This window comes from Typha latifolia, chromosome 7, assembly GCF_019914945.1.
Source record: "Typha latifolia isolate L0001 chromosome 7, TyphaL0001v2, whole genome shotgun sequence".
Lineage (NCBI taxonomy): Eukaryota > Viridiplantae > Streptophyta > Magnoliopsida > Poales > Typhaceae > Typha > Typha latifolia.
In genome coordinates this window covers 6,471,205-6,543,293 of record NC_133092.1, presented here as the reverse complement: position 1 = coordinate 6,543,293, position 72,089 = coordinate 6,471,205, and the positions used below count along the sequence as shown (strand labels likewise).

At 38.0% G+C, this 72,089-nt stretch overlaps 2 protein-coding genes across 3 annotated transcripts; both read left to right on the top strand.

Moving 5' to 3' along the window:
• The first annotated feature begins 40,998 nt into the window (after positions 1 to 40,998).
• On the top strand, positions 40,999 to 48,481 carry LOC140791826 (putative ABC transporter C family member 15). 2 transcript variants are annotated; one of them, XM_073142486.1, is made up of 11 exons: positions 40,999 to 41,100; positions 42,031 to 42,886; positions 42,991 to 44,420; positions 45,125 to 45,211; positions 45,548 to 46,150; positions 46,299 to 46,463; positions 46,546 to 46,840; positions 46,924 to 47,444; positions 47,529 to 47,592; positions 47,680 to 47,919; positions 48,071 to 48,481. In XM_073142486.1, exons 2-11 carry the CDS (start codon positions 42,058 to 42,060, stop codon positions 48,190 to 48,192), a joined length of 4,356 nt encoding a protein of 1,451 aa, XP_072998587.1. In that variant the 5' UTR covers positions 40,999 to 41,100; positions 42,031 to 42,057; the 3' UTR covers positions 48,193 to 48,481. The 2 variants fall into 2 exon arrangements, with proteins under 2 accessions (XP_072998587.1, XP_072998588.1); XM_073142487.1 differs by lacking the exon at positions 40,999 to 41,100 and adding an exon at positions 41,381 to 41,794.
• Positions 48,482 to 62,363: 13,882 nt separating this feature from the next.
• Positions 62,364 to 70,240, top strand: LOC140792935 (stromal 70 kDa heat shock-related protein, chloroplastic-like). Its single transcript, XM_073144182.1, has 8 exons — positions 62,364 to 62,971; positions 63,577 to 63,829; positions 64,837 to 64,916; positions 65,640 to 65,782; positions 65,903 to 66,001; positions 66,413 to 66,602; positions 67,921 to 68,319; positions 69,593 to 70,240. Exons 1-8 carry the CDS (start codon positions 62,444 to 62,446, stop codon positions 69,989 to 69,991), a joined length of 2,091 nt encoding a protein of 696 aa, XP_073000283.1. The 5' UTR covers positions 62,364 to 62,443; the 3' UTR covers positions 69,992 to 70,240.
• The last annotated feature ends 1,849 nt before the right edge of the window (positions 70,241 to 72,089 follow it).

The following is a 72,089-nucleotide window of genomic DNA, read 5'->3' as shown; positions in this document are numbered from 1 at the left end:
TCCACCCATCACCACCACCATCACCCACATTATTCTATATTTTTATCCCCGTTGTAGTTCGAATATGCAAAGGGAGTAAATACAAAAGTTGTAAATGAGGAAGTTAGGAATTTAATCTAGTTAGTTTCGTAATTTTATGACTAAAGTAGAATATCTGACGAATATTTTTCCATAGTTATGCGGACTGCTTTCTGCAATAAATTCAGATCTTTAGGAATTATTTCGTAGCCGACCTTTGGGTAGAAGAACAATCAATTTGGTATCAGAGCTAGGCAAACCTCAAACCCCCATTAATGGTCAAAACAAGGAAGATAATATCAACAAGGAAACCAATAGAGAGCACACTGACAAGGGAAGACTCAACCCACGATAACCCTAACCGTAAGGTCGATTCCTTTGGAGTGATCACGGCAGGACCGAGTCAACCGTCGTCCATGGGTGTGAATATGGGTTTGGCGGATGAACTTAGGGGCATGTTTCAAATAAGATAATTAGACTCAGCGGAAGGTGTAGCAGCAAATTCTCGAAAGGTAGCATGAATGATCGCTTGGCCTATTCCTACTACTACCACCGGATTGCGAGGGTTTTTGGGGCTGCCTGAATATTATCGTTGATTCATCACCGGATATGGCAAGATCGTTGCTCTTCTCGCTTCTTTGTTGAAGAATGACTCTTTTAGATGGACGGATGAAGCCACTATAGCCTTTAAAAAATTAAAAACAGCAATAACGATGGCACCCGTTCTAGTGCTACCGGACTTCACCAAAGAGTTCATTGTGAAATGTGATGCGTCTGGTGTTGGCATAGGAGCTGTACTAATGTAAGGAGGACGTCTCATAGCCTTTCTTAGTAAAGTTTTGTTACAAAAATCTCAACAATTATCGACTTGTGAGAGAGAGATATTGACAATTCTGTATGCGGTGACAAAGTGAAGGCCTTATTTGATCGGTAGACGATTTATTATATGAACCGATCAAAGGGGCCTTCATACTTTATGGAACAACGCATACACACTCTAGCACAGCAGAGATGGGTCTCAAAATTGTTGGGGTATGATTATGAAATACAATACAAGAAAAGAACGGAAAATAGAGCGGCGGATGCACTATCGCGCCAATCCGATACCACCGAGCTTGCAGCCTATTCTTCTCCTACCTTTTCCTTTCTTGACGAGCTGAGGTATGCATGTACATCTGACCTAGATATTTTGATATTGTTGCAAGAGGTGATGGATGATTTAGAGCGCCATCTAGAGTTGGAGAACCGAGATAGTTTGCTGCTGGATCTCGGATGCATTCGGGTGCTGGCAAAATGATGGATTGCGGCAGAAATTATTGGAGCACTTCCACCAAACTCCAGAGGCTGGTCATGAGGGTGTCTTGAGGACTTATAGGAGGATTTCTTAGAGTTGCACATGGCTAGAATTGAGGTGGGATGTGAGGAGATTTGTCTTTACCTATACCAGACCGTGTTTGGGAAGACATTTCTATAGATTTCATAAAGGGTCTTCTGTTGGTACATGTCTATTCCAACCTCCTGGTTTGTTAGGGTTTTAACTTAGTTATTGATTTGTTAGGATTTGTTAGAGTTGTTTAATTTAGTTGATTAGTCCCTTGGGTGAGCCTCTATATATATGTGGAGGAAACCCTAATTTGAGTATGATGATGATGATATTGGAATTGGCTTTGGCCTTTATCTCCTCATCTACTTGTCTCTAGCCATTGGCGCCCTCTCCCACCTCCTTTCTTTCACCGCCCAAGTCTTTGGTTGGCCTCTTCTAGCTTCTAACCTCTCTCTTCTACAACAATTTCTCCTCCTTCACACCAAGAACTATCTAGCATCCATCTAGCCATTGGAGGGCTATCAAGCTAGGAGCTAATTGACCTTCGACCACTATTTAGTCGATATCTTGAGATCTACCCGTCTGAATTCTATGATATTAGATTCGTTAGAAAGTTCTCTCTAAGATCAACAACATACCTAAATTTCAGGAGGATCCGTTGGTTAGATTGTACGCAGATTACGTTGAAAGTTACATATTTCATTGAGTCCAGAACCGTTGCGGATCGGATTAGGCTGGTTCGTAACAATTTGGTATCAGAGCTAGGTTTCGATCCTAGGACCTATGGGTTATGCGCCAAACCAAAACCGCCAAGCTTGCAACCTATTATTCTCCTACCTTTCCCTTCCTTAACCGCAAAGCTTGCAACCTATTCTAACTCAGATATTTTGAGATTGTTTTACAAGGTGTTGGATGATCCGGAGCGCCATCCTGAGTTGGAGAACCGAGGAGGTTTGCTGCTGGACTACGGATGCATTCGGGTGCTCGCAAATGATGGATTGCAGTAGAAATTACGTAGAACTAGATTTAGCTAATTAAATTAAATCATAACCTACTAAGTCTCTAACTAAACCAAATAACCAAATAAGATAATTAGACTCAATCTGTTGAGCCTAATCTCCCTTTGATGTGATCTAATCTAACCAATGGATCCTCCGTAATTTTGGATATGTTATTGCTATTGGAGAGAGCTTTCTAACGAACCAAGATCACAGAATTCAGACGGTTAGATCTCAAGATATTGCAAACAGTGGCCGAAGGTCAATTAGATTCTAGCTTGATAGCCCTCCAATGGTTAGATGGATGCTAGGTTTAGTTCTTGGTGTGAAGGGGGAGAAGTTGTTGTAGAAAAGAGAGGCTAGAAATTGGAAGAGGCCAACCAAAGACTTGGGCGATGGAAGAAGTGAGGTAGGAGAGGGCGCCAATGGCTAGAGATAAGTAGATGAGGAGATAAAGGCCAAAGCCAATTCCAATATCATCATCATCATACTCCAATTAGGGTTTCCTCCACATATATATAGAGGCTTACCCTAGGGACTCATCAACTAAATTAAATAACTTTAACAAATCCTAACATATCAGCAACTAAGTTAAAACCCTAATAAACCAACTAAACCAGTCTTCCTTATCTTCTCAGATTAACTTTCGGATTAAGTTTTTATTTTTTCGCAGATAGATTCCGAATCTGGAGAAGTCATGAATATCAAAGTTGTATATCTGGAGGTTGAAAACCTTATCCAACTAGTTTGATATTATTTGGATATGTCTATAATATTCTGTAAATATTTTCCCGAAATTGCACAGAGCTGGATTTAGCTAATTAAATTAAATCATAACCTACTAAGATTCTAAGTAAATCAAATAACCAAATAAGATAATTAGACTCAATCCATTGAGCCTAATCTCCCTTTGATGTGATCCGATCTGACCCGATTCGCATCATAAAATTAAGTCTCATTTTCTTTATATGATCCTTGAATTTTAATGGTGGCATGCCTTTACTCAAAGGTTCAATGATCATTAATTCAGTGCTTATGTGCTTAATGACCACATATTTTGCTTAAAATGTTCCCTTATGACTAGATACTTTTTTTTGAAAACTTATGTTTAAATACTTAATGTTGATGTTACGAACAAGATCTAGATCAATCTAAACATAAAAAAATTATGAAAATTTAGATAGTAGTAGCATAATGAGTTAGAGTTCTAATGGCTCTAGTTTTACCTAAATCGGAGATCGGGATAAAAAGATATATAAAAGAGTGGAGTAAGGTTAGAATAGAGCAAAACGGTAAATATTAGATGTTGTGATGGTCATCGAAGAGTGGCGGACAGCCAAAGGTGGTGGCGGATAGCCGTATGAGTGGGTGGCTCATGAATATAGAATTAGAGTTTCTAACTTAGATCTACTCCTAGAAAAATAAACGGTTATGATTAACTTGCTTCTACTCTTAGTCTAAGCTAAACTCAAGACTAAAATAATTTCTCAATGCTTGGATAATTAGATGAATAAATAAATAAGCTTAGCCCCTATATATATAGAGGTCGAGTATAGTAAGTTCTACATGGACTTAGCCATAAATGTTTATATGACTCGAACTAGAACTTACCTTAGAGACTTAAATAGGAGTGAAAAACTGATTAGATTAACTCCAACCCGACCCGCTATCTAACCTGATTCAAATCGAATTCGGATATTCTGATTCGAATACAGATAGAATTTTTGAAAAAAAAAACCGAATACATATTCGAATACGGGTCGACTATAATTTTTGGATTCAAATACGGATATCGGATATTTTTTTACCCGCATATTATTTTGAATGATTTAAAGTTTTTAGTTTGCTTATTTAAATAGTGATATTGATATTGTTACTAGTGATGTGTTACATATTATTTGTAGAGATTAATTTCTCTAATTTTATATGCATTTGACATACAAACAAATTATTTTTTGTGTTAATTATGTCTAAATAAAATATTATAATTCGTTTAAAATTTTATTAACATCTATTTAAGATCTGCTCCTCTATCCGAAAATTATCCATATCCGTTTAGTTAGGATATAGTTTTAAATTTTGCTATCCGTTCAATATCCATATCCAAATCGGTATTCGGACTAAAAATATGGATTTGGATGTGGGTTGAGCACTATCTGGTCCGTATCTGATCCACTTTCACTCCTAGGCTTACATTACTTAATTGAACTTGCCTTAGTGGCTTAGGTGACTTAATTGAACTTGCATTAGTGGCTAAAATAACTTAACTAGACTTACCTTAAGGGCTTACATGACATAACTAGACTTGCCTTAAAGACTTTCAGAAGAGATTAATATGAATCAATTAAAAGATAAATAGACTCTATCCATCGAGCTCAATGTCCTCATGACGTGATCTGATCTGATCTGACCCGGTTCGCATCAGTTGATGTGTTTACTTTGACTTCCACTTTTACTATTCATAGACATAAGAATAGTTGAATTATCACATAACATTCTTAATGGCCTAGAATAGAATCCATACCTCTGAGCTTAGATATAAAACACTTAAGCCATGCACCATGTGGAATAACCTTAAAATAAGAAATAAACTTGGCTTCTATAGTAGAAGTGGTAGTCAAAATCTACTTGACACTCCTCCATGATACAGCTCCATCGGTTTTCATAAAAATATATCCAAATGTTGATTTACGTTAATCAACACAGTCAGTGAAGTTAGAATTTGAGTATCCAATCACTTCTGAATTATCTTTCCGTCTATAGATAAGCATGTAGTCTTTAGTTCTTTAAAGATATCTCATCACTTTCTTTGCTACTCTCTAGTGGTCCATATATAGATTACTCTGATATCGTCCTAACATTCCTACAGCAAATGCAATGTCAGGCCTTGTACAGACCTGAGCATATATTAGGCTTCCTCTAGCAGAAGCATATGAAATGTTCTTCGTTTGTTCTCTCTTAAGATCGTTCTTTGGGCATTGGTTCAAGTTAAACTTGCCACCCTTCACAATAGGAGCTATACTCAGTGAACAATATTTCATTTGAAATCTCTCCAACTTTAGTAATATCGAAGTCTGTCTCTATAAATCTTAATTATAATGACATAAGAAGTGTTATGATCTGACCACATGGGTTAAGCCGAGTTTAGTCGAGTCAACTCAAGTTAGTTAACTTTCTTTTAGTGTTTTGAATTTCAAATAAATCAAATATTTTGCATGTGGATCCGATCCGCTAGAACTCTACTCCTATAAATAAAAGTAGTCATGTGTTGATTAGGGTAGTCGTGGAATGAAGATTAAGTTAAGTTATTTCATTATCTCGTCTTTATCTTTTACTGTAGTCGTTAGATCGTCCTTATCATTCTAGGAGTAGATCATAGTTGTAGAAGCATTCCGATCTTTCAAACCCTAGCCATCTTCCTCCACCGGCAAGCATCCTACCTTACTACCATTCACCACCACCCTTGGTTGTCCGCCACACTCCGACGATCGCCGCAACATCGATTAATTACCGTTCTACCCTATTTGACCTTGCTCCACTATTTTATTAATAACTATTCATCTAGATGTTGGATTCTCATGAAACTACATCCATAAGAACCCTAACTTCCGACGTTACCTCCATATAAATTTTCACAATTTTTTTACTTTCATATTGTTCCAGATCTAGTTCATAATAGTGGTATCAGAGTCGTCGTTCCTCGGATAATGGTTATCATGCGATCCAAGATAAATAAGGAAAGAGCGACCATGGAAGACCAGGAACTCATCTCCGTTCCCATGGGAATTTCTTTGGCGCACCCTCCACCATCAGGAACTATCGACGACGAGCTGCTAGCGTGGGCAAAATTATTTTTTAAATAATTTTTGGTCGAGTCAAAGTAAAATGCGAAGGAGATTCAAACCGTCATCAAGGACTCAATCCAAGCCTTGACAGATGCCCTACTAGCCGCCCTCCACTGCCCTGCACCACTAGCACGGCGGCCATGGTGGAAATAGCCCAACCACGACCATCAACTTCAAACCATGAGGGAGGTGGAGAGGAGACCCAAGAGAGGAGACCCAACTATCGGCTAAAACCCCTCTTCTGGTCGAGGAGGAGAACCTTTCGTCCCTACAGGCCAATCCCACTACCACAACGACACTAGAGCAGCCGATAGAGACAACACCTGAATCATCTTCCCCACTCGTAGTGGGAGCTAGGGCCAAAAACCCTAGCTTCCCACCAACAGCCATCTAGCCGCTCCCTACCCCCTTCACCACATCTAGTACATTACATGGGACCCCCGCACCCGAGCCAAGTCAGCAGCAGCGACAAAAGGAGGTTGAAAGAGCACCATCAATGACCCTCCACACTGTAGCAAAACTGTGGCAGGTGGCTGCAGGTCCGGCGTTCTAGTGGCCACTAGCGACCATGCTCGGCTCCCACTGGCCAATTGTAAGTCTATGGCGGCCACTACAGGCACTGGTGACCACTACATGGTCGAACCCGACGACCACACTCGTGACGATATTGCCCGAGCGAAGCTATGCTGGGGAGGCTTCCGTAGGCCTCACCGTCGCTGGGGCTCCACGATAGTGGGACTACGGCCACCAACCGTAGCCGCCAAGGGCCAGGCTACTAGTTGGCGAGGCAATATGGTTGTTGCTATAGCCACCCGAGCCTGAGCTCGATATTTAGCTTCCACCGCCACTCGTCGTCATAAGGACCACTTGGAAGTCAACTGCATGTGACCCACAACCTTGCCCAACAGCCACCGGTGCCCATGCAGCCCACAGCGGCGCCCCTAGGATGAAATTTAAATTCAGCCTTAGGGTTAAGTTTTTGGGTATTGAGTAGGAGAGATAAAGTGCACGTATCTGAAGGCATGCTAAATTTTTGCGATTTGGTTTGATCAACTTGTGTAAACCAATTAAGAGGCCATGAGCATGACAATTAGTGGAACGAACTGGTGGGCCCGTGCTATCGAATTGTGTCGTATCTGGATACAGACTCGTGGGCTTACAAGCATGACATAAACCAAAAGATTCAGCTCACGTATGAGTCACCTTGAGGGCAAGGTGTCGGAAGCGTGGTGGATTGTTACGATCTGACCACTTGGGTTAACTTGAGTCAAGTTAGTTAGTTAGCTTTATCTTATTATTTTGAATTTCAAATAAATCGAATATTCTGCATGTGGATCCGATCTACTAGAACTCTACTTTTATAAATATGAGTAGTCATGTGTTGATTAGGGGAGTCATGGAATGAAGATTAAGTTAAATTATTTTATTATCTCGTCTTTATCTTTTACCACAGCCGTTAGATCGTCCTTATCTTTCTAGGAGTATATCATAGCCATAGAAGCATTTTGTGATACGATCACACCTCTGGCTATGGAGCTCTGATACCAGCTTGATACGATCTCTCCTTTAGGGCTAAAGATCGATCTTTTCTAATTCTCAGATCTTGACTATATCTTGCACGGAACTTTGAAATAAGATCCCGAAATATTCCGCCGTCGGATCGACGTGAAATTTTGATATGTTTTAGCCCCAGAAAATAGCTTTCCAAAAAATTAAGTTTCAGGCGAATCGGAGTTGGGGATCTCGAGATATCGTTCGTTTAGTGGACAAACGTCAGGATGCTCTGTTTTAGATCCGTGGATGGAGGCACGAGATCCTAGGTAATGGTGGATGGTGGAGGACCGGCGTTAATGGGGTGGCACCGGTGAAAAGTGATGGTGGAAGGGTTGTGGTTGATGGAAGGATTAAGGCAAGTGTTGGATAAATTGGACGAAGGGGGAGAAGAGGGCCACCCCTAAGGGACTAGAGTGATTAGCCGGACGAGGGAGGTTAGAAGCGGCGTCGCTGAGGATTGAGAGAACGGGAGCGAAGAAGACGAAGGAGTCAAGGCAAAACTCAATCTCAATAATCAATGATAATTTTGGTTGCCCTACACATCCTTTTATAGGCTAACCAACAACTCACATTAACCCTAAAACACAATTTTCGCCGACCGCATTCGAACTCGTCCGACCGCATTCGAACGCGACTTATAGAAAACTTATTTTAATGGAAATTAAACACTAAAACATGAAATAAAAACACTCCTAAAGTGAATCCATGCTCGAGACGACGTCGGTGAAGTCCGAATCGTATCATTTTGATCTTCCAAACCCTTCACTATCAGCCATCCTACTTTATGGCCGTCCATTACCACCATTGGTCGTCCGCCACGCTCCAACGTTCGCTACAGCGTCGGTTAGTTACCGTTCTACCCTATATGACCTTGCTCGACTATTTTATTAATAAATTTTCATCAAGACATCGCACTCTCATGAAACCAGATTCATTAGAGCCCTAACTTCGAGGCTACCTCCATATAAATTTTATAATTTTTTTACGTCCAAATTGTTCCAGATCTTGTTCGTAACAAGAAGTCTCAACCATATCTTTCATATTAAAACTTTTAGAAAGAAATTATTTCTCCTCTTGAAGCAAACCATTATTATTAGTTACAAGTAAACTGTCATCCACATATAGAATGAGAAAACATATCTTTCTCCCACTAATCTTCTGGTATATGGATTGATCCATGGGATTTTTAACAAATCTGAATGAAGAAATTACCCTATAAAATTTAAAATACTATTGACGGGATGCTTGTTTTAAATCATATATGGATTTTTTATGCTTGCATACCAAATGCTCAGCATAACTAGAGAGGCATCTTTCAAGTTGTTTTATGTAAACCTCCTCCTATAGATCTCCATTAAGAAATGTTTTCATATCCATTTGTTGCAACTCAAGATTTCTTTGCAACTCATGGCTTGTGAGAAAAAATCGGGATAATTTTCGGTTCCAATATTTTAGTTAGTAGGTACACTACATAATCACTAAGAATTGTTGATCTCTTAATTCTAATAGATCTTATTAATGGCACACTATCTTCTCCCTAAGAAATGAGGTTCAACTTGTTGTTCATAAGTTTCATACATCTTTTGAACAACTTGATCTATTGGAATGTTGTCAATAGCTTAAGAAATTTTAATGACTAGTTGTTCAACACCAGTTTGTACTTAAGGGGCGCCATGAACAATTAACAATCTATCACCTGAAGTGGAAGGTTAAAACTCTAAATAATCAGTATTAGAAACTATGTTTCTAATTTGATCACTCCCACTCATAAAGTCATATTCAAGAAATTTTGCATTTTTTAGATCTGCAATCCTAGTGCTATGATATGGACAATAAAATTTGTAACATTTATACCTTTTGATATAGCAACAAAATACCCACTAATGATCCTTGTGTCTAACTTTTTCTTTTGTAGATTATAGATCCTTACTTCAAACAAACATCCTCAAACGCACATATGTCGCAAACTCAATTTTCAACCTTTCAATAATTCAACTGGTGTCTTGAGATAAGTTTGGTGGAGCTCGATTTAAATATATACTATCGTCTTTAGTGCTTTAGTCCACAAGGATTTAAGAAGATTGGAGCTGCTAAGCATACTCCGCACTATATCTAATAATGTTTAATTTCTTCTTTCTGCCACACCATTCTGATCCGATGAACTAAGCATGCTATATTGGCAATTATCTTTTGTGCTTGAAAAAATTTAGCAAACGAACTAGGTGCTTGTCCATCCTAAGTGTATTTACCCAGTACTCTCCACCTCTATCTAATCTCAAATTAAGTGCTTTATATATTGTTTCTCTACTTCAGTCTTAAATATCTTAAGATATCTAATTCTTCATTCTTATTATGAAGCAAGTAGAGCTAAATATCATGACTAATCATCAATAAAGGTGATGAAGTATCTCTAACCATATGAGTTCATATTTAGACAATATATATTAGTATGTATGAAGTCCTATTGGTACCTTTTAATTTGGGACTTATTAGTCTGTTTTTCTCTAATCCACACATGTCTCAAAATTAGTGAAATCTAGAATACTAAATACTCCATCATTCACTAATCTCTTTTTTTTCTATGGAGATGTGTCCTAATGTAACAACCCAACCTTAAAAAAAAAAAATTTTTGGGCACGACGTGGCTGTCCACACTTTGGCCGCCCTCGTACACATGCGGCTAGCTGCATGAGGGAGCTTGCGTGGTGAGGCACCACGCACCCACCGCCGCTGCCGCAGCCAACCAGCTACAGCCAACTGGCCGCGACAGGCCCCGGCGCCGCCGCCCTTTCCCCTCTACCGCCTCTCTTTCTCCCTCTATATCTCTCTTTTCTCTCTCTCTCTCTCTCTCTCTCTCTCTCTCTCTCTCTCTCTCTCTCGCCGAGGCCGGCCTACCGTCGCCGCCACCTCCTCAAGCATCGGTGAGCTCCTTTTCCCCCCTCTCTCTCTCTCTCTCTCTCTCTCTCTCTCTCTCTCACACACACACACACACACACCCGAGCTTGGGCTCGTCGAAGCTGAGCCGCCGGCAAGAGGCCAACCGCTGGCTGGCCAGCAACGACCGGTGCCCTCCCCGCCAGCCTGAGTTCGCACTTCCCTCCCCTCTTCTTTAACTTCTCTTCTTCTTCTTCCTTCTTTTCTTTCTTTCTTTCTTTTCTTCTTCCTTTCTTCTTCTTATTCTCCATTCTCAATTCCTCCTCCTCCTTTTGCTGTAATAGTTATGGGCTCGGCCCTGCACTATAGCAAAGAGGATTATTGTTTTCTTTTATGTTAATTATAATTATTTTCTAATGCTATGTAAATTAGTTTATTTAGATAATTAATTATTTTGATAATTTACACTCACTAATATAATTTTACTAAGTATTTTTAGTATAATAATTTATTAATTGTGATTATAAATATTGCCTACAAATTTATTTATAGTTTAACTATTATTTATTAGATTAAAATGCGTTGTCTTATTGATAATAATCTTACATTTATATTTATATTTTATGTAACTATTCAGATTATATTATTATTGTCTAATAGTTTGTCTAAAATGGAATACTAGACTTGTATATTATTTTTGTATAATAGGATAATGATTATTTTGCGTATAATTTATGATTAATTAAATAATAGTAGGTATTACAAAATAAGTATTAATAATATTATTTTTATAATTATATTTTAATTAAATCATATATATAGTAGTCTTTGGTTATTTACAAAAAGGAGATAAATTACTATATACTTATTACTTATTCTATAATTAGCAAACTAGGATTTTTTTAAATAAATATAAATTATGGTAATAGCATATTAATATTATCACAATTAAATTTATCCTATAAATCTAATTAATTTTAAACCTAAAAAAATATCATATTTTACTCGAACGAATTATAATAAGATAAACAACTAACTTCATGTTACTTAAATATTTTCAGACTCCGGACCCCCTTATTTGAGACCTCGGGGATCTCACTAGCGATGAGTGACGGTTGATTGATGGACCTGAGGGATACGTGTGTTGGGTATTCGGATAAGATGTGAGTAGTCTTATCCCCTAAATGTCTTTCTCAAATTAGGTTAAATTATATATTATATACATGCATGTTTTGGCCTCCAATCGAGCATATTTTTATCATGCATATAATTAGGCTGATCTTGGATATGAGTATGATGATGATAAATAGAGATGATTAGAGATGATTATACTGTTATAATTTTATATCCAGTTGATCTGTAGTATGAGTATGCATGTAATAGATTAGCATGGATATGCATGTGTTGACTACATGGTTGAAGACTACATTGCATCATTTTTCTCTTGATTCCTATTCCCCTAAATTCCTATTATGCATTGACTTGTTATCGTACTGGATATATCTATATAATCTGTCATTTAGAAGAAAAATATGAAATGTGATTGATAGGATAGTTAATAAAAAATATGAGGATACTCGAGTGGGTGCGAGGGTTAGGGCATGCTTGGAGATGGTTGATCGCTCGACATAGTCGCGATCCTATTGGCCTTACGTCACAGGTCGTTAGTCTGTGTGCACAGCAAACATTCAGACACATGCCATTTGCTAAGGCATATGTAGCTAGTCATCCTCACGAGATTTTTATTAGCTAGAAGGGTGCCTGGTTTGGATGGATGTTGAGGGTGCTCGGTTTGGATGGATGTTGATACCCTAGCGGGTGGCAAGGTATAATTATATTTGAGATACTCCTTGCGGGTGGCAGAGTATGCTTTGAGCCTTCGAGCATAATGTTGAAACAAGGTACAAGATATTGACTATGTACAGTGGTCTAGTATAATGATAACATATAGAGCTGACATTGATGACTGAGTGATATGATTCGGACTTCACCGACGTCGTCTCGAGCATGGATTCACTTTAGGAGTGTTTTTATTTCATGTTTTAGTGTTTAATTTCCATTAAAATAAGTTTTCTGTAAGTCGCGTTCGAACGCAGGTGGAGTGAGTTCGAACGCGGTTTGTGAACGGGGTTGTGAACGTGGAGAAGAGAATGTACTGTACTGTGCATTCTGTCAGGGTAGAGTACTGTGCATTCTGTCAGGGCAATTAGTCACTGCTGAATGGAGATCCCACACTTGAGTACTAAGCTGATCGAAACGAGTAGAGTACTGTGGTAACTCCCCCTCAGAGTGAGATGTGTCACCGTCAGAGCTATCATCAGAACTGTCAGGGTGCGATGAGCGACCAGCGGCGGAAGAGGACGGCTTGAGAGGAGACGACTGGTCGTGAGCTTGACTCCGCTTAAGAGTAATCCGATCCAACGGTTTGTGCGAAGTAATGGAAGGTTCCGAAGCATCCACACGCACCCCACTCTGAATGCACAAATTCGTAATAAAGATGCCAAACGGTAACCCTTCACGAGGTGCTTCTTTCTGTGCAGCTATGAGAATCGAATCATAAATCACTACAGCCAAATCAACAGAGACTCCAGATAACATTGCATGAAGAAGGAATGCACGATCCAAACTGATACTGGAATGTCGAGTCTTGGGAGTAACGTTGGACAACAAAACAGGTGAAGCATGAGAGCCACTGGGATACTGGAACTCACCATCAGGGAGACGAAGTTCAGCGCGAATAACATCAGAGTCCAAGTATACAGACACCCCACGAACAGTAGAACAAATACAGCGTTCTAAAACTGTGGCATTACAAAAGAATTCGCGAACAACTTCCACATAAGCAGTTCCCCTCATCCGACACACCGATAACCATCCTCGCTCAGTAAATATCTGTTCGATCCCCAAAGATGAAAAATCGGAAATGACCATGGGTCGTTCACAAATAATAGGACGGGTGCCAAAATTATGTTTGTATCGTCCTGCAGTCGTTGAAGTAGAAAACTTTGGGGCCGAAGATGAGGACGAAGGCAGCCTAGGTTTCTTGGAAACTGTAGCTTTCCTAGGCATTCTTGAGGAAGAAACAAGATGCAAGTTTCAATACATGCCCAAAGCAACAAAAAAAAAATAAGAAATCAAGAAACCATGAAGGCCCTAAATGAAATCTATCATCCACTTGAAAACACTAAGATATTACGTTCAATCACACAAGAAACATCAAGATAGTAACTTTAACGTGATCAAAACTTGAAAACGCACGAAATCAATCAAGATCAAAAGACTTAATTGAATAAAAAAAATAGAAAAATTGATGGATGATCATACCTTGCAAAAGTGAAGAAAAACTCAGAAATTCGGCCGAAAGATGCAAGATCCGGAGGAGAACTACCCTCTAAAAGGGTTTGTAGTGAGAAATTAGATGAAAAATATCAAGATCTTGAAGATTTGAGAGGGAGGAAATGATGGGTTTCTAGGGTTTGGAAGATGGAAGATGGAAGATGAAAACCCTTGGGTTCGGACGCAATATTTAAAGAATCCTCGAGTGCGTTCGAACTAAAACAAATCAAAAATCTTTTTAGAGATGCACTTCAAGAAAATTCAAAATAGATTCAAGACATAGAATATGACAATCAAATGAAATAAGTCATACACAGATCAATCAAATCATCAAGAGCATATTATAATCAATTCTAATGCATCACTCAAAATTAAATTAATCTTGATTGATCATAACAATATACATATGCAATGTGAGCATAGATAATATGAAACATTCTTCTTAAATAAACTTTCCTATTTAAACAATGATACAACACAGTAGTCAAACCGACTTAGTATTTAAATTTGCACTTTTCGACTTATTCGCCATAACCGAACAGGAATTTTTCATGTATTATTTTTTTATACATAAACCATATAGGTGCAATGATGGCTTTCACACATGAGTAGGTAGCCCTTTTTCTTATAGTACAAATCAAACAATGTGCGAGAATATATACACAAGTAGCAAAAAATTTTATTTAATTTGCAAGTAATGTACTGAGTCAAACTGGACTCTAAACAAGATGGCTTTCACACTAACTCATTGTAGCCCTTTTCATTGATCTTTTATGAACACATTTGTGATGACTAAGCATGAGGTCAAACTGTGCAAATCAAGGTCAATAGTGAGCTATTTAAAAAGAATTTCATGATGTCATGCTCACTCAAGAATATACACACGTTATGAGTGCATTAATTTCAGTATAATTATCATAAAAGTCGAGAGAGTGAATAACTCAGAAATGATACAATATACTACAAGATGACAAAATTGACTATAATAACTCATAATCAAGAGAAAAATCATATTTATATGTCAAGAGTATATTATTGAATCTAGGAGTGCATCAAAAAAAAAATTTATGACAAACACTCTCGACAAATCTGAAACTAAAAACAAAGAAAATTTTATAGTAAAGAAAACCTAAAACAAAACGAAAAGAAAATAGTAAAAATTGAAACATGCAAACCAAAACACGCAAACCAAAACAAAAAGAAAATCAATCCAAAGCACAAATGCCTAAAGAAGTACGAAGATACTCAAATCTCTGTAAATCCAAAGGTTTTGTAAATAGATCACCCAATTGTTTCTCTGTCTCAACATGTTCTAGTGCTATTATTTTGTCTTCAACTAACTCACGTATAAAATGATGTCAGATATCAATATGTTTAGTACGCGAGTGTTGAACAGGATTCTTCGATATATTAATAGTACTCATGTTGTCACAATAAAGCACCATAGTATCTTGTTCAATGCCGTAATCTTTGACCATCTGTTTCATCCATAGTAACTAAGAACAACAACTACCCGCTGCAATATACTCGGCCCTCATGATAGATAAAGATATCGAGTTTTGTTTCTTCTTGTGCCAAGTAACCAGATTGTTTCCAATATAAAAACATCCACCAGAGGTACTCTTTCTATCATCACATGAACCTGCCCAATCAGAATCCGTGTATCCAGATATGATAGCTCCCGAGTCATAAGTAAACCAGATACCTAAGTCAACTGTGCCACCGACATATTTTATGATACGTTTCACAACATACAAATGTGTCTCCTTAGGTTCAGACTAAAACCTAGCACACACACCGACGCTAAATGCAATGTCAGGTCTACTAGCAGTTAAGTACAAAAGACTACCAATCATGCTCCTATACAGTGTCTGATCAACACTTTGTCCTGAAATATCCTTACGTAGTTTGGTAGTTGTACTCATAGGAGTTCTAGCATGTTTTGCATTTTCTAAACCAAATTTAGTCACTAGATCCTTAGCATACTTGGTTTGAGCGATAAATATCCCTCTTTCCAATTGAGTAATTTGAAGTCCCAAAAAGAACTTCAACTCACCCATCATGCTCATCTCAAAATGACTATGCATGAGATCAGCTAACAATTGACTCGTTGCCCCGAAGACAATATCATCCACATATATTTGTGCCACAACTAAACTTCTGTTCGACCGTCTAATGAACAATGTCTTGTCCACTCCCTCTCGAGTGAACCCCGCATCCACTAAAAAAGAGGTTAACTTCTCATACCAAGCTCTTGGAGCTTGTTTTAGCCCGTAGAGGGCCTTTTTCAGTTTAAACACATGAGAAGAAAATTTTTGATCTTCGAACCCCTTTGGTTGTTCCACATAAACATCTTCATTCATGGTACTATTCAAGAAAGCACTTTTAACATCCATTTGAAACAATTTAAATTTTAAGTGACAAGCAATAGCAAGCAGTATACGAATAGATTCTAATCTAGCAACAGGAGCAAATGTCTCATCAAAATCTATACCCTCAACCTGAGTATATCCCTGTGCTACGAGTCTAGCTTTATTTCGAACTATATTGCCATGTTCATCACTTTTATTCTTGTAAATCCATTTTGTTCCAATGATGTTCACATTCTTAGGTCTAGGAACTAAATACCAAACATCATTCCTAGAAAATTGCTCTAATTCCTCATGCATAGCATTAACCCAAGAATCGTCTAACAATGCTTCCTTCACATTTTTAGGTTCAAAAAAAGATGTATAACAAGTAAATGATACCTCACTTTGGATTTGTCGTCTTGTCTTAATTGGTTCATTTACGTCTCCGATCACTTGTGACAATGGATGATCTGATTTCACTCGCGAGATGGTTCCAAAGACGTTGCGGTCATCTTTGTTCATTTCAACTTTGTCCTCATCCTGATTCTCAATTTCCAGATCAAGCTCCTTTCCTATTTCTTCGTCATATGTATCTGCAGAAACAGAAATAGGAGTAGCTTTAGTTAAATCAGTCGTGGATTCATCTATCATTACATTAGCAGATTCCATCACGGTAGAAGTGTTAAGATTAAATACTCTGTATGCTCTGCTATTATTCGAATATCCTAAGAAGATGCCTTCATTACTTCTAGTGTCAAATTTAGTCAAATATTCTCGATCACGCAAGATATAGCATTTACTACCAAAAACTCGAAAATATTTAACACTAGGTTTCTTACCTTTCCAGATTTCATATGCAGTCAATTTTGTACCTGGTCTTAGATAAACACAATTTATCACATGTACCGCTGTATTGACCGCCTCTGCCCAAAACCTTTGAGGAACCTTTTTAGCATGAAGCATAACCCTAGCCATTTCCTACACAACTCGGTTCTTTCTTTCCATGATCCCGTTCTATTGTGGAGTTATAGGAGCTGAAAATTCATGTTGAATACCAAGAGAATCGCAAAATATAGAAAAATTTTCATTTTCAAATTCTCTTCCATGATCAGAACGAATCCTAACTAGGGTAGTAGATTTTTCATTCTGCAATTTTAAGCATAGTGATTTAAAAACTTCAAAGGTTTCAGACTTCTCACGTAGAAAGGCAACCCAGGTATATCTGGAATAATCATCGACCATTAAGAAAATGTAGCGTTTACCTCCAAAACTTTCCGTTTTTGTTGGACCCATCAAGTCCATGTGAACTAATTGGAGCACACGGTCGGTGGTAGCTGCATATACCTTCTTGTGTGAAATCCTAGTTTGTTTTCCAATTTGACATGAACCGCAAATCTTTTTTGACATTTCTTTCATCTTAGGTATCCCTCTTACCATTTCTTGTTTAGACAGAGTAAATAATTCCTTGTGATTCACATGTCCAAGACGTTGATGCCAAAGATCTGCAATGTCGAAAGAGGCACTGTTACATTTCAGTTTATGTGAATTTCCAACAACATAACAATTATCAGATGTTCTAGATCCATAACATATAACATTACCACCATGATCTAGAATAGTACAATCATTTTTGGAGAATTTTATCTCATAATCTTCATCACAAAATTGACTGATGCTTAGAAGATTTGCTTTCAAGTCCTTAACATAAAGAACATTTTCAAGAATAGGAACACCTAGAATACTTACCTTTCCTTTACCTATTACCTTGGATGAATTACCATCTCCGTATGTCACAACTCCCCCTTCATGTTTTTTGAGATTAGAAAATAAGGATTTGTCGCCTGACATATGTCTTGAATGTACCCTTTGTCTAAATACCACAAGTCAGAATTTAAAGCTTTCAAGGCAATATGTACAACATAACATTTCAAATCACTTTTCTTGACCCATATGGCCTATGTTTTCATCCCATAAATAAAAGCACTTCTAGGTTTTTGCAAAAGTTTGCAATGAGGTCGAATATGACCTAGAATGCCGCAATAATAGCATGTCGGAACAAACCTTTTTCTACTCACCTTTTGTCGAGGAGTGTGACTAGAGTTTACCTTTGGTACCGTCGAAGTTTCACTAGTTTGTAGATTCACCTTCAGTTTAGAAGCATTCATCTAGGAATGCTTTGTAAATGCGGTTGATGGCTTCAAGTATTCTTCCTTTTGTATACCTGTAGAAACAAAGACAGTTTTGTTATTATTTAAATTACAGTGTAGTCTAAGATTGCTTTTCTTGAGTTTAAACGACTCTAGGTATAGGTCATGATATGCCTTTTGAATTTCAGATTCATCTTCTTCAGCTGGTAACATATCCTGATCATCTGTACTATCAGTATCAATAACGGAATCAATATTAAGTAAAGAAGAGGCAAAAGCTACAAAGTTTTCTTCGTCTTTTCCAGAATCATCATCAGATTCGTCTAAGTCATCCCAAGTAACTTTCATAGCTTTACCCTTCTTCTTAAGGCGATTAGGGCATTCTTGTGCTATGTGACCAAAACCAGAACATTCAAAGCATCGAACTTTATTCTCATAATTCTTAATTTTCTGTTTGACACCATTGTTGCTCACACCTGTGTTCGAACTTGCAGTATTCTTCTTTTTCACAAAGGCTTTTATTTTCTCAAGTTTTTCAGCATTCAACTTGTTTGGCTTCCGAAAGAATTTATTGAACTTTTTGACGAACATGGCCAACATCTCAATATCTAAATCACATTCATCATCAGACTCCTCTATACCTTGTTCAACTGTGGTTAGGGCAATCCCTTTGGACTTCCTCGGTTTTGAAAGGCTGGACTCAAATGTTTGTAGATTTTCTACCAATTGTTCAACTTTCATAGAATCGATGTCCTTACTTTTCTCAATAGCTGTAACTTTCGCCTGAAACCTCTCTAGAAGAGACCTAAGAATCTTACGGACAATTCTGTTTTCACGAATTTTCTCTCCTAGGTTGAAACTGGAGTTGACTATATCACTCAGCTTTGCATAGAACTCATCAAATATTTTATTCTCCTCTATACGTAGAGTTTCAAAACTAGTAGTCAACCTCTGAAGTTTAGAAAGTTTGACAGTCATAGTTCCTTCATGAGTAGTTTCTAAGATCGTCCAAGCTTCTTTTGCTATCTCACAAGTAGAAATTCTTCTAAATTCTTCCGAGGAAACACAACTAAAAATTGCATTTATTGCCTTCCTATTCCATCCAACTTTTTCATAGTCTGACCTATCCCATGACTCTATCGGTTTATCAGCAAGTTTATCATCCACCATGTACATTAGTGGACTCCAACCGTTCACAACGGCAAACCATACTCGTTCATCTAGAGACTTCAAGTAAGCTCTCATCCTAGCTTTCCAATATCCATAATTTGATCCATCTAGGATAGGAGGTCTAATAGATGATGGTCCATCTCTATGAAAATCCATGCCTATCTGATCTCTCTCAAAGGTGAGAGAACCTGCTCTGATACTAATTAAAAAAACCCCTAGACACACGTATGTATCTAAATACTAAGTAATGATATCACTCGTTCGCTTAAGTAAAAGTCCGTAGAAATATTAAGAACGAAAGTAGAGATAAACGCCAAGATTTTAACGCGGAAAAACCCAAACGGGAAAAAACCACAAATCCAAACTCGGATCAAAACCAATCACTAGAATAGTAGCAGTTACAAGACTGACTCTCAAAACAACCCGTCGATTAACTTTTGTAGATGAGTGGAACCTTGTTAGTTGAAGAACCGATGTAGCCTCAAGAAGTCTCCTTCAATAATGCTTCTTCAACAACCCTAGAGATAGGGTTTCACAATCCTTATATATGATCTCCAAGATAGAGCCAAATCCAAGTCTTATCCGTAATCACGAAAGTCCAATTTTATCAAACTTCGTTGGTGCGTTCGAACGCGGCCCGGGTGCGTTCGAACGGCATGACTTGAACTCAGGTGCGTTCGAACGGGCCCGAGTGCGTTCAAACGCGACAACTTGAATTCTTCAGGTTGCATTCGAACGCGTTTGTGAACGCAGCTCTCGGTCTGTGTGAACGCAGTACCCGCGTTCGAACGCGTTTGTGAACGTGGCTCTCTGTTTGTGTGAACACAGATACTCCCGTTCGAACGCGGCTCTCTGTCTGTGTGAACGCAGATTCCGCGTTCGAACGCGTTTGTGAACGCGGTGTGAACTCGACGGCTTTTCTCCAATAATCTTGCAATTCTTCAAACTAGAGATATTCTAGACTTGTGTAAAGCTCATATACATGAAAAAGTAAACTTATAATATTTTGTACACAATTGCCAACAAATAAAAACCTAACACACCTAATATCCGATGTCATAATATAGAGGAGTCCTTATTAATAGTATATCGTTTAGTGCTAGTGTGAACATACATTGAACTATAACTAGCATTATCTTGCAAATTAATATTATAAAGGCCATTAGACAAAATACCATTCCCAACACAATTAGAATTAAAAATTAAACTTAATGACATATTTGAAAAATTAAAGAAATATCCCAACGGTATAAGTCTGGAAATTGAAATCTAGTTTCATGAAAAACTTGGAACATATAAGGTCCTATTTAATTGAAAAACAAAGCCACAATTTAAAATGAATAAACATGTTCCTATAGCCTCCACATGTGAGCTCATTTTGTTTCTAAATAAGATGTTTTGCTCATGCTTCCTTAAGTTTTGGGTACCTAAGGAGTTTACAATATGAATTGTAGATCTACAGCCAATCTATCCGGTGTTAATATTAATATTAACTATATTAGATTCATAATAAATAAATGATCTTAGATTACCATTATCCTTAAGCCAAATCTAAAATTTAGCACATTCTTTTTTTATGTGTCCTTTCTTTTTACAGAAGAAACACTTGGCCTCTTTCTTGATATCAGCTTGGAGTGGTATTTTACCCTTACCTTTTTTATTGGCTCGAGTCTTCCCCTTCTACGGTTGTAGCCAACATTGCACTTTCACCTAGCCCCATTACCAGCATCTCTTCTTCTTAAACACACATGGTCATTAACTCAATGATTGACTATTTATTCTTATGTGTGTTGTACGAGATCTTTAAATGTTTGTACTATTGTGGGAGGGTGCTCAAGATATAGTGCACTAGGAAGGTTTCAGGCATCTCAACCTCTCACTTCTTAAGTTGAGTTGCAATGTCCCTTATCTACATGATGTGCTCATACACACATTTGATATTATTGAGCCTTAGAGAAGATAACTTCATAGTGCATGTTAAACCTTTTCTAAAGTGATAAACTGGTCATCAATAGTCTTAAGCAAGTCTTAGACATTTTCATATTTATCCACTGAACTACAAATACCAGCAAAGATTTTGATCTAAAAGAACACCACACTTAAACGATTGGATCACTCCCATCGTTCATAAAGTACAATATCCGCTAAAGAGCTAGTAGTAATGATTGCAAGTAGTTAATTCTTTATAATTATACAATCAATGTCCATCTATCCTAGGTAAAGGAAAACTCTCTCATTTTATACTTTATAGATATCCCTTTTCAATTCAAGAATATCATAACAAATATCAGATAAATTCTCAGGTCGTGAAGTTGTATTCAATATTACATGCTTATATTAAATTAAGACATAAATAATATAATGTTTGACCAATGTAAATCATAATTGAAAAATAAATAAATCAAATAACATAAAATTTGCAAATGAGCTAAATTTTATTTTAATAAGATTCATTATTCTTTATGGTAGTGTTTTTCAAACTATCTTAATTCATAATTCTAAGAGTATATTATGAGTACAATTTGATATTTTTCTATCTTTGATCAAATTTTATGATAAAACTATCAAATTATCACTTAATTCATAATTCATGTGGGTAAGTTATAAAATTATTTAATATTCTATTCTAATTAAGTATTTAAATATAATAAAAGGTCCTATGGGATAAAATTTATTATATTCAAATAATTAATTATAATTATGTCTAAAATTAATTTATGTGATATTTAAATATAATAAAATTTCCTGTGGCTCCCTTTTTATATTTTTAACATCTTTATACAAAGGGAGAAAGGCCAAATAGATATCGCTGGGGATGAACAAGAGAGACCCATTGTTTTGCTGTATCTTTGCCATTTGCCATTTAGAAGGAAATTAGGTTGGGGCCAGTTTTAAAAGATTGAGAGATGGAAAGCTAGGAATATGCCGAGAAATGTTTCTAAGTCATCAAGAATCGCGGGATGTTAGAAATAAAAAGCCCAGGAAGCCAGGAAGCCCATAAAGGAGGAAATCGTACGTGCAAACGACATGACAATGGCTATGTTGTTACTGTTTGATCATTTTCACGTATGTTCTCTAAGAGCTTACCATTGGACCCACGTCACCCACAATAGGCACGTAACCGCTCGACCTAACTCGAGCTTATTGTCATGGGCGGCCTGGGCTAGGCCTTTGCTAGCCGACTCCGCTCTGTTATACATGCATATTCTCGTAATTTTTTTTATTTTCACATATAATATTTAGTAAACTAGATATTACTATATAAGTATGTTTACTAAAATATGTTCATCGAGACTAATTACACTTAGATTGATAAGATATAATATTTCTTTTAATTCGGCTCATTACGCTAAGCTTGTCATGCCCGGCTTGAGCCCAATAAACTCATGGGCTAGTAAGCGATAATGGGTTATAATATTCTATCTTGGCCCGATTAGTTGAAGGATCTGATTGTGAACAAATATTTAAGCTCGGTAAACTTAAAAAAGCCTAGCAAGAAGTTAGCCTACCCACCTAATGATTATCTCTAATGCCTTCCCTTTTTCATTTTCTTTTTTTTGCTGTATATATACATCGACCCTTAAACTACAAAAACATCTCACATTTTCAAAGTGTTAATGAAAAATGTCAAATAGGCTCTCCACTTTTCTTTTCTTTTTTCTAACATAAGAATAATATAGTTTTTAGAGGGCCTCAAATTAATCATGCAACACTTATATTTTAAAGAAAATTATAATGGGTGACTAACAAAAAGCTATTTCATAGGGCGTTTTTAATATTTAAGGGAGTCAATTATCATTAAAAATAAATAAGAAGATATATGCCAAAAATAAGCAACAGTTTCGTGCCTAGGTGTAATTATCCTATTGTTTCGTATAAAGGTCCAACACTGCAGTGGCATATCCTACCCAAGTCTTTACACAACTCGGTCTCACTGCCATGGCTTCAAGTTCAAGATTTCGCTGGCCTCTTTTCTTTGGGAGCTCATAAACTGTTGGCATCTCAGCATAGCTGAGAAAGAATTGGTGAATGTTCTGGAAGATGAAGTCGTCGACTAGTAAAAGATGAGTAGATTGGAACGCAAGCATGGCGTGGCATCATGTGTTAATGGCGAGTCATAGTATGTCGACACTCTGTGTACATTTCGATATTAAAATCCATTTATTACTTCCTTTATCAAGCATATGGAATTTGCATGCCTAATATTATTCTTAACTGCTTCTTGGATATTAATTATTTTCATGGCTATCACTCTCTGTGATCAAGTAATCAGATCCAAATAAAGTTGCTGGTCCCAAGCTCAATAAAGTTGCTCGTCATCTCGAAGACTTCTTCAAACTATTCCAAAGGTATTTTCGGAACATTAATGTATGACCATGGTTCCAGTATCAAAGAGGTCTAGATTCCATCAGCATATGTCTCCTTTGATATTTGTCATGACGTGGCGGGCAATTGAATGAGAGATTTCGAGAGAGATGACTTCGTTAATTAATTAATTAATTATTAGGAAGCACATGTCCAAAAGTTTAGTTCATATTTTAACGACAAAAGTCGTTGGACTTTATTATTTAATTCTCGAAGGATGTCCGGAAAATGGAGTTAATTAATCCGAGAAGGTGGATAGAACCATTCCTTATGGAGTGGATATTAGCGTCACTTAAGAAAGGTTGGTCGAATGTCGGTCACTATAATTGGAAGCGGCATGCTTCTTAATTAAGAAGCATGACTAATTAATTAGATCTGCTGAAAGCTTTAAATATAATCTACAGGCCAAATTTTAGGGCGATATTTTAAATTTATGTTTTTGTCACTCACTTATAGTTTAATTTACGTGCAACTGTCTGTTAAATATTAGTTCTTATATAAAACAATTAAAATATCTCCTTTTATTTTACAACAACTAATTACTAAAATATTTACAAGTACACAATAATACATAATTTAGTTAGAAGAGCTCTTTCAGTGGGGGCAAGAGATAACTTTATTTTTTTTATTGTACCTAAGTACGTGGTACCACCACAACAACGGACCACGAATCACCGAGATATCCCAAGTACTACTGCTTACATGGGAAAGAGAGAGAGAGAGAGAGCACGCATGCACGAGGGAATATTTCGAAGAGGGCGCATAGAAAATTAATGTCGATCAGATTCGTACAACTGGAGTAGCACCATGCATCCACCCTTGCCCAATCTCGTCATTCCACGTCGGATAAAAAGATGAGCGTGTGCATAGGATGGACATGCACGTGGCGGTGCACTGCCTCCGTTAGGGAGAAGGAACTCCTGGCCAATCGTGCACGGTCACCGGCGTGGCCAACGTGAGGATTACACGCTCTTTTTAACCTTTTTCTTCTTCTTTTTTTCAACAAAGAAAGACCCTCTTCTGAAGTCAAACCCTACATTAAACTTTATATACTACTACACCACATTTTAGGTAAGTTTTTCCTCTCTTTTTTTCTGTCATTGTAAGTATTTTTGTCTTTCAATACTCGAGAGAGTACTAATTAATGAGTTCTTTGTAAGCTCTGTCTCTACGGAACTAATTACAATAAATATATTATAAGAATTTGCACGGGAAATTCAAAAATGCCTTTAGAAAGTAAATAAATATTTTTTGTGGTTCCAATAATTATTTTGAACATAATTTTTTTGAAGTTTGAGCCCAAAATTGATTGCCTCTCCATATCGTATGGATGAATGTCTTTTGGTCCAGAAATAGAAAAAGTCATTCAAGGTTTTGCCGAGCCTACTCATGCAAGGGTCATATTCTTTCTAATATTGGGCTTGAATGGAAAGAGTTTTAAAGAGTACATTAATATTATATATTTACTTATTTAAATTTATGAAATCAAGTAAATAAAAATTAGCTTTAGAGTATGTATTATGGTAATAAAAAATAAATGGATTGAGGTTAGTACTACATTGACTATTTGAAAAGTGTTGCAGCCTTCAGTTGCTGATTTTTAAATTTGGCTGAAATCGACACATTCTTTTGATTGAATTCGCTTATAATAATTATCATCACTTAGTACTGGGATGCCATCTTAGAGGCGTTATATGGTCAAAAATGTCTAACACCTATCATTTGGGATGAGGTGAGAGAATAAACGATAGAGAGCTTAAAGTTGATCTAGGACACTATTGATGAAGTGCGAAAGGTCCAAGAGCATTTACAGGCTACTCAAAATCGACAAAAAAGTTATGCTAATCATCAAAAATGACATCTAGAGTTTCAGAGTAAGATTGAGGTTTTTCTCAAGGTCTTGCTTTTGAAAGGACTACTTCGATTTTGAATGAGGGGCAAGTTAAGCCCTAGTTATATTGACTCTTATGAAATTCTAGAGCAAGTAGAATAGTTGCATACCATATGGATTCATAATGTTTTTCATGTGTTAGCATTGAAAAGATATCTTCTGACCCATCACATGTACTAAAGGATGAACTTATCTAGTTGAAAGAATTGTTCTACGATCAGTAGCCAGTTCAGATAATTGATAATGTGAGAAGACACTTCGAAGGAGGACATAACCTTTGGTCAAAATTCTTTGGCAAAATCATGGCATAGAGGAAGCTATGAGAGTTGGGAGAGGAAATTCAGTCTAGTTATCCTTAATTATTTAATGATTCAAGTGGGTAATTTTGAGGATGATATTTTATTTTGTTGAGTGTAATAGTAACACTATAAAGAAAGAATGAATGAAAATTTCATGACACGCTATTGACTGGCCATAGCTAGCTGCAGTTGCTTACCCAAGCGCACGCATATTGTGCAGGCACTATTCTTTTCCTTCCCTCTCCCTCATAGTGGTCATGAGACGTATTAAGATAATCTCCAATCCTACTGAGATTTTGAGTATGAATCAAACTCTGCCCATATCTCTTCCTTACTTCTCCTTCAAAAACCTTAGATGGTTACCCCCATTTCCTTAACAACCACTTCTCTCTCCTCTTTTCATCCTATCTTTTTCTATGTCTTCTTTAGCTAGCGGAGTGCTAGACAAAGCCTATTGTAACAAACCAAACTCTAGAAAAATAGAATAAAAGTTAAAGAGGTTTTGCATGGGACGATGTAGCCAACAATTCTATGGTCCACCTAGTCCCCATCCAACAATGAGCTGCGTGAGGGCACCACCATCTACTAGACTAGCTGGCAGCGATGGGCTCCACTGTCGCTACTGCCACTCTTCTCTTCCTTTGCCAATCTCTACTTACTCTATCTCATTCTCCTCCACCTCACAATCAAACTCTCTTTCTATTGTTTGCTAATGTGGGCCACCTCGGACTACCATTGGTGAGCCTCTCTTTTCTTCTTTCTTTTTTCTCTCTTCTTTTCTCCCTTCTTTTCTCCCCTTATTCTCTCTTAGGCTTAGGTTCGTCGAAACCGAGTCCCTAGCTGACCAAGAGTGGCTGAACACCTCCCCGCTAGCTCAGCTTCCCCACTCTCTCCTCTTCTTTTCTTTCTTTCTTTCTTCTTCTTCTTCTCATGCAACAGAGCAAGGCACGGCTCAACAATGTAGAAGAATTTTCTCATTTTTGTGATCCTTTTTATTTTCTTATTATTTTCATTTTTATTTTACTTAGTTTTTTTAAGTTAGATTATTTAGGCATTTAATTAGTTTAAGAATACATCCTCACTTTTATGATTATTATCCAAATGTGGTTAGTACAATTATTAGTTAATTATAGTTATTAATATCTTTAAAAATATATACCTATAGCTTCTACTATTATTACATTAATACATATAGTTTTATTAATAATAATCAAATTCATATATATTGATATTCAATGTTCATGTATATATATATATATATATATATATGCATCTTATTATTATATAATATTTTGTATAAAATAAAATAGTAATCTTACATATTTATGTTAAATAATTAGATAATAAATATTTTATGTATAATTAATAATTAGTTAAGAAAGAGAAATAATCATAAAATAATTTAGCTATAATTAGGTGCTCTATTTACTTGTACTTTAATATATGCATCTTTTTAGCGTTTTATGGTTTATATAGAAATAGAATAACCATTGGATGCTTATTTTATAATCGGATAGCTAGAGTTACTAAGGATAAATATAGTTTGGAATAGTAGCATATTGATATTATCATAATTAAATAGATAATAATAATCTAGTTAATAAAGAAATATCGAGTGATTAGAAATCTAATAGATCATCATATTTTAACCAAATGGGTTCAAATTAAATAAAAGAGTAACTTTACACTATTTAAATATTTTTACATTCCAAACCCCTAATTTGAGATTCTATGGGCTTTACTAGTTATGAGTTGACGTTTATTTTATAGTCATTGTGGAATGCAAATTTTGTATGTTTTGTAATCATATGATGAATAGTTTTACTCTCTAGACAATTTTTTTTTAAATTATGATATATTATATATTTATATATGTTCGTTCTACTTTAGCTTTAAACATTATTAGATAATTTTATTACATATAGAGATGATTAAAGATGAGTATATTATTCATCATTAATTTTGTTAGAGATTGATTTCGAGCATAAGTATACAGATAATTTAGAAAGATTGGAGACTGACTATTCATATTTTATTTGTCGAGTTGATCTCTAACATGGATATGTATGTGATAGGTATATAACTAGAGATTATATTACATCAAATTTTCTTTGACTACATAAATTTCTAAGATGCATGATTTGTTATAATTCCCATTAAATGCATATGGTCTATCATTTTAGAAAAAAATTATGAAATCTCATTAACAGGATTGTTGATAGAAAGCGTGAGGATACCCGATTAAGCACTAGGGTTAGAGGTGCCAGGAGGGAGATTGATCATTAGATATGTAATCTTATGGCCCACGTTCGAGGTCAATAATTTGTGCGCACAATAAACATGTAAATATATGTCATTTGCTAAAGCATATGTGGCGAGTTATCGTCATATGATTTATATTAGCTAGATAGGACTTAGTTTAGATGAATGTTATTCGAGCGAAGTTTTATCTATCGAAGGATGACTTTGTATATCTTAATTCCAATCCACTTCCCTCTATTCAATCTATTGCTTGTGATATCTTAGCGCAAGAAGAGTGGCAAGGAAATATGATGTCTCATGCAAAGTTGACTCCTATAATATGAATGTTGCATTTGATTTGTCTTCACAATGTCATCCCTAAGACTCGGCACTCCAGCATTAATTATGATCGGACTTTTCTTCTTCAGGCCATACTTACTGACGTCTCCATTAATATCACTTCAGTCATGTATGATAGCATCGTGTCTGCAATCTTAAAAGAGACACCATGTGAGGGTTTGTCATTTGGAATCTTCATAACCAAATTATGCATGCAGAGTGGCGTGAGGGTTGATACAACTGAAGCATTTGTCAAGTCGTAGAAACCTTTTGGATCAGATAACCATGAAGAGGAGTCAAAATCATGAACCTCCATCTCCACTTAAACCGATTTTCTACCGTCGTTGGACCAAGTATATACCATGAGGTTTCTTTTGAGGACAGTTCTGATGATAAATCCTATAAACTTGAGGGGAAATTTCAGTTTATGCATGAGAATTTTGATCAACTTAGCAACCAAATCAGGGATTTGAAATTGGAAGTAGTTGGGTTTTCTGGCATTGTAGTAGAGTTATGGGCTAAGCAAGCTTGTTAAGGTTTTGTGCTTAATAATGTTCTCTCCATTCTCCATCGTAGCTTTCCTCCTCCTAGTGTTTAGACTTTGTCAATTTGCGCCAAAAAAAGGGGAGAGTGATCGAGGCTAAGGAATTAGGAGTTTAGGAGTTTAGAGGGAGTAGAGGAGAGTTGTCATTTGCTTTCTATGCATTGTGTATGATTTGCTTATTGAAGTCTATATCATATGTGTTTATCGTTTACTGTTTGTATGATCTTCCTTCATATTACTTTCTATGATCATTTTACTTCAAGTTATTTTTGTCTTGGATTGGTATGTTACTTTTGCAGACTTGAGGTGTTACATCTTTTAGACTTGTTGAATGCTCATTTACGATTCCTTGTAATTTTTGTAAAACTAGATATTTTGTCACAATTGCCAAAGGGAAAGATATTTTGTTTCTTGTTTTAATGTTCTAAGAAAATAAGTTTTTTGTAAGTCGCATTCGAACGCAAGTGGAGTGAGTTCGAACACAGTTGTGAACGGGTTGTGAGAGCATTGTGCGTTCGAACGGACGTTCGAACGCACTGTGGACGCTTGCATCACGTTCGCAAATCCAAAGAAGTGGGAAATAGGCATGTTTGATCGCGCATTCAAACGCCTGCATCGCATTCGCAAATCCAGAGAAGAGCGAACTTAGTGCGTTCAAACACGGTCGGGCGCGTTCGAATGCGGTCGGCGAAATTGTATTATTTAGGGTTAATTTTGAGTTGTTTGGTTGATGTGGATGGCAACCAAAAGATTATTATTGAAGAATTGAGTTTTGCCTTGCCTCCTTCGTCTTTTTCGCTCTCATTCCCTCAATCCCCGACAACGCCGCTTCTTACCTCCCTCGATCGGTCAATCACCCTAGTCCCTTAGGGGTGGTCCTCTCCTCCCTCTTCTTCCAATCTATCTAACACTTGCCATAACCCTTTCATTAACCATAACCCTTCCACCACCACTTTTCACCGATGCCACCCCATTAATGCCGGTCCATCTCCAACCACCATCATCCTAGGATCTCGTGCCTCTATCCACAGATCCTAATCAAACTCTCTGATGTTTGTCCACTAATCGAACGATATCTCGAGATCCCCATATCTGATCCACCTAAAACTTGATTAGTTGGAAAGCTCTTTTCCGGGGGCTACGACATATCCAAATTTCACATAAATCTGACGATGGTATCTTTCGGGATCTATTTACAAAGTTCCATACCAGAATTAGATCTGAAAATTGGAAGAAATCAAACCTTAGCCAAAAGGGGAGATCGTATCAAGTTGGTATCAGAGCTACCGTTCCTCGGACAAGCGCTTCCTATGACGACCACCAGAGCCATGGCTGCATGGTGAGAAGATGAAGAATATATTCTCCCAATAGAGGAGGGGGAAACGGTTGCGAGGACTTCCACCTGCAGAACCACCCGATCCATGGCTGCACGGTGAGAAGATGAAGAATATATTCTCCCAATAGAGGAGGGGGAAACGGTTGCGAGGACTTCCACCCGCAGAACCACCCAATCTAATCGGAATACGGAAGAACCTAGTGTTCAAGCCGTGTTGGGGTCTCTATCCGAACAAATGGCCATGAACAACCAGATGATAACGGAGATAATGCAGGAATTACGGGTGACAAGGGAAGTCATGGCGAACGGAAATGCACCATCGACCCCACGACGCGAGTCCACACCCATGAACCCACCGCCACCGATTCAGCCTTTGCAACCATAAGAGCCGCTACTGCCACCACCTTATGGGCAGAGACAAGCAAGGATGGTTACACTAGGCCTAGTTGCAGATGAACCTAGGTCCACCTCCAACCACCATCATCCTAGGATCTCGTGCCTTTATCCACGGATCCTGATCAAACCCCCTAATGTTTGTTCACTAATTGGACGATATCTCGAGATCCCCATATCCGATTTGCTTGAAACTTGATTTGTTGGAAAACTCTTTTCCGGGACAACAACATATCCAAACGTCACATAGATCCGACGACAGTATCTTTCGAAATCTATTTACAAATTTCTATGCCAGAATCAGATCTAAGAATTGAAAGAGATCGAACCTTAGCCAAAAGGAGATATCATATCAATTTGCGTGTTCGAACGCACCTAAAAAAATAAGTCATCGCATTCGAATACACATGAGCAAGGTTCGAATGCACCCACATAACATGCAAAGTTTTAGAGTTACATGAGTTCTGGTATAACTTGCATTTGACCTTATCTTGTTAACTTATATAAGAGTTAGGATGCCCTAACTATAAGGAGGTTGGTGATTGCTTTTGATAAGGAGTTCTTTGAGTTATAACGTTTTTCCACCAATAAGGTCCGTCTCTTCTACAACGCACCAAGCTTTCGTCTTAAGGGTTATTTAGACGAAGGATTAATCTCGAGAGTTAATGAGATTAGAGATCAATCATAAAAAACAATGAATCGCGAGCTTTAGCGATTAAGATTGAGGAAAATAAAGTTTTGGAGATTGATAAATTATTTTGTAAGTCAATCTTGTAATTGCTATAAGTTTAGTGATTAATTTTTTATCCGAGTTTGGATCCGTGGATTTTTCCTATTTGAATTTTTCCACGTAAAAATATTGGCGTTCATCTTTGCTTTACTCTTTGATATTTATTTCGCATATTTACATTAGCAAAGGATTGAAATTATTGCCTAGGATTTAGGTATATATACGCATGTCTAGGTTTTGTTAGAACAAATTCTCAACTAGGCCAACCTTACTCAAACTAGGACCGAGTTTCAATGGAGCTTACTCAATCTATGTGCTTGTCGATGAAATAATATATTACTTGTTCTTCATCGGCTCTTTTGCCCAAGACATGTGAGCTACTCTCCACGCCATTTGGCTAATTAGGCCACTTTAGCTCGAATGGTATAATGGCTTGTGTTCTTTTGAGGGTGCCTCCCTCCCTTCTTACTCTCAACTTTATTGCTCACCACTGTTAGTATAACACTCTGGCCTATTTGGAAGAATATCGTGATACTATTGTCTTCTCAAACCTTCATGAGACTATTATCATGGTCTCAAAGCACATAATTAACCTTACTTATGTGTATTTTGAAGTGTTCTCGGTTATCTCAAACTCACCATTCCTTACTACTCCACTACGAATTTATTGAGAACCCTCACCACTAAGCATCTAGAAGCTCAACACATGTGGGTCCTTCATTAACCCAAATGCATAGGGTTGCACGGGGTTCCTCCTCCACTACTTCTCCACTCGGAATCTCTCCTTGTCAGTAGCCGCCAAGGTTGATTCCACTCCACACTAATGGCAGAGACTATCGCTCTCAAAAGAAGCCCTCCTCTCAATCTCTTGCCAAGTCAGTCTCCCTCTCTTCATTGAAGTTGACTCATAACCCCTAGACGACATTATTAATCGAGTTTATCAGCCACCTTGGATGAATATCACCATTGCAAAGAAATTCATATGCTCCTTCACTATTCTCCAGTTGCTATCAAACATTTGCTCTATGATTACTATGCGCAAACATGTTAGATACACATTTTGGCCTTAAATGGCTTTTTTGACTCTCACATATAATTAATGCAATTTCTTTTTCCCAAAAAAAGAAAATTGGGGTACTTCAGCTTTGTTTTATCCAACAAAAATCCAATGGGGTCCAAGCAATCTTAAAAAATAAAAGATAAAATATCTTGACTCGATTATGATGCGTTGCTACGTGACATCAGATTTATGACTCTAGACTCGATGATGATGCGTTGGTACGTGACATCAGACATATTGGCGACAGAAAAAAAAAAAAAAGGGTGCATGCATAACCTAAACAGGCTTCAATCTAATCCTATGGACGTATCAGTATCAGTATTAGGATAGGAATGAGAAAGTTCTGCCTGACAACCTAGAGCCGTTTAACTCCCTACCATCCATGCTTATGGTAAATGTCACATCTTAATTATCCGATTACTTTCATTCTGATATTAAAAAAAAAGGAACAGTTCCCTACCACACTTTCTCATGAGACTTTTTCTTGCACAAGAAACCCATATAATTTCGCTTTGGGTTTTTCTTCCAAGAATATGGTCATTCTCATTTGTGCATTTTTGATGAGAAATTATAAAATCATTATATATACCTTCTGCTTTAATTATAGTAAACACCCTACTATATAGTAGGTACTTATAATTCATTCCCTATATTTTATTTATTATTTTAAAATACTCGGAGTGAAAATTAATTTCTTTTTTCTCTCTCTCTCTCTCTTAAGTTTCCACCATCTTCTCCCCACCGGCGGTTGACTATTACCACCTCAAAACTTATCATAATAAATGAATGCAACTCCAGTGCCAGAATAGCCGCCATGCATGCACCCTCTCATCTTTAGGTTGTTATCATGTTCTCCTCTCAGTTAGTTTGAGAGATTAGGTGTCATTTCTCTATCATCTCCCTCTCTCTTTCTACAGCTCTACCTGTTTACTGATTAGGTAGAAGATATATTCCACCAACCTTAGAAAACACATATATAACAAACAAAGAGATCTCTGTCAGACCATATACATATTATCATACTATAAAAGAATTGAGCTCTTCTGTTCTTTTCTCAAGCCTAGTTTTGTATTCCATAATTTAGGTGGCCTGCCTCCTCCTACGGTTATAAATTTATGCTTATCTGACTATTCTCAATAAGAAACAATAGTACTATTGATTCTTTTCAACTAAATTAAATATTAAATGTATGATATATATTATTAGCCTATTATCTAATAGCAGCTTAAGCTTTTGAGTCAACTGATTGATTATGTAACATAATATCATAGCATGAACTTCTAGAGGTTTGGAGTACAAGCAATATTGTTTAATCTCATTTAATCTCTATAGCATGGAGAACTACACCACTCGGTTATATCTTGCATCTATCCATATATGAGGTATATGAGCTGCACATGAGAAGCACATACTAATAGTATGATAATGCACTATTAATCCATTATCTAATAGTTTAAATTATTTAGGCTACTGAAAATCGTTCACAATCACGATGGAGAATTCATGCTCTTTTATTTACTTAAAACAATTAGTGTATAATTATCAACATTTTAGATTCTATATGCTTCACCAAAAAAAAAAAATAGAAAAAGAGAGGGTGAATCCTTCATTCTTAATTTATTCAATACTTCTAAAACTGATAAAATTATCAGCAGGAAAGAACTACATGAATCATTATTATTATGGGGCTTATCTACCGGTGTAGGTCAACCAACTTTGATATTTGAATTTTGAGTTTTGGATTAATTTGCTTAAGGCGTGGCAATCTTTTTCCACTTAAATGGAAAAATTACGGGTAATAAAATATTGTGTTCTAGGAAACTCGTTTGCATGAAAAATTATAAAATTTTCTAATTATTTTAAATTTAACTAACTGATCAAACAGCATAGTATTTTCTGCACATATTTGCTAAACTTTAAGGCTCGATTTATAAATAGTAAAATATAGAGTATAAATCATAATTTTATTAAAAGACAAAGTTATATATACAAATTTCCCTTTTCTTTATTATCATTCACATCTTACTATATATATATGCATATATTTACTAATGGACTATTCTATTTTTGCGTTAAATGCCTAAGAAATATGCAACTATTAGTTTTCCTAATTAAATATGGATGCAAAATAACTTTAATATCCTAAAATATTCTTGAATAAATTTTTTTAGGTTAAGATGAAAATACTGGTGAACTAACTTTTAAAGTAAAATGATGGATCTTTTAGGGTTTTTAATCTTTAAAAGTAATAAAATGCTTTCTCTTATGTTAGTTGATATTTACGTGGGAGAATTTTTGAGACATTAGAAGAAAATATAGGAATCTAAAGATAAATATTCATGGTGTGCATGATACTAAAAAAAAACTATGATATTTTTGATAAATTTTCCTAAAAATAAAATAAAAAATGAGTGATCCTAGGAAATAAAAAAACGCTGATGATTTTATGTGCAAATAATAAAAGAAAATAATAGGAATTAAGATGTAGTTATGTCATCAATTGTCATTAGAGCAGTGCTCTTTTTTTAAAAAAAAAATAAATATTGTGATTTTGAGATGTTATTAAAAAAAAAAAAGATGTCGCCCTAGAATTCTACTAATACTTTTCCCCAGAAAGTGACAAGAAAATTAAAAAAACATTGACTTAGACCTTAAACATCAAGCCATAGTCTTGGAAGCAAAAGTTGTCTACTTAGTTAGATTAGAACTTATCAATTGAATGGTTGTTAGTAGACTATATTAATAAGTGCTATCATACTTGATTTTACTGTTTTTCAAATGTACATTTAACCATCCAATAAAATAAAAAACATAAATATCAAAACACAATTATTTTAAAAGTCCAAATGCTCAAAATCTTAAATCTTTTTTATATGCATTCATCTTTTAATTAAGAATGTAATATTTTATTTGTACTCAATTATATTTCAAAACAGAAATTTATTAATATAACATGTTTAGATTTTATGTATGAGCATATTCATAAATTATAACAAATTGAGATGTTGATGAAAAATATTAAAATGAAAGATTAATTTTAAAGTTATGAAATTATATATACGAGTGATTTGAAGATACCAATTGAAGATTTTTAAGTTATGTATGAGTTCAAGTCATAATGTTCAAATAAATTTAAAGTCGTTATTAAATTGCTCAAACGGTGTCATGATGATTAGAGTAGTATGAAAAAATATATTCAAGATCATTAGATTCGCCATTTTACATTCAATTATTTGCTCAATTATTTGAACGGACCGTCGAGCGTACGAACACTTTTGGCAGAGAGCATGAATTAGGGCATTTGAACACACAGGCCATAATTGAACATTTCAGTCTGATTTAAATTAGTTTTTTAGTTTTTTTTTCTCTATATATATAGATATTAAACATCCCTAGGTTGAGAGAATATGGTGATTGAGAAGATTTGAAGCCGTCTAAGAGTTTTGACAAAATGTTTATAATGATCAAAAGATAGAGAGGTCAACCCCTTTATTGGTATGAACCTCACAACTGCAATTTATCCAATGAGAGAAAGCAAATCTAGGTGTCATTTCAGAAAATCCCGATACCTCCTTCCCTTATGTTGCCCAAGGATAAGGTACTCAGTTGATTCTACTTCTTCCAAAAATAATTATTATAATTTTGAGATGTTCGTCATAGTATAAAAGTTCAAAGAAAAAGAGATGTTGCCATGGAATTCTACTAATATTTTCTACCAGAAAGTGACAAAAAAAAAATATTGACTTAGACTTTAAACGTCATAGTCTTTGGGACAAAAGTTGTCTACTTAGTCAAATTAGGAAATATCTATGAATGGCTATTAGTGGACTATATTAATACATCTCAATAAGTTTGGCTTAATGTGCTATTATAGTTGTTTTTAATGCTTTCCAAACAGACATTTAACCCTCCAATTAAAAAAATATATAAGGACTAAAATATAATTATTTTAAAAATCTAAAAACTCAAAATTTTTAAATATTTTTATATGCATCCATCTCTTTATTGAGGATGTAAGATTTTATTTGTATTCATATAATTGACAAATTATATTTCAAAACAGAATTGTATTAATGTAATATGTTTAAATTTTATGTATAAGCATATGCACAAGTTATGAGATATTGATGTTGTATATTGAAGAAAAAAAGATTAATTTTGAAGTCATGAAATTCATATATACAAGTGATTTAAATATGTCAATTGAATATTTTTAAGTTATGAATGATTTTAAGTTAAAGTGTTCGGATAATTTTAAAGTCGTCATTGAATTGCTCAAACGGTGTCATGATGATAAAGAAAATATTCAAGAGCACTAGAATGGCCACTCTCCATCCAGTTATCCTCTCAACTACTTGAAAAGACCGTCGAGCTTACTAGCACTTTTGGCAGATATCATGAAATATGGCATTCTAATGGATTTCCAAGCATTCGAACACATGAGCTAGAACTGAATAGTTTTAGTCCACTTAAATGAGTTTTTTTTTTTCTCTACAGATATAGATATTAAACATTCTTAGGTCGAGAGAGAATGCTTATTGAGGAGATTTGAAGCCTTAGAAAAGTTTTGACAAAGCTATTCATGATGATCAAAAAATGGGAGTGAAGAGATTCGCTGAAAATTATTTTGAACACATTTGACGTGCGGTAAATGACTTATACTAGAAAGCCAGGTTATTGTTATTTTGATGCATATACCATAGGCGATGATACTTGAGAGATTGTGCCTTCTTAAAGAGGTAGACCCCTTTATTGGTCTGAACCCCGCAATCGCTGTTGGTCTAGATCTCTTTATTAGTATGAAGCTCGCAACCACAATTGGTCTGATGAGCAAAAGAAAAACTGAGGTGCCATTTCATAAGATTCCAAAACCTGGTTACCCTATGTTACCCAAGAATAAGATAATTTACTGATTCTACCTCATCCTAGCACATAGGGAAAGTGGTAGAAAGAGTAAGGGACAAAAATATAGACTAGCATTAGTTGAGAGTTGAACCCATTAAGCTTTCCAAAGAAATATTTTAATGTTAGTAGAAATCGACAACATCCATTATGATAAGCAATGCTCTCCTTTTTTTCATAAAAAAAGTACTGTGATTTTGAGATGTCGTCGTAGTATAAAAAATTGAAAAAAATAAAATAAGAAAAGAGAGATGTCACCATGAAATTCTATTAATACTTTTACCTAGAAAGTGACAACAAAATAAAAAATATATTGACTTAGACCTTAAACATCAAGCCATAGTCTTGGAGGCAAAAGTTGTCGACTTAATCAAGTTAGGACTAATCTATTGAATGGTTGTTAGTGGACTATATTAATAAATCTCAATAGGTTTGACTTAATGTGCTATCATACTTGTTTGGGTTAAATACATTTTACCCCTTATACTTATATACAAAATCACTTTGCTCTCCTGTACTTTAAAAGTCTCAAATTAGTCTCTATACTAACAACTAAAGTAAAACCGTCAGTTCTGGCAAAGTTAATGGAGCACGCCCAAATAATCAAAATGTCTCTTCGTATTTATTAGGCAAAGTATATCAATATTTGATTTTATTTCTTTTAATACATACTTATTTTGTTCCTAGATGTGATATAACTATTAAACTTCATGTGAGGTTGGGCATTTTTTTAAAATGCTTATATATGAGGAGAAGAGCATTTTTGTCCATAAAAAATAAAAACGGAGGGAATTCAACCCTCCATTTAATTTTTAAAAATTTTTAGGTGCACACCATTAATTTAGATGGAAAAACTAATAATCTTACTTTAGTTGTAAGTATAAAGACTAGTTTGAGACTTTTTGAAGTACATAGATTAAAATAATTTTAGGCATAAGTACAGAAGGTAAATTGTATTTAACCCTACTTATTTTTAATAATTTCCGAATAAAAATTTAACCACTAGTTGAGAAAAACATAAAAATCAAAATATAATTATTTTAAAAATCCAGAAACTCAAAACCTTAAATCTTATTTATATGCATCCATCTCTTTATTAATGATGTAAGATTTTATTTGTACTCACGTAATTAACAAATTATATTTCAAAATAGAATTTTATTCATGTAATACGTTTAGATTTTATGTACGAGCATATACACAAGTTATGACATCTTATTAGATGTTATGAGATGATGAAAAATATTGAAGTAGAAGAGTAATTTTGAAGTTATGAATTTCAAATATACAACTGATTTGAAGATGTCAATTGAAGATTTTTAAGTTTGTTATAAATGATTTCAAGTCAAAGTGCTCAAATGATTTTAAAATCTTTATTGAACTGCTCAAATAATGTCATGATGATTGGAGTAATATGAAAAAAAAAATATTTAAGAGAACCGGAATGGCCACTTTATGGTCAACTGTCCACTCAGCTATTTGAATAGATTATCGAGAGTATGAAATAGAACATTCGAACACTTACAGCCATAATTGAACAGTTTCAATCCAATTTAAATTACTTTTTTAGTTTTTTTTCTCTACATATATAGATATTAAATATTCTTAGGTTGAGAGGAAATACTAATTGAGGAAATTTGAAGCTCTAGAAGAGTTTTGACGAAATGTTCGTAATGATCAAAAGATAGGAGATACGAGATTTATTGAAGATTATTTTGAACACATTTGATATGGACTTCTACTAGAACACCGAGTCATTATGACTCTAATGCACATACTATAGGTGATGATACTTGTTGAGATATTGTGCCTCATTAAAGAGGTTGAACCCTTTATTAGTCTGAACCCTGCAATCGCAATTAGTCCAATGAGTGAAAGAAAAACCTAGGTGTTATTTCAGAAGATCCTGAAACCTCTTTGCTCTATGTTGCCCAAGGATAAAGTAATTAACTAATTCCACCTCATCATGGCACATAGTGAAAGTAATAGAAAGAGCAAGAGATAAAATATAGTTTAGTATTAGTAGAGAGTTGAACCCATTGTGCTTTCCAAAGAAATATTTTAATGTTAGGAGAAATCAACAACACTCACAACATTGATCATCCATCCCAAGAAGAATATGGCACCTTCTTAGAGTCAAACAAAAGACAAGTGACTTGAACATCTTTCATATCCGAACCTTCCCTTCTTAAGCCTAGCCTTAGCGCCCCCTTTTTCTTTAAAAAAAAATACCTTCATAATCTCAAATTGTCATTGCGGAAGCAGAAGGGAATCCTTCAAAAGGAAATGGATGCAATATCGACTAGGTTAGCCACCCAAATCCAAACATCCTTTGAGGCAACTAGGGAAAGGGAGATCTCACTAATAAGCTCACCTAGAATAAACCTAGAATAGCTTACATTCCTCCTATGATTTCTCCAAGAAAGGGATAAAAGCTAAGACTCCTCTTATTCCTAAGATAGTGTTAACATTAGTAAAGGTTAGGTAGAAAGCTAGGGGAATGCTAGAGATCCAGAGATTTTTCATGATATATTTATTGTACTCATTACCAATAGTATGTTGAATACCTATCTAATGGAATGAAGGGAGTCACAAAGGTACTTAAATACAATTGTCTTGTTGGCTTGCACCCGAAGGGTTTGCCAGGAGTTGTGAGATTCATACTTGGCTTGCATAAGCTTGACCCAAACCATGTCGGATCTATTGGGAAGATCAAAAGCTCTATACCCAATAAACCTAATATGATAGTCCTGAAGACTACATATCGAGACCACTCATGTATTTTTTTATGTCATATATTTTATCTTTTATTGGCCAAATAATAATAAATAAATGTAACTTATTCAATATTGGTGTTAGATAAGCCAACAATTTATGTACAAATATTTTACAAGTAGTAATGTTACAATCACAAATACTTTAGAAACATTCTACAAATAAGATGATGTGGCATCATCTTGTCTATTGATAGTTTATTTCTTCATCTAGTAGTCAAAATAATGTCACATAAAAAATATAAACTTGTGGTAGAGTGTTTGTAGGCATAGCATTATTCAGGTACCAGATGCCATATCCACATTGTTTGTAAAATATTTATAAAATATTTGTGGGTGAAATAGTTTTCTTTCTTATTTAGTCGACAAACAAATATTTACTAACCCTAATTACCTTTGAAATCAGACATGAACGGATGAAAAGCTCCGCAACGGTGAATTCATGAATGGGAATGGAAAGTAGAGTACTGGAAATCATAAGGATTCATCTTCCGGATTTGCTGTCATTCTTCCTCTCTCGAAATCCCTCTCTCTCTGGTCCCAAGATCCAACTCGGTGAAAGGTAAAAGAGAATACAAAAAGATCCTCCACTACCATACCAACTCACATGTAAGTTCTGCTCCTCTTTTTTTTTTTCTTAATGCCCTTTTTTTTCCTTTTCTTTTTTGCTCATTGCCATCGTCCTCTCTCTCTCTCTCTCTCTCTCTCTCTCTCTCTCTCTCTCTCTCTCTCTCTCTCTCTCTGTCTCTCTGTCTCTCTCTCTCATCCTTTTCCTACGTAATTATCATCCACATGCCCCTGTGTCTTTGTGGGTTCTCGATGGGCGAGCGATGAGTTCATGAATGAGGACATCGTGTACCATCCATCGTTCGAATCTTTCACTGCTAAAGAATCAAGACGCCCAGATGGATTACACCAAGAACAAGGGATTCTGGGAGTGGCCATTGGGTGCTCTAATTTTTTTTTCTTTTCTTTTTCTAATTTTAAGGTACAGAAGTTATTGCCTGGATAGGATAGACATGTATACTTGTGGGCCTTGGAGGAGATCAATGTTACTATTATAAATACATGCATGGGAGATGGAGCCAATTGCCGAGGTGGAGAAAGGAGAGAGAGTCCATCCAAATCTGTGGGTTTAGAATTCAGAGCCACGTGCTCTCTCTCTTTCCTGCATATAATCCAACAACAATATATAAAATTAGTGCAGACCTGCCCATAAATATATATACATACTGCTTCTCCACCACCTTCAAAGTGAGTACCACTGCAACTACTCCTATCCTCTGGCTTTCTCTTGCTTAAGGTGGGACTCACCTCTACTCGTGCCATGAGTTTCCCTTTGTTGTAAAACTTGGGTTGTTTCCAATGTAACAGTTGCTTGTTTTACTATTTCGTTTGTAAACTTGGCTCTGCTTAAGATTAAGCATTGGTTGTCACCAGAGATTTGGTGGCCTGAGGCTTCTTTTTGGAGGGAAAGAGCTAGTGATACTGATTTTAAAAAAAAAATTCTCTTATGCTGTGATCACTTTTTTGGTTCAGGTACTTTGGCTACCCCTAGTAGTTTCCATGGAGGTGTTAGTGGAATACTTCCACGTATTTGTTTTCTCACTGTTGGTGAGTTGGGTCCTCGTAGAGTTGATGAGGTTGAGGAAAGGATGTCCTGAGGCTGGAGAGATTGGCAAAGGAACAATTAGTAGAAAGGCCAAGGTGCTTGCTGAGATCACAGTGCTCTGTAATGGATTGATCTCCCTCTGCTATCTTGGTTTTTGTGTTCATGGGTTTTGGATTCATGAGCACATCCCCTTGGGATTAGCTTTATCTGCAATGTCCTGGCTCCTGGTTACTTTCTTCTGCCTCTTTTGTAAGCAAAAAGGAGCTGGACTGCACTGCAGCTGGCCTTTAGTTCTTGTTTCCTGGTGGGTGTTCTCTAGCCTATCAGAATTCTTGTCCATCTCCATCTATCTATATAACCATTGGAGAATGGAAACGCTGCCAATGATTCCTCCAGCTGCAAGCATCATAGAGTTCACTTCCTTCCCTTTGTCCAGTGTCCTCTGTTTCACTGCTCTTTCCATGAATTCTTCAAGACATAATTCAGAACTCCAACAGCCTCTATTTTCGAGAGAAGAGAATGACAGGAACATAGACAATTATTCAAATGCCGGGTACTGGAGCCGCCTCACTTTTCGATGGTTGAATCCAGTATTCGAGAGGGGAAGGGCTGAAAGGCTTGAGCTCCCGCAAATTCCGAGAGTTCCTCAATCTGACACTGCAGAGAAGTCCTATGCCTTGCTGGAAGAATCGTTCCGAAAGCAGAAGCCGGAGCTCTCCCCATTGCCGCGAGCGATCATCGATGCTGCTTGGAGACCTTTGGCCACAAATGCAATCTTTGCAGGTAGGAGTAATACTCAAAAGGCTTGGTTGGTGTGGTTCTCTTAGTTTAGAATTTGAGCTTCTCTATGATTCTAACAGTTATGGATTTTGGGAATTTATTGCCAGGACTGAATACAATATCTTCCTATCTTGGTCCTTTCTTGATCACCAACTTTGTGGAACTCCTCTCCGGCAAGGACACAAACAAGGATCATCACTATGGCTACATGCTTGCTTGCCTCTTCTTCTTCGCAAAGACGATTGAATCACTGTCTCAGCGCCAATGGTATTTTGGAGCTCGTCAAATTGGCGTGCGAGTTCGTGCAGCGTTAATGATGTCAATTTACAGCAAGTCTCTTCTCATCAAGTACTCGAGCACCGGCACAGGAAAAATCATAAACTTCCTTGATGTTGATGTTGAAAGGATTGGAGATTTCTTCTGGTACATACATGGTATTTGGTTGCTTCCATTTCAAATTTCTTTGGCTCTAGCCATTCTATACCGAAACCTCGGCGCAGCAGCCTCGTGCTCAGCACTTCTCACAACAATTCTCGTTATGGTAAGCAACACCCCGCTTGCGAATTCGCAAGAGAATCTCCATTCTAAGATCATGGAAGCTAAGGACTCCAGAATTAAAGCTACTGCAGAGGCACTAAAGTGCATGAGAATTTTAAAACTGCATTCTTGGGAGTGTGCCTACTTGAATAAGCTTCTTCATCTTAGAGATATTGAGAGGAGATGGCTCAAGAGATATCTTTACACTTGCTCCGCCATCGCCTTCCTCTTTTGGACCTCTCCGACGTTAGTTTCTGCCGTCACCTTTGGTGTCTGCATCTTGGCAAAGAAGCCACTGACTGCTGGCACAGTTCTCTCAGCTCTGGCCACATTTAGAATTCTGCAAGAGCCAATCTACAATCTCCCAGAACTAGTTTCTATGATGACACAAACAAAAGTGTCAATGGATAGAATTCAGGAGTTCATAAGAGAAGAGAATCAAAAGAAGATGAATCCTAACTGCAGCATGAAAGCCTCAGATGATGTTGCAATAGAGATTGAGCCTGGAGACTACAGCTGGGAAGCTGATTCAAATTTGAAGAAGCCCACGCTTAAGATTGATCAGAAGATAACCATCTTGAAGGGAGAAAAGGTTGCGGTATGCGGGTCGGTCGGGTCAGGGAAGTCAAGCTTCCTTTGCAGTGCCATTGGAGAGATTCCAAAGGTCTGCGGTGCAGAAATTAAAGTCTACGGTTCGCGTGCTTACGTACCGCAAAGTGCTTGGATTCAGACCGGTACAGTTAAAGAGAATGTGCTGTTTGGGAAGAAGATGGATAAGGTCTTCTATGAGGAAGTATTGGAAGGTTGTGCTCTGGATAGAGATATTGGCCTCTGGGCTCATGGAGACATGACTGTGGTGGGGGAGAGAGGTATGAATCTGAGTGGGGGCCAGAAGCAGAGGATTCAACTAGCAAGAGCCATCTATAGTGATTCGGATGTTTATTTGCTGGATGATCCTTTTAGTGCTGTGGATGCACATACTGGAGCGCATCTCTTCAAGGTGAGAAAACACCACCATCTTTAATTTCTCATACTGTTTGTTTGAATCGTGAATTTGGTGGTTTTATCGGTGGAATCTTATGTCTCTATGCCTTTGTTTCAAGTTGATGTACATTTCCTAATATAAATCTCTGAACATCATGCACCTCTATTTTTATAGTCAAATAACTCTCTGAACACTATGTCAGAACATGTGATGTATTATTTGATTTGTCCAATTTATATTCTCTCTGTTTCCTTTTCCTTTTAAAAATTTGTACTGCTCTATCACGTATCAGAATCTGAAACTTTTAGGCCCAATTATTTTTTTTCCTCTCAATTAATTTGAAGCGTAAAGAGCTGGTCTATGCAGGACAACATTTGTCACTTTTTTCTTGTTTTAGGAAGCATTTAATGACTTAGTCATCTTGCTATTTGAGGAAAGGGAGAAATAAAGAGGTGGATCTGCTGACGTACCACTGGAGATGGAAGTAAAATCCTTAGAATAAAAGGAGCTACGTTGCATTCAATTCTTTTCTAAACTTTCTCTTAGCTTTTCTGTTGATGTGGGATATTCTGTACAGTTATTGTTGAAATATTACGAAACGTAGTCAAAGTGAGGCCGTCTAATTTGCAAATATAAAAGATTATGCTGCTGTTTGTTAGTTATCTGGCATATCCAATATATTTGTCCAGAAATGTGTAATTATGTTTGAACTTATGCAGGAATGTCTAATGGGGCTACTGTCTTCCAAGACTGTAATCTACGTCACGCATCAACTGGAGTTCTTACACGATGCAGATCTTGTGCTGGTAATACCCTTTTCCCTATTACCTTTTGTAAAAGTTATTGTTTTGTCTCTAAAACTATTACGCTAAAGATTAATAGCAAATAGATTTTGGCTGCCTAGAGCTTTTGTAAAAGTTATTGTTTCGTCTCTAAAACTATTACGCTAAAGATTAATAGCAAATAGATTTTGGCTGCCTAGAGCTTTCGCAACACAACTTTCTCGGTAATTGATTTCCCCTAGTAACTGACTTGCCTATCGAACTGTGAAAGAGCTAACAGTAGAATATATTCATATACAGCTCAATATTACCAATGAGTTTTCACTGTCAGATGGACTAATGTTTTCAGGAAAATAACAGGTAATGCGAGATGGAAGAATTGTTCAATCTGGAAAGTATGAAGAACTTATTAAAGATGAGGAGGGAGAGCTTGTGCAACAAATGGCTGCGCATACCCAGTCGCTGAATCAAGTCACAACACCAAAAGAGCAAATTTCAGCAACAAGCTCAATACCGCAGAATAAGAAAATGGAGCTTGAAGAGGTAAAACCAAGGAATCGGGTCAAATGTTCAGAACTTTCCGAGAGTACATGCGAGGAAGAGAGGGAATCTGGGCGAGTCAAATGGCATGTCTATCGAAGATTTGTGACGTCGGCATATAAAGGAACTCTTGTTCCAGTGATATTATTATGTCAGGTTCTGTTCCAGGCATTGCAGATGGGTAGCAACTATTGGATGGCTTGGGCAACTGAGAAGGGAGATCTGGTGAGCAAGGAGAAGCTCATAGGAAACTTTGTTATACTGTCTGCGGGAAGCTCAGTGTTTATATTGGGAAGGGCAGTTCTTCTAGCAACAATTGCAGTAGAAACAGCTCAACAGCTTTATCTAGGAATGACAAGAAGTATTTTTCGTGCTCCCATCTTCTTTTTTGACTCAACGCCTTCGAGTAGAATACTCAATCGGGTCAGTTACTGATCCATTTCTCAGTCCTTTTGAATTTAAGAAGAATGCCAGATCACTATACATGTATGCATGAAATCAACATAGAAACTATAGTAAGAAACAATAGAATTATGGAATTGACCATTTTTTCATTCCTTCAACTTCTCAGTCTTCAACAGATCAGAGCACTGTGGATACAGACATCCCTTACAGATTGGCAGGACTAGTATTTGCACTTATTCAACTCCTGAGCATCATAATTCTTATGTCGCAAGTTGCCTGGCCAGTGTTCATCCTTTTTGTCATAATTATTGCAATCTCCATCTGGTACCAGGTAAGCCAAACCATCAAGTTTTTCTACCTGTTCTTTACTATATAATTGAAGAATGGAAGATAAATTACCATTGTATCTGCAGAACTATTACATCAGTACTGCTAGAGAACTAGCTAGAATGGTTGGCATCAGGAAAGCTCCAATCCTCCACCACTTCTCGGAGACCATAGCAGGAGCTGCAACCATTCGCTGCTTCAATCAGGAGAACAGATTTTTCAATAAGAACCTAACGTTAATTGATGACTATTCTCGTATCACCTTTCACAATTCTGCGACGATGGAATGGCTATGTGTCCGAATAAACTTCCTCTTTAATTTCGTCTTCTTTGTTGTACTAATCATATTGGTCTCCATGCCAAGAAATGCCGTGGATCCTAGTAAGAATTTTAACAAAGCACTGAACTACTTACTTGAAAATTTTACTTACATGGATAATAATTAATCTCCTTCTCTGTCACAGGCCTCGCAGGACTTGCAGCAACCTATGGTCTGAACTTAAATGTATTACAGGCTTGGGTTATATGGAACCTTTGTAATGTAGAGAACAAGATGATTTCTGTAGAGAGAATTCTCCAATTCTCCAAAGTACCAAGTGAGGCTCCCTTAGTTATTGAAGACCGCAGACCAGAAGAAAACTGGCCTAAATGTGGAACAATTGAGCTTGACAATCTTCACATTCAGTATGCTCCTGGTCTCCCCATGGTTCTTAAAGGTATAAGTTGCAAATTCCCAGGAGAAAAGAAGATTGGAGTGGTGGGCAGAACTGGGAGTGGGAAGTCTACACTCATCCAGGCTCTATTCAGGGTGGTAGAGCCATCCGCAGGGAGAATTATTATTGATGGAACTGACATTTGCCAAATGGGTTTACATGATTTGAGGTCTAGATTAAGCATAATACCCCAAGATCCAACCCTGTTTCAAGGAACTGTAAGATCAAATTTGGATCCACTGCAACAGCATTCAGAAGTTGAAATCTGGGAGGTAAGCAAAGCAACAACTTCTCCATTCTATCTGGTGCACACGCAACTTTAAAATTTAAATTCCACTGGCTTTAAAAATGTCCAGGTTCTGCGTAAGTGCCGGCTTGAGGAGATAGTAAAAGAAGATAAGAGGCTACTAGATGCACCAGGTTTGGTTCTTTTCTAACTTGGGAGTCTGTACAGAAGTATTCTATTACCCCTTCAGGGAGAGTGACTGCAAATGGCTTGCATTGCAGTAGTAGAAGATGGAGAGAACTGGAGCGTTGGACAGAGGCAACTAGTTTGTTTGGCCAGGGTGCTGCTAATGAAGAGGAAAATTCTTGTGTTAGACGAAGCTACGGCTTCGGTAGACACTGCAACTGATAATTTCATCCAGAAGACAATCAGACGAGAGACCAGTGCCTGTACTGTCGTCACAGTTGCGCATCGCATACCGACGGTCATCGACAGTGACCTGGTTCTGGTACTTGAGGAAGGTATGCAAGATTAATCTGACAAACATGGAACACTGTTGCCTTTAATGAACTACTCATTTCATCGAGTTCATAACAGGATGCATGCTTTATAAACAAAGTTGCGTTTTACAAGCAAAGTTTATCTTACTCTTCTTCTATTTGTCTGATGCAGGGAGAATACTGGAGTTCAACTCCCCTGATTTTCTTCTTAAAGATAAATCATCAGCTTTTTCGAAGTTAGTAATGGAGTTCTTGGGAAGATCAAAGGGTGATCATCAATCACAGTTCACATGAAAAAAGAATCAAAGGTACCCATTCTCGCCATACCTGTGGATATCATTGTTTGAAGTCATCCAGGGAACTTGTAAATACAACCATAAGAAGGAATAACAGAAGACATGGCTTCAGTACATATAGGATACAGGCCAATAGCAATGGTGCCAGAGAAACAAAATTAGCAGAGGAACAACTGGTGCAGGAATATGGAAAGATGCAAGTGGATCTTCTATATTGGATTTTCTTGTGAATACTTTTATGCAATTTTTGAATAATACCATAATATACCAGCCTTTATTAAAGCTCACTCTCACCAGCATTATGAAAGAAAAAAAAAAGTTACATGGAGTATAAGATAGACTTTAGTCAACAAAGGAAATGCACAAAATGTATATAGCTAGGGACCGTTATCAAAATCTTATATACTCATAGTTAATTTCTATAAGCTACTCAGGATCAAAAATTTTGTCACTTACACAATAAATAGTAACGGATGGGAAAAAAAACATTTCATGAACTATAATAATACTTGAAAGAGTAATGTATGGCACGAAGAGAAATACAATAGCATAATAGCATAAAATATGTGACGAAATATGAGAAACAAGTACGCGTGAGTGAATCTACTCATCTGAGGTCCAAGTGAAATAATCGAAATCAATAATCTAAGTACATATCTTCACCTTAATTTATAAATTTATATTTCAATTTAATAATATAAAATATCTAAAACTGACAACTAATTAACTTTGGGCTAAAATCTAAGCCCTAGGCCTGTAGCCCTTCAATTGATAGGTTGTGATGTGATTTCGACCATACTGAGTCATCTCGTGCATGAATACAACCTACGGACTATATTTCTTGCTTTGATTTATTTATTTTCTTTAAAAAAATAAGAATTCGGAATGTCGTATTCGAACACAGAGAGATCGCGTTTGAATGCCTTGTGTGAACGCATGCATACATTCACACATACAGTGGACGCAAATTGTGCATTTGAACGCGGGGAGGTCGCGTTCGAATGCCCTCGTTTGAACGCCTAGATACGTTCGCACATATAGAAGAGGCGAATTGTGCATTCAAATACGCTCGACCCCGTTCAAATGCGACGGCGAAAATGCATTGTTCCAACGTTTATCATTTGTTAATTTGGCTTGTTATGTTAGCCTCTTAATATGTGGATGGCAACCTAATTGGGATTATAAATGATTATTGAGTTTTCTTTCCTTCTCCTTTTACCCTAGTTCTTCTCCCTCCTCGCTTAAGCCCTAGTCGTGTGTCATCTCGACACCAATTACCCCTAATCTTCCTCGATTATCGAGTCCTCCCTCCTTATTAGGATCTCAACCGACTTCTCCCCCCTCATTCTTATCCCTCAGTACCTTGTGCCACCAAATTCATCACCATTACCACCACCTTCATTATCATCATCATCACTATCACCCGTCATCTCCACCCCCACCGCAATATTGCTTATTTTTTCCATAGATGCAGTTAGAATCTGTGAAGGGCGTGAATATTAAAAATGTATATCCAGAAGATATGGAACGATCACCACTAGTTTTGTAATTTTATGACCACAAAAGAATATTTTTAGAATATTCTCCTCCAACTGCGCGGACTGCTTCCCAACATTCGAGCTTGATCGAAAACGGATGCATGATCCATACCAAGTGGTATCAAAGCCACTGTTCCTTGGATACCATGCCAACAACTAGATCTATGGCATCGAGACCAAGTGAAGGCACCTCTGTTGAGGGAGAGGCCATGGATATTATCAAATCGGAGGCAAACCCAAACTCACCGGTTGGGACTTCTCCAACAACTTCTACAATCAACTCGGATCTAATCAAGATGTTCGCGGACATGATGGAGATGCAACTAGCCATGCAAGTGTCAATGGAAGCGATGACTCAAGTCCTCTTGGGCGCACCAACGGGTATGATGACAACTGAGTTTTCTACTTGAACCCAAATTGTGCCACCGATCGAGCCACCTTTTCGCCAAGGGACTTGCCTCCACCATTCCATGCTAGACCGAAGGAAGATCATGAAGACTTTATGGGTGGTCACGCTAGGGGGCCCTTGCTTCCTACGCTGTCCGAAGGCACAATGTAGCATCGCCGACTTTTCATCGCAACTCAGCATCGGATCCACCTCACCATGACGACGATGACTAGTGGGCGGATTATGAAGAACCAGCAACCTGTCGATATCATCCTAGGGATGCTAGATTAAACCCAAGAGAAAGAAGGCCCAACCGATAGGGTTGTCAAAATAATCAAGCCAGCTCGAGCTTAGGTCGAGCTTGGCTCGAGCTTAGGTCGAGCTTGGCTCGAGCTCGGCTCGATAATGCTCGATCAAGCTTGGCTCGAAAATAGATTGAGCCGAGCTTGATCATTAAAGCTAGGCTTGAAATTAAATTCGAGTCACCTCGATAAGGCTCGAATATATATATATAATATAATATAAGTAATATCAAACTAATATGAACCATCAAATCAAAACCCTTTCACCCATTCAGAATTTCAGCCATTATTTTCTAACACAATTATCTTTATTGTTTGTAATTTATATTTTAGTTGCTTGCAGTTTTTTGACACAATTATCTTTGTTACTTATAGTTTATATTTTGGTTGCTTGTAGTTTTCTAACCCATTTATCTTTATTGCTTGTAATTTATATTTTAGTAATATTTATATCTTTATAGTTGAATTAGATTTTATTTCAAGCTTGATTTAAGCCTAAATTAATTCAAGCTTGCTCAGGCTTGAAAATGTTTTGAAATTAATAAGGCTTGAAATTGCTAATTGAGCAGCTCGTTTAAGCTCGTTTAAGCTCAAAATTGGCTCGAGTTCAAAATTGGCTCGAATTGAAATTATTTCAATTCAAGCTTGATCATAAAGACAAGCTCGAAATTAATTTCAATCTAAGCTTGATTAGAGCCAGGCTCGATCAAGCTCGGCTTGTTTACACCCCTACCAACCGACATAAAGTTGTTTGCCTCAACTTCCCACCCTTCAAAAGAGGAGATCCGCTTGATTGAGTTTATCGAGCGAAGCAATTCTTCAAGTACCAGCGAATACCTAATGCACAAAAGGTGTTGCTAGCATTTTTCCATCTTGAAGATACCGCCATCTAACGGTACTAGGCCACGAATCGAGCTCAAACCTATTGGACGTGGGAGGAGTTCACTGATGATATTTGCGTCCAATTTGGACCCTCTAGTTATGAAGATTTCCAAGCTTCTCTCACCAAGCTAACCCAAAGGACTACGGTGAGAGCATATCAAGAGGAATTTGAGTGTGTTAGCAATCGAGTGTGAGGCTAGTCGGATTCCCAACTAAAAAGCATGTTCATTAATGGCCTTAGGCGGGACATTCAAGCCAAAGTGAAGGCTGCTCAACCAACCACATTGCTTGAGTCTTTTTCCATAGCTCAATTGATGGAAGAGAAGCTTTGGGAGGTTTAGTTGGCAACAAAAGGGGGCTGGAGCACCATGGAGTTTAGAGGAGTGCATCGGCAAACCGTAGCCACACATCATGTGCCGGCGGCTCCACCGAGGACAACAGGTGCAAGATTGCTTCCACGGCCACAACTAGAGGTGAAGGGACCTCCTCGAGCCACCATGAGAAGACTTACCCTAGTCCAAGTTTAAGAAAGAATAGCTAAAGGGCTGTGCTTTTATTATGATGAGCGATTCACTCCTGAGCACAAATGTGCCCGCCCGGTAGCCATGGTGATGGTGTTGGACGAAGTAGAGGATATGGAGGAAGATGAAATGGTGGAAGATGAACTAGATGACTTGGTGGAAGACTAGGAGGCCTTGGAGAGCAGCAAGGAGGTCCACGCCAAGATCTCCATGCATGCCTACATCGGCGCTAATGCACCAGAACGCTTCAGCTTGACGGCACCATGAAGAATCAAACAGTGAGGATCTTCATCGACACCGGAAGCATCCACAACTTTATGGATGAACCTGTGGTCAAAAAGATAGGAATGACTACATAAGCTACCTCTGGATTCGATGTAGCTCTTGGAGACGGCACGATGCTTCGAGCGAACGGCATATGCTGAGGGGTTCTTTTGAAGATTCAAGGCAATTTCTTCACCTTGGATCTTCACCCCTTGGCCTTACGAGGGGCTGATATTGTATTGGGGACCCAATGGATGTAAAGTTTGGGTCTGATGACTTTTGACTTTTCAGAAATGTGGATGAATTTTAAGCGAAGTAGCAAACGAGTGTGGTTAGATGAAATTCGACCACAACTTGGAGCCCAACTCTAGCCGATTGTTAGACTGCCACGGGCTGAGAGCCATAGCTTTCTAATGCAATTAATCTAGAGTCAAGTGGACCATACAAAGGAATAAGAAGTACTCACTGATCTGTCCGCCTTGCTGAAGGAATTTAGCGAGGTGTTTGACGAGGTGTTTGAAGAACCATGTGGCAAGCCGCCGGCTCGACCTTATGGCCACCGCATTGAGATTACTCTCGGAGTTGAGCCAACTAATATACGACTATACCAGTACTCATTTGTGCAAAAGGAGGTGATCACAAAGCTTGTCAAGGAGATGCTAGACAATAGAATCATCCAACCGAGTCGGAGCTCATACTCATCACCGGCGCTTCTAGTGCAGAAGAAGGACAAAACATGACAATTTTACGTGGTCTACTGTGCACTCAATGCCATCATGGTGAAGGTTAGGTATCCTATTCCTATCATTGAAAAACTCTTGGATGAGCTTTGGGGGGCCTCTTACTTCAGCAAGTTAGACTTGCGAGCCGGCTACCACCAAATCCGAGTAAGACCTGAGGATGTGCACAAGACCGCATTTCGCACACATGACGAGTATTATGAGTTCAAGATCATGCCTTTTAGACTCACTAGTGCCCCCTCCACCTTCCAAGGGTTGATGAACGACGTCTTTAGGACATTATTGAGGCGGTACGTGCTTGTCTTCTTTGACGATATCCTTATGTACAATCGTTCATGGGAGGAGCATCTTGTCCACCTCCGTGAAGTGTTATAGATTTTGAAAGACAATGAGCTGAAGGTGAAGGAGTCTAAGTGTTTATGGGGTTAGCCAAAGGTCGAGTATCTCGGCCACATTATATCGGCGGCAGGAATGGAAGTTGATCCCTCCAAAGTGCAGAACATGGTGCAATGGAAGATTCCAAAGACATCAAAAAAATTGCATAGCTTCCTTGAATTGATAGGCTATTACCGTCGATTTGTTACCAACTAAGGCAAGATCGCCGCCCCCTTGACATCACTACTGAAGAAGGGGAGTTTTAGTGGACCGAGGCAGCAACAAAGGTGTTTGAAGAATTGAAGAAGGCAATGATCACAACGTCGGTCTTAGCGTTACCCGATTTTACCAAAACTTTTATGGTGGAATGCGACACGTTAGGGACTAGAATTGGGGCTATCCTCATGCAAGAAGGGAGGCTAGTCGCGTACATGAGCAAGGCGTTTTCGATGAAGAACTAGATGATGTCTACATATGAGCGAGAGATGCTATCCATTATTCATGTCATCACCAAATGGAGACCATATCTCATAGAGCGGCGATTCGTGGTGCGTACTAACCAGCGAAGTCTTCCCTACTTCCTTGGATAACGGATTCACACTCCGGCACAGCAACGGTGGGTGACAAAGTTGTTGGACTACAATTATGAATTGGTGTACAAGAAGGGAACTGAGAATCAAGTCGCCGTTGCACTATTGTGGCAACTCGAACTGGCTGACCTAGCCATGATTTCTATCCCAATCTTTCCTTTTCTTTCAAAGATTAGAGTTGCATGTGTGGAAGATCCAGAGATGATGGAACTCATGAAGAAAGTAGAGAAAGAACTAGCCAAGTATCCTGGGTTAGAAGTGAAGGACGGTCTACTACTAGACCGAGGGTGAGTACGAGTACCGGCCAAACCCGAACTACGAGTGACTTTGATTCGCTACTTTCATGACACTCCTATGGCAAGGCATGAGGGAACTTTCAGAACCTATAAGAGATTAACACAAAATTGTGTATGGGAAGGGTGAGAAAAGAAGTGTTGTTCTATGTTCGAGCATGTGAAATCTGTCAATGCGCCAAGGCGGACTCTACAAAATTGACGGGGCTGCTACAACCCCTACTCATTCTAGAGCAAATTTGAGAAGATGTGGTAATGAACTTCATTGAAGGACTTCCCCAAGTTAGAGGACATATAGTGATAATGGTGGTGGTCGACCGGTTGACGAAGAGTGCGCCCTTTTCAGCTCTAGTGAACCCGTACACCGAAAGAAGGTAGCAAAAATTTTTGGGAAGGAAATAGCCTAGTTGCATGAAATGCCGAGGTCAATAGTTTCATACCGTGATCCAATTTTTATGAGTCACTTTTAGCAAGAGTACTTCAAGCAGCAAGGTACTAAACTGAAAATGAGCTCGACGTATCATCCGCAAACCGACGGGCAATCTGAAGCTGTTAATCACTGCCTTGAGCAATATTTGCAATGCTTCGCTGGGGAGCAACCAAAGAGATGGCTACCTTACCTACCCTAGGCAAAATATTGATACAACACAGCTCATCACACTGCTATTAGGATGACCCCCTTCGAGGTTGTCTATGGACGCATGCCCCCACCCACATTGCGATCCTATGATCGACTGAATGCACCTGACCGTTCCAACATAAATGAGGTGCTAGTGGAATGGGATGAAGTACTCAAGCGGTTCAAGTTTCACCTAGCAATGACATAGAATTGAATGAAGCAAGTGTATGATCACAAACACCAGGATAAAAGCTATGAAGTTGGCGATTGGGTCTATGTTCGACTCCAACCGTATCGACAAATCTCAGTACGACCCATTCAGAACCAAAAGTTAGCACATCATTTTTTTGGTCCATTTGAAATTCTAGGGAAGGTGGGAGCGGTCACATATAAGCTGGACTTACTTGAATCATCCCGAGTTCACCCGGTCTTCCATGTATCTAGCTTGAGAACCCGGGTTGGTCTAGCTGAGCAAGTTGTGGTAGGACTACTCGAACCTAAATCAGAGGCAATTGAGCTCATTCTAGAGAAGGTCCTAGCATGAAGGAGGGTCAGACACGAGGGGCGAATAGTTACAGAGGTGTTGGTGAGCTGGGTCGGTCAGACACAAGAGGGCGAATAGTTACAGAGGTGTTGGTGAGCTGGGTCGGTCAGACACAAGAGCAAGCCACATGGGAATCTAAGGTAATATTAATAGATCGTTATCATGGATTTGTACTTTGAGGACAAAGTGAGTAGAAGCATGGTGGAATGATATTATTCATACCACATTGAGTCATCTCGTGCATGGATACAACCTATGGACCTTATTTCTTGTTTTGGTTTATTTATTTTTTTTTTAGAAAATAAGAATTCTAGATATTGTGTTCGAACGCGGGGAGATTGCGTTCGAACACCCCGTGTGAATGCATGCATAAGTTCGCACATATAGAGGACGTGAATTGTACATTCGAACGTAGGGAGGTCGTATTCGAACGCCTTTGTTCGAATGCCGACATACGTTCGCACATATAGAGAATGCGAATCGTGTGTTCGAACATGCTCGACCCTATTTGAACGCAATCGACAAAAATGCATTGTTTCAACATTTATCATTTGTTAGTTTGTCTTGTTAAGTTAGCCTCTTAATATATAGATGGCAACCTAATTGGGATTATCAATGATTATTGAGTTTTCTTCCCTTCTCCCTCTACCCTAGTTTTTCTCCCTCCTCACTTAAGCCCTAGCTATGTGTCATCTCGACATCGGTTACCCTTAATCCCCCTCGACTATCGGGTCCTCCCTCCTCCTTGGGATCTCGACCAACTTCTCCTCCCTCATCCTTATCCCTCAGCACCTCGTGCCACCAAATCCATCACCATTACCACCACCTTCATCATCATCATCATCATCATCACTATCACCCATCATCTCCACCCCCACCACAATATTGCTTATTTTCGCTCTAGGTACATTCAGAATCTATGAAGGGTATGAATATAAAAAACATAGATCAGGAAGATACGTAACAATCCCCACTAGTTTCATTATTTTCTGACTATAGGATAATATTTTAAGAATATTTTCCTCCGACTGTGCAGATTGCTTCTCTGCATCCGAGCTTGATTGGGAACGGACGCACAATCCATATCAGGTTGGGCTCTCCCCTAGCCCAACTACCTAGCTCATATAACCCAAGTGGCTTTGGGGAGAGTAGGGATGAAAACGGGTTGGATTAACTTCGTTCCAACCCTATTTAGGCTAGATTCAAATAAAATATTTCTACCCGATTAGGATATGGATTTAGATATGAGTAAGATTTTTTGGAAAAAAGCCTAGATACAAATACGGGTTAGATATATTTTTTGGAATACTGATACAAGTAGATGCCCCATGCATTGGAATTAGGGTGTAAATGAGCCGAGCCTGAGCAAGCTGGCTCTAGCTCAGGCTCGGCTCAACTCAACTCGAGCCAAGCCAGACCTAGCCCGACTTAAGCACGAGCTTCGTTAGAGGAGGAGGAGGAGGCGGGGCGGCAGCTTGCTGAAGGAAGAGGAGGCAGTGGCTTGCCGAGGCTAGAGGAGGAGGAGGAGGAGGGGGCTAATGGAGAGGAGAAGGCGGCAACGGCTTGTCGATGGAGGATAATGAGGCCAGATGAGTAGGTGAAGGAGGAGGAGGAGGAGACAGCGGAGGAGGAGCATGCTGAACATTAGCGGATCCTATATGTCTCATCCACTGCCACCTAGCTCTCTGTTATCCACTCGCAAACCATTTGCTACACTGTAACAACCTATCCTTAAAAAAATTATGGGCACGACCTGGCTGGCCATAGTTGGTCATGCAGTTTGCATAGCGCATGGGCGTGCCACGCACCCCCTTTAGCCACTATGACAGCCAAGTAGCTATGATCAACTAGCTGCGGCAGGCCCCGGTGCTGCCGTAGTCGTCACCTTCTTCTCTCACCATCTCTCTCTCTCTTTGTCTCTCTCTCTCTCTCTCCTCTCTCCTGAGCACTCCTTTTCTCTTTCCCTCTTGCCGCCGCCAAGGTGAGCCCCTCCATTCTCTCTCTCTCTCCCTCAGGTTCGTCGGAACCGAGCCACCGACAAGAGGCTGGCCAATAGCGGTCCAACCCCTCCCCGCCGGCCCAGCTCCGCTATCCTCCTTTCTCCTTCTCTTCTCTCGTCTTCTTCTCATTTCTTTCTTTCTTTCTTCTTCTTTTTTTTTCTCCTTCTTCTTCCTCGGTTCCTCCTCTTCCTCTTTTTGCAACTGTGTTGGGCTGAACCCAGCACTGCAGCAATGTTTTTTTTTCTTTTGCTATATTAATTATATAATGTATTTTCTAATGTTAAGATAAATTAGTTTTATTTATATAGTTAATTATTTTGATAATTTACACTCACTAGTATAATTATTAACTAAGTATTTTCAATATAATAATTTATTAATTATAATTATAAATATTTACATATAAATTTATTATGGTTTAGTCATTATTTATTAGATTAATACATGTAGTCTTATTGATAAAAATCTTATATTTATATTTATATTTTATATAACTATTTTTAGCATCTTATTATTGTCTACTACTTTGTATAAAATGGAATACTAAGGTTGCATATTATTTGTATATAATAGGATATAGGGTATTTTCCATATAATTTATGATTAATCAAATAAGAGTAAGTATCACAAAATAATTATTAATAAGATTATATTTATAATTATATTTTTATAAATCATACATATGATTGTAATTAGTTATATACAAAAAGAGATAAATTAATATATGCTTATTACTTATTCTATAATTATCAAACTATGATTCTTATTAAATAAATATAAATTATGGTAATAGCATATTAATATTATCGCAATTAAATTTATCCTAAAAATCTAATTAATTTTAAACCTGACTCGAATGGATTATAATCAGATAAACGACTAACTTTATATTACCTAAATATTTTTAAATCTCAAACCCCTTATTTGAGACTACGTGGACATTGTTAATGGTGAGTTGACGTTTAATTGATGGATAGGAGAAATATGTGGATTGTGTCTTCTGATCAAACTATGAGTAGTCTTATCCCCTAGATATCTTTTTCAAATTGGGATATATTATATATTTATGTATATGCATGTTTTGACCTCCAGCATGATTATATGATCTTATTTAGATATGATCTCAGTCGAGCATATTTTATCATTTATTTGATTAGATTGATATTGGATATGAGTATACTAGTGATATAGAGATGATTAAATATGATCATATTGTTATGACTTTATGTCGAGATGATCTCTAACATAAGTATGCATGTGATAGACTAGCATGAGTATACATATGATACATATACGATTGGAGATTTTATCACATCATATATTTCTTTTGACTTCCCTATCACCTAAATTCCTAATATATATGACTTGTTTTAGTACTAGATAAAATGCATATGATCTGTCATTTAGAAGGAAAGTATGAAATATAATTGATAGGATATGATTGGTAAAAAGTATGAGGATACCCGAGTGGGCGCGAGGGTTAGGACGTGTCTGGAGTTGATTGATTGCTCGACATAGTCACGATCTTGTGGCCTTACGTTCGAGGTTAGTAGTCTATGTGTGCAACAGACATTCATGTGGTTTTTATCAGCTAGTTGGGTACCTGGGTCTGGATGATGATGATACCCTTAATGATTAGTAGGGTATGATTATATAATTGAGATACTCTTAACGGTTGGCAGAGTATGCTCTTAACCATTGCTGCGTAGGAAGTTACTCAATGCAGTTGGACAAGCGAAAGCCCTCGTTGATGATGACAAAGCTCAACATGGAAAATGCGTTCGATAAAAGTTAGCTAGGAGGTGGTCATCAAAATGCTTAAGCACATGGGGTTTCTAGAGGTGTGGCGCAACTAGGTCTCGGTGTTTATCTCCTCTCAAAGCTTTGCCATCCTAGTTAATGGCAAACCTACGGAGTGGATAACTCCCCATCGCGGCTTCGACAGGGTGATCCTTTATCACCCTACCTATTTATTCCACTTTCCTAGATTATGTCGAGCCTTTTGAATAAGCATGTGGCTAGAGGCCTACTCTCGGGTGTGAGGATAGGCGACGACCAGTTATCCCACCTTCTTATACATAAATGACCTCGTAATTATCCAACACCGGACAATGCAAAGTGTGTCCTCAGTTGCCTTGAGTAAGGGTGGCAAATTTTAACCCGACCCGATAACCCGACATGATAACCCGACTCTTAATCAGGTTTGGGTTTAGTATAATCAGGTTCGGGTCATAAATGTGTCAACCCGTCTAACCCGTTTAATAATCGGGTCGTGTTCGGGTTTATATAGGTGACCCATTCTGACCCGTATGACCCGTTTAAGTATATGGGTTGGGTCGGGTCGGGTCGGGTCAACCGACCAAACCGCTAACCCGCAACCCATATATACATAAGGTAAAGTCAAAAACCTAAATCACACTCTCATTCTCTCCACTCTCCAGTCTCCACCCTCCAGCCGTAGCCGCCTCATCTCACCAAAAGGGGAAAAACACTTCGCCACCCCTCCTCTCTCTCTGACCGTCGTTTGTCGCCTGCCGCCTGCCATAGTGACCGAGGTAGACGTAGTGGTCATGGTAGGCGGTGATGATGGCGTTAGATAACACATTTAGTGATAGCGGCCTCCGTGCGGACTTCAACGGCCTCCTGGCCGTCGTTGACGTGGTAGAAGCCACGGATGAGCTTCGCCTTGTATAGGGAGTCGATGACGATCTCCATGCGACGCATGGTGGACATGGTTTGGAAGGAGAGGAGCTCGAAGGAGGTCGTGTCGATGGAGCAAAAGAGGGGATTGATCCGGTTGCCGGTGAAGGGGATGCTCATCTCAGTTTTAGGGTTTCGTCGCTGGAAGCGGAGGAGAAGCCATGAGGAGTGACGGAGAGGAAGCAGATGGAGGAGGTGGAAGAAGAAGAGAGGCGACGGAGGAACGCCATGGCCGTAGTCTCCTTTAAAATAGGAAGGCGGAGGAGGAAGAAGAGCAAGTATTTTATTATTATTATTTTTTTTTTTTGAAATTTAGGAAGAAGAGCCAGTAGAGGAAATGCTAATACTTTGGTGGGAATGTGACACATGTTTGGCCTGAGGAGATGAACATATATGGATTAGTATTGTAATTTTAATTATGTATGAGTTTTAAGTGGTAATAAGCTATTTTATATGTATAAAATATTATAAATTAGAAAATATTAAATTTTATATAAGATTTATATTAAACGGGTCGGGTTAACACGACCTGTTTAAATATACGGGTTAGACGGGTCGTGTTAGCATGTTGTGTTAACCCGATTCATTTATTAAACGAGTTAGGCGGGTCGGGTCGTGTTACCCGTTTATTAATCGGGTCGTGTTCGTGTTTACCAAATGCAACCTATTTACTAATCGGGTCGTGTTCGTGTCAAGTTAAAGTTGACCCGACCCAAACCCGCTTAACCCGACCCGATTGCCACCCCTAGCCTTGAGGTGTACTCCAATATCTCCAATATAGAGTGTGTCCTTTGCTGCTTCTGAACCATGAGCATCTGTGGTTTTGTGGAATAGATAGCCAAAAGAGATGCACCCTGTGTTGTTGGCCAAAGAGCTGTGGGTGGCTGATCTTGTTGACGGGTCCAACTAGCAGACAGAGAGGCTGATCCAGGACGGAGATCGGGCCATGGAGGATTAGATCCCTTATAGAGGAGTGTTGGGCAATCCTAGGATCCTATAAGAGATTCAAGATCTCTCACATTTTCAGATAAGGTAATAGGGTGGCCAACTAGGCGGCCACCCCGGCATGTTGGGGTCCAGGAGGGGTTTTGTTCTAGCAATAGTGGCAGAGCTCCCAGTAGACCTCCGTAGGTTGTTATGTTTTGATCTATCAGTGGTCTGTAAGCTGATAGGTTGTTTTCTTTAGCAGCATGCAGCTCTACGAAATCAAAAAAAAAAAAAAATTGATGGGTGGATAAATAAATTTCTAAGAATGCACCATCTCCTTTGTGGAAGCTTTTGTGGAACCGTTTACCTACCAAGGCTAGACTCCTTAGTCATGGTATGCGAGTTAACCCTCTCTATGATAGTTGTGGTAAAGATATTGAAAATGTGAACCATATTTTCTTAGAGTGTTCCAATGCTAAGAAGATATGGGATCTAAACATGATGGTGCTCGGCTTTCAGCTATCCTTCAATGGAAATTGACTACATAGCGACTGGTTGAATGAGAGGGGAAACTTATCGAGAGATAAGCAAATCTTTTTGCTTGCCATCATTGCTAGTTCTCTCTGGCAGCTTTGGAAATATAGAAATTATGTCAATTTCAAGAACCAACAATTCCTTGTCTATGATTGTTGGCGCTCCATAATAACAATGACAATGGACTATTTTAATTCCCATATCAAGACCAAAACTCTAAATAGACATCCGCTTCCGCAGCTAATTAAGTGGACCCCTCTGAAACGCAAATGGGTTAAGCTTAACTGCGATGGATCCTTTGATCCATCCATTGGTAAGGGCGGAGGCGGCTGGCTCTTTAGAGACTCTGAGCTGATATTTTATTGGCAAGTGATGCAAAGGTGACTATGCATTGAACGCTAAGGCTTGGGCGCTAAGAGAGGCACTTCAACATACCATTTCTATGAACTTTCATAACTTGATTATTGAGACTGATTCCAAACAGCTAATTCAACTCCTTGCTAAGGGCGATGGCAATCATTCTTTTGCAAAATATCATCAAGGATATTCAACACCTTACTTCCTTCTTTAAAAAGCTACCTTTAACCATACTTATAGAGAGATTAACTCTGCTGCTAACTAGTTAGCAAACCGTCTAAGTTGTCTTTACCACTTTTTTGGGATGGCTCAGATATATTTGAGCTTACATCCATTTTATGCTCGGATGCTACTGGCCCTCCTCACCGTTGAGGCAGTAGTTTGTGATTTTTCGAGGCACCTTGCTTGTTTTTAATGCAATTTTAATATATATAAAAAATCCATTTAGTCACATCTCACCAACCCATAAACGAAAGGGCACGATAAACCTAAATTTCTAATCCAACGGTCTGCATGCTATCCGCATACAACTTTCTATCAACATTTCCGTAGCTCACTTCCACCAACTCCCCTTATCACCTATATCCTCCACTTACCTCCATTCCATCGCCGGCTAGGGTTAGGGTTAGGGTTTACTTGCAAACTCTTCCTTCCCCCTCACGTCAATCTCCAACCATGGCGACGTCCACTGCCCATTTCCACGTTGCCGCTTTCCCGTCCTCCAGGAAACCAGTTTCTAGAATCTCCTCCTCCACCTCCGTCTTCTTCGGCGACCGCCGCCACCACTCCATCTCCGGTGCAGCTCTCCGGCTCCGTAACGGAGGATTCCGGCGGCCTCTCCGGGTTGTGGCCGAGAAGGTGGTGGGGATCGACCTCGGGACGACGAACTCGGCGGTGGCGGCGATGGAGGGCGGGAAGCCGACGATCGTGACGAACGCCGAGGGGCAGCGCACAACGCCGTCGGTGGTGGCGTACACGAAGGGCGGCGATCGGCTCGTGGGGCAGATAGCGAAGCGGCAGGCGGTGGTGAACCCGGAGAACACCTTCTTCTCAGTGAAGCGATTCATTGGAAGGAAGATGGCGGAGGTGAGCGAGGAGTCGAAGCAGGTCTCCTACCGGGTCGTCAGGGATGAGAATGGGAATGTGAAGCTCGAGTGTCCGGCGATCGGGAAGCAGTTCGCTGCTGAGGAAATCTCGGCTCAGGTTCATTCTTTGATGAAAATAGTCTTGCTGCATTTTCTTATGCATTTCCGATTAAATTTTTGAATCTTCATTTCAGCTTTTCTTATAAATTTATGAGATCCGGTTAATGATGATGACTATCTTCTTGCATATCTCCTTAAGGATCTCTCTTGGGTTCGGTAACATATGCTAGTGTGCATGTTATTTAGTAGAGGAAGTTCCCCATTGAAAGAAGCAAAAGTTTGTGTTGTTCTTTACTGAGATTCAATTGCTTATAAGCTTTGATGGTCAACAATGGTCTATTGATTACATATTTCTTTTCCTATTTTTCAATTGTGTTTTTTAACTTTTAAGTTCTCTTTTCGTATATTAATATATGCTATTCTACAAGCTAGTTGGCTACTTGCTAGAGAAAATTCTCTACAGAAAAAGAAAAAGATTATTTCACTGTGAGTTGATTTTTAATTGCTCATGATTTGAACTTTTAAGTACTTTATTTACCCTAGCTGGCTGCTAATTGACGTCCAAGTGAACTTCCTAGTGGTATATGGATATTTTGGCAAATTCTTTATTTCCAAATGCATTTAATTATGAGCGGCTGGTAATATTAACACCTTTTTATTCAGGTGCTGAGGAAACTTGTGGATGATGCATCCAGGTTCCTAAATGAGAAAGTCACTAAAGCAGTGGTTACAGTTCCCGCTTACTTCAATGATTCACAAAGAACTGCAACAAAGGATGCCGGTCGTATTGCTGGTCTAGAAGTCCTTCGTATCATTAATGAACCGACTGCTGCATCTTTGGCATATGGGTTCGAAAAGAAGAATAATGAAACCATTCTTGTATTTGACTTGGGGGGTGGTACGTTTGATGTTTCAGGTATAAAGCCAGTCACATATTGCATTGCTTAGTTATAGACAATCAGCTTCTTTTTATTCCTTTGGTGCATACTTGTTCCACTTGATCAGATGTCTAATATGCCTTTTGTCTTATTTATTTGTAGTAATTTATGTATCTATTACATCTCATTCTTTATTTTATTGTATCTATATGAGTAAGGTGGAATTGACCAATTTCACATAGGGAGATTAAGAGAGGAGTCCTCTAATGCCTAATGTGCCTTTTGTCTTATTTATTTGCAGTAGTTTATGCATCTATTACATCTCATTCATTATTTTATGATATCTATGAATAAGGCAGAATTGACCAATTTCACATAGAGAGATTAAGATAGGAGATCAGAGGACTTATTATCGAAGAAGTTCAAATTTATACACATATGTTCAATGTTGTTTCAAGTAATATTACATCTAGGAAGGCAGATGAAATGCTTCCATCTAGGGCTGATTAGGAACCAACCAAATGCATTGCAACTCTACAAGAAGTAAAATATAAGCAAACATGAACCTTTACGAGGACAAAATCTGGTAATAACTAATAAGTTGTAGATTTATGGTGGATGGTGGGTATGTCAGGACAGAAGGAGAATAATTTTATGAGTAATTCACTGATTTGGGAAAAATGTTGAAGTTGATTAATGCTCATATTTCATATTATATATTTGAGATGTCATGTTTAATCATACAAATTCTGTCGGTGATGTTGGTGGAATCCATAAATTGTTGATAAACATTTGAAGATTTCGAGGGATATATTAGTATCGGTGTGTGTTGCATGCTAAAAGCTCAGCCTCTTATACCTATACTAGGAGTGCTGCTAATGCACACATTTTTGTATCTTTGTCTAGGCCATCAAATTGTCCCTAATAACCATGTCACACAATGTTGGTACTCTTAATTCTTGGTGTGTTGCAGATGCCTGCTTCACATCCAACTGAATATGTGAAACTTGTTGAGCTTTCATAATACTTGTTTAATTTGCTGCAGTTCTTGAGGTTGGAGATGGCGTGTTTGAAGTTCTTTCTACTTCAGGGGATACTCATCTTGGGGGTGATGATTTTGACAAGGTGACCTAATTGCTTTCCTTTCATGGATATTCCTTTGCAGTCATTCTGTAAGCTTGTTGTGACAATATAAGCTGTTGCATGTCAGCATAACCTGCAATTTGTACATGTACCAGCAAGTTAACCATCAAACTAATCAGTAGCTAGTGCTATAATATGATCGAAGTGGGTTATTCAAATGATTGGAGTATACCTAATTTAATGTGCAACTAGTGAATCTGGAATCTGGAATCTGGAATCTGGAATCTGGAATCTGGAATCTGGAATCTGATACAAAAATCATACTTAAAGTCAAATACTAAGATGATGATTTATCATTTATATTCCTCCACATACACCACCATTCAACCTTTCAATGTGTATCACTTTTGCGCTTTTGTCTACCATTTATTGAACATTTATGACTCTTCACTTGCACTTATTTAGTTGCACTACAATATTCCTCTGTATTACTAAGCTACTATTTCCAATTGGAGATCTCTTCTCTAAACTCTGAAGTTCCAGCATGACCAATGGAAAAAGTTAATTGGTTACATACACATGTTGAAAAGAACTGCGTGCTGGTACTCTAATTTAAACCAGATTTTCGACTTCTAGTGCTTTGTGATATTTTGTCAGAATTCCTAGTAATTCTCACACGTTAAATGAGTAGGGCATCATCATATTGTCCACACAGCATGCAATTTCCATGAGCAGTTAATGAGAAATTTGCTTTATTGTATTTAGAGAATTGTTGATTGGCTTGCTGCAAGTTTTAAGAGAGATGAAGGTATTGATCTTCTAAAAGACAAGCAAGCACTTCAACGGCTTACTGAGACAGCCGAGAAGGCCAAGATGGAATTGTCATCATTGACTCAGGCAAATATTAGGTAAGTTTATGAATTGTCATCCTTGACTCAAAACCTTTAATTTATTTATTGTGGAGCATCCTTTCTTGTTCTTCTTTTTTACTTCAATATGAAGTTTTATCCTTTCCTCCTATATTGCAGTCTTCCATTTATCACTGCTACTGCTGATGGACCGAAGCACATTGAAACTACTCTAACAAGGGCAAAGTTTGAAGAATTATGTTCGGACCTTCTTGATAGGTATGCTGGCAGATACCTGACCAAGAAGAATTTTACTAGATTCTGTGCTATATACTTGTGATGATGTATACTTGATATGCTGATTGATCTAATATAGATGTCACTCATTTCATATTTTTTTCTCTAATCATGTTTGCTCCAATAGGAATTTAAGATTTATACATGGTTTACAACATATTAGTCTTAGTTCCATGTTAGAATCATGACACTGACTAAGTGCTCAGTCAACATCTATGCCATTTGCCACTGAAGTCATCTGGTTGGCCTTTAAAGACTAATTCTATTTTAGATGTAATTTTCATCCTCAGTTTCTGCCTAATACCATTACATTTGTATGGAGTGACCCTAAGAGTTACTCTCTGTTGCATTTACAATCTTCTTTCTAATCATATTTCTGTTTTTAATTTTCAGGCTCAGAAAGCCAGTGGACAATGCCTTAAGAGATGCAAAACTCTCATTTAATGATTTGGATGAAGTTATCCTTGTTGGTGGATCAACTCGAATCCCAGCTGTCCAAGAACTGGTTAAAAAGATGACAGGAAAGGACCCTAATGTTACTGTGAACCCTGACGAGGTTGTCGCCCTTGGGGCTGCAGTCCAGGTCAGTAGCTATTGTATCTGTGCTGCTTTTGATTATCTTCTTGTGAAATGGGCAAAACCTTAGAAACAGGCCTGATTATTTAGCTTCATAATTGAACATTACAGGTTAAATTAAAATAATGTATAATAATTTAGCTTCATATTTGAACATTAAGGGTTAAATTAAAATAATGTATAATAGTCCACCTAGTACAATTTGATAACTTGTTATTTCACATTGATACATATTGATGGCTTTTAATATATCAATATTGGATGTCAAAATATCTGTTACATATGATACGGAATAGAAGACAGATAATCTTTCTACAATTTGTGCAACATTAATTCTGTAAACATCCATTTTCATAGCTTTTTTGTTTGAATAAGAATTTTACAGTCACACTACCTAATGCAACTCTCCTCTATCTTGTATGAATGACCAGCTTTCAAAAGTATAACAATAAGCACGCAGAGACAGTTATGTTTCATAGATGTGAGCTGATAATTAATCTGAGGGAAAATGTCTATTACATATTTGTCCTTAAATCTTGTGCAAATTCATATCAATATATGTTCTGCATTCTTTCTTCCACGTTATATTTTTCAGCCTATTGGTCAGTTGAAATTTTATGTTTTCGATAACATTGATTATAGCAGCAGATTGTGTGCCATTCAATTAACTTACTACTCTGAGCTTGACAATTTCTGAATAGTGACACTGCCTAATTGGAGCATTTAATGAGTTCTGGGTTTGATGAGTTTGTCTGATTTTGTTACATCATCATGTACCCCTAGATTTTAATTTCATAGGGGTTTTAGCTCACTTCAATACGTGGCTGATCTCTGGGTAAGTGTGTCCATGATGGTAATATATCTTGAGTATAGATGTATTCAGCCTAGCTACATGTGCTGCTTTGTGTATTTCAAGAAAAAAACAAAGCTATAGAACACTGCCACTTATTTGCAGAAACAGACCTTTTGATTTAGCGAGTTCCCTTGATATCTGATTCAATATTATATGCCTTGGTATTAGTTCTACACATCTAAATACCAAGCCCAAGTTAAGAGGTCTATTCCATGGTAGTATGTCAATATTATAACTATTGTTATTAGTTCAACACATTAAAATGCAAACCCCAAGTTAAGGGGGTCTATGTCATGGTAGTATGTCTTGAAAGCAGTATAGCATAACTGGAGACTTATATGTTGTCTTAGTTATTGCAAATTATTAGATATCACTCTCCTTGGATGAAAAGAGAGACTGATTTCTGGAGTCTCTTGATTTTCCTATCAACGCACTTGAATAACTAACATTTCCTTCATTGTTTATATTTCAGGCTGGGGTGTTGGCAGGAGACGTCAGTGATATTGTTCTTTTAGATGTGACTCCACTATCCCTCGGGTTGGAGACTTTGGGTGGTGTTATGACAAAGATCATCCCGAGGAATACAACACTGCCGACCTCTAAATCTGAGGTGTTCTCTACAGCTGCTGATGGACAGACGAGTGTGGAGATAAATGTCCTTCAGGGCGAACGGGAGTTTGTGAGGGACAACAAGTCACTTGGAAGTTTCCGCCTTGATGGAATTCCTCCAGCACCACGTGGTGTCCCTCAGATTGAAGTGAAGTTCGATATTGATGCTAATGGTATTCTTTCTGTCACTGCTTCGGATAAGGGCTCTGGAAAGATGCAGGACATCACAATAACTGGGGCTAGCACTTTACCCAATGATGAGGTATATCTTTTAAATTATTTGTAGAGATTATCCTATTGTTTATAGCATTCCAATTTCTTCAGTCTTTCATGTGATAGGGAGTCAAAAAAAAAAAATTTAACTGATAAAAGTGCACATTTACATTAAAGAGAAGCATCCTATTGCACAAAGCTCCTGATTACATCAGCCACCTGGTGCATAGGGGTATCAAAAACTTGTAGGCTCGCAACCCACAAGCTGAGCTTGAGCCTAGATTCTTGTCTTGTTAATACATCAGCCACCTAGTGCATAGGGGTATGAAAAACTTGTAGGCTCGCAACCCACAAGCTGAGCTTGACCCTAGACTCGGCTTGTTAATAAATGAGCCAAACTCGAATTGGGTCATCTTATGGTTTCAAGCCAAGCCAAGCTCAGCTAGCTCACCTGAGCTCGGCTCATCTACACCCTTAGTATTGTGTCAAGCATAGGGGTGTAAACGAGCCCAGCTTGAGTGAGCTGGGCCCAGCTCGGCTCGGCTCAAGAGGTGGAAAAACTTAGCTTGGCTCGTCCTCGAGCTCGATTCGAGTTGGAAAAGCTGAGCTCGGCTCGACTCGTCTCCAGCTCAATAAGGCTTGAGCTTAGCTCGACGGCTCGGAGCTTAATGGGCTTATGTGGAAAAAATCAGCTATGCTATCTATAGCTCGATCCAAAAATCAGTGTTATATGGAAAAGATAACAAATAAATGGTGAAGGATAAGATTCAACCCAGGTTGGCTGGGATATATTAATAGAAGCTGTTTTAAATAATTATTTTATATAACATCTATACATTTATTTTGGTCTCTAGATATATATAATATCATCTCACATATTATATATTGAGCCTATTCGAGCTGAACTCGAGCGAGCTAACTCTAGCTCGGGGCTCGATTAACTTTTTGAGCTGAAAAATCCAGCTCGACTTGGGTCATTTAGCTTGAGTCGAGCTCTAAAAGAGCCAAGCTCACTAGCCTCACGAGGTGGCAACTTTTTTGACAGCCCTAGTAAAACATTACCATCAAATCAATCCGGTGCACCCTAAAAAGAGACATTAAAATCTGTCCTTTTTTTCTTGTATGTTGGATGATCATACAAGAAATACTAGGATTCTTTATTGTCCAACTTCTCAGCATGGTATTCTGCCAGTTACTTGTGGCTGCTACCGGACAATATTCTAGCAAAACATTATCTGGTTAAAAATTAATTAGTAATTGTTGTGTTAATGATTCTAAATGATCTGCATTGCTGATAATTATGCTGGCCTTGGAATGTGCAGGTGGACAGAATGGTAAAAGAAGCTGAGAAGTTTGCCAAGGAAGACAAGGAGAAGAGGGACGCCATAGACACCAAGAACCAGGCGGAATCTGTTATGTACCAAACAGAGAAGCAGCTGAAGGAGCTGGGTGACAAAGTCCCTGCTCCGGTCAAAGAAAAGGTGGAAGCTAAGCTTAGTGAGCTCAAAGATGTCATTTCCAGTGAATCAACACAAGGCATGAAGGATGCCATGGCTGCCCTAAACCAGGAGGTGATGCAGCTCGGCCAGTCACTCTACAACCAGCCTGGTGCTCCTGGTGCCGGACCTACACCACCTGGGGCTGATGCTGGGCCTGCCGGTCCTTCTGGAAAGAGATCAGAGGGTGGAGATGTAATCGATGCTGATTTTACCGACAGCTAACAGATACTTGATACTTCATAGGCGGAAAGATTACTGCAACTCTTAAATTCTTTGCACAGTGACTAGGATTGGATGGTTAGATGCGAGAGATTGAAAATCTTTTTTACCTTCGTTATTAGATGTGGATTTCTGGATGGAGATTTGTCCAGGTGCCGACTTTTTGGCAAATCTATTATATAATTTAGACTGTTTGTCAACAGCTTCCCCTACGAAAGCCCGTAATAAAATATTACGTTTCCAAGAAAGAAATGGTCGAGGAAAATCAATTGTTAGAGCTGCATTTATTTATTTTTTTTGAAATGGGGAGCTGTATTCAGCTGTCAGATCTGGGGGAAGGGGTTGGAAGGCCCCAAGATTACACAAGTGGACGCGGCTTTGCCCCAGTTTGCTGCGCAAGTCAGCAACTCCGTTGATCTCACTACGAACATGGATCACTTTGAATTCCTTCAGTTTGCTTACCCGGGTAAGATATTCAGCTATCAAGGTCCTAACTACCTAGGGACAGTCGGATTCCCTGCGAAGAATGGGAGCCACCTCCAAGGAATCTGTTTCCAGCTCAAGCCTGCAACCAATAGGGACTAGGCTAAGCCCAAACCGAGTTGCCCCTCTGCAAATTTGGCTGAGACATTGGGACACGATTCCCAGGCCAGCTGCATGAGGGAATCAAACTCATTGCGCAGAATCCCTACCCCCTCCCTGACAGTCATGCGAGGTGTAGCAACCATCGGGGTTGAGTTTCAGCCACCCATTGTCCGGAGTAGCCCACTTTGTTGCCTTCTTGCTTCCAGGAGCATTGTCAACCATGGACCTTGAGGCGTATTCAATTGCCATCCGGAGAGCCCTTCGAACAATCATCCGGGGGGTTGAGTATTCAGCTCATGAAGCTTAGCATTCTGTTATCCATACTTACCAAAGAGTAAGGCAATAATGGTCTGGACGTGCGCATCCTGCCTCCCATCCTCGTGCCACTTAGAGGTTATCCAACCTCATCTACATATTGCTTCAATGTACCCAAGCAGCGCTCGAATATCATGTATTTAATATGAATATTTATAATTTTCGAACTAAGTTTTAAGTATGATTCATACATTATTAATAATAAATTAATGATAAAATTAAAAGAGCTCAAAAAGTACTTTGTTATCATATATTCACTTATTTAAATCTATGAAGAGAACTGAATAAAATTTGACTCTAAAGTAGGTATTATGATAATAAAAAATAAAGAGAAGTGAGTTTAGTATTATATTGAATATTTGAAAAATATTAGTATGATATATAAATGCTAAACTTCTTATGGGTTTTGGGCCTTAAAAAGGGTACCTATTTTGTAGGTAAAAGATACTATGCAACTTAACTTACACATGCGTGCGTCGCCTAACCCGGCTTAGTTTGCGTGCATGAGTCAAGTCCAAATTTATTTTTTGCCTGATACAAATTCGAATGTGGTTTGGTTTTAGTTGGTTGAACTTGAAATGGTGCATATTTTCACATTAAAAATTGTTAATCGATTTTGACCTCATCTATTCATGACCAGATCTAACCCTCCATTTGCATCCCTTCATCATGCTAGTTTAATGTTATAAATAGGCCATCAATCTGCATTTGTAAAACATAAAATTTTGTTCATTCCATTCAAATCTAGTACGAGTCTTCTATTTATATTTGAGAGAGAGTATAACACGGTTCAGGTTTGACAAAGTATTTGAATAGCTGCTTCCTTTCGAGTGTAAGGCAGTCGTTGTATTCTAGGAGGCTAATGTCTACTATTCTAGAAGCAGTTGGTGGAGGGAGAATTGGTCTTAAGGAGATAGTGTCCAAAATTAGACTCAACTATATAGAATTTCACATTATATAATCTATAAGTTCATTTGAATTATTTACTTATTTCATATCAGAATTTTTTGGTAACTTTTGAAATAAAATTGTTATTGCCAACAACTGTATCAGCAGTCAAAGAAGAGATGAGCGATCATTTCCTTATGCAAGCCACAAAGTGCACAACTCTCCTCCTAGCCTATCTGCATTTGGTAGAGGTAGTCCCTAGTAGGCAAGCACCCCTATGCCATCTTCCAATAGAATGCCTGGACTCTTGGGC

Excerpts from the sequence above, each read along its gene's own strand:
- LOC140791826 (XM_073142486.1), top strand. The coding sequence starts at position 42,058 with ATGGAGGTGTTAGTGGAATACTTCCACGTATTTGTTTTCTCACTGTTG. Across the intron at positions 47,445-47,528 it reads CAGAAGTTGAAATCTGGGAG|GTTCTGCGTAAGTGCCGGCT; the intron begins GTAAGCAAAGCA and ends AAAAATGTCCAG. Across the intron at positions 47,593-47,679 it reads GAGGCTACTAGATGCACCAG|TAGTAGAAGATGGAGAGAAC; the intron begins GTTTGGTTCTTT and ends CTTGCATTGCAG.
- LOC140792935 (XM_073144182.1), top strand. The coding sequence starts at position 62,444 with ATGGCGACGTCCACTGCCCATTTCCACGTTGCCGCTTTCCCGTCCTCC. Across the intron at positions 64,917-65,639 it reads GGGGTGATGATTTTGACAAG|AGAATTGTTGATTGGCTTGC; the intron begins GTGACCTAATTG and ends TATTGTATTTAG. Across the intron at positions 66,603-67,920 it reads CCCTTGGGGCTGCAGTCCAG|GCTGGGGTGTTGGCAGGAGA; the intron begins GTCAGTAGCTAT and ends TTTATATTTCAG.